Raw genomic sequence first — 60,948 nt, forward strand, 5'->3', positions numbered from 1 at the left:
TAATAACTCCACAAGCAAAAATGGGTGCGACATAACAAAGCACATATGACACGGAAAACAAATGACTGCTCGAACTCAGCTACCAACACTGTTTAACAATTATTTTGTCATTAAATTAATCATTTTAGGTTATTAAACTGACAATTTTCGTTTGTTTTTGTTTATCTGCCGAATCTAACTACAAGTACAGACTTAGTTTAAACGGCTGAAATATTTGTGAATAAAAAATATTACGTGTCCTCACCTTAAGGATTGCATCTCACTGTATTACAGTACTCGTGTCAACTGTGGTGACGCTACAAAACATGAATAATCAATCTGTATTCTCCGGATAAACGCCACAAACTCCTTCACTTAGTGTCTGAGTGTTGAAAAGTGCCGAAGCGGAACTGTCAGTGAGCAGGTGTTTGATAGGCTGGAAATTTACCCAATCAGCGTCGACGCCTCCCGTTAGCGTCGACGCTGATTGGGTAAAGAGTCTGTTTGGGTCCGGCCCTTGTAGTCTGTGGGCTCGATTGTGAGTGCGGGTCGTGCCCGATGGGTGGAGATACAAGGCTGAGCTGCACCAAGCCAGGTCTGGCACTCAGTTACCTCAACAATAATAATAATAATAACGCCAACCTCTTTGAAAATTTACAGTTTGAGATTAATAAAGGATAACAGAGGACATTTTCTTTGATTTATCCTGTGCTTTCCACACCATCCAGCCTGTCATACTGAGAGACTAGCTGGTGCACACAGGAGTGGACCACCACCTCACATCCTGGATGTGGTCGTCTGCTGTGGGGGAGCCCCTCAAGGCACTGTCCTGGCTCCCTTCTTTTTCTCCCTCTGCACTGCTGACTTTCAACCAGTGGTCATCTGCAGACGTTCTCAGATGACTTTACAGTTGTCAGCCTAATCCATGATGATGAAGACAGAGAATAATGAGGACTTATCAGAGACTTTGTAGTCAGGTGAAAGGAAAACTGCCTCCAGATGAATGTGGGTGAAACCTATGAGCCACACACACACACACACGCACACACACTGGTGAACGTCCAGGGAATAGGCATAGAGATAGTGGACTCTCATGAGTACCTGGTTGTTCACCTGAACAAAAAAAAAAAATAAATACATAAAAATAGACTGCAATAAATTCAGTCAATTCTATATATAAATGTGAATATAAACCAAACTGAAGACAAATATGAAAATTCTGTTGCTGTCAAACCCTGGTCATCCCATTCCCCAGTACTGTATGTGTATCACCAGCAGGTGGCAGTATAAGATCATCTACTACTTTGATCCAGCTGAAGGAGCCTGTTTGACTTTGACACCAGTCCTGAGTTTCTGTGCTCTGTCTATGGACAGATTAACAAACTGGTATTTGGGTAAATCTCGTCCTTGGCTGAGATCTTGCATTTCTGGTAAATAATTTGCAGAAACCCTAATTATCCATCATGCCTCCTCAACAGTTCACCATGAATGGTTCATTCATACATTACAGACATTAATACTGCAATACATTGAGTTTACACTGTGGACAGAAGGTCATTAGAACAGGAAACGCGGAGCCAGTCATCAGCTGACTGTGCGTAAGCAAACATTTCCTTCCCTTTTCTCTGCTGGATCAGTCAGAAAAAAAAAAAGAGTGTGTCAGTGCATATGTTGTATGCACTAGTATTACTCATGTTATGGGGACACAAATCTATCTGAACAGTCACACAATGGAAGAAGAAGCTAAGAAGCTAGTCCTCATAATGTAAAAAGTTAAAGCTTAGGATGAAGATACTGTTCAAGTTAAACATTTTATGCATAGGCCCTATAATGGGGAAATGGATGATTTTAGTGTTGAACACTAAAAATGACAAATTTGACTATTTTTCTCCAGAAGAGGAACAGACACAAAAGTAAAGACAGAGAGTTGTAGTTTCATTTGAATTGGATCCACTCCAATTAGGAAACACTCAGGGGTCCAAATCAACTTTGTGTGCATTCAACCTGATTGAATCTTTCCGCATCCCCTGTTTAAACAGGGGCGCCGGTGTTTACTTAAGCAACAAGGGAAGGCAAGTGTGACAGGAAGCAGTTATAAGTGGATGCTGATTCATTTAGCATTTTACTGAACAACAACTTGACCTATTGTGCAGTAAATTAACATGATATATGGCAGGTAAACAAATGAAAACCCAGACTAAGTCATCAATTAAATGTGTAAATATGCACCAGACTATGATTTTTATTTCCTACTTCATTCTTCCTTGAAATATATTACCCATTTAAACTGTATGTGCCTGTTTATTATTTTCACATCAACTGTCTCCCTAGTGTTTGCTGTTGTTGACAGCCTACTGCTATGTCCCTAGACACAACAGTGTACCTAAGCAGTTACCGGCGCCGCATTAGCAGCTTCCCAGAAGCCCAAGACAATAGAGAGGCAAAAGGATGCGCTGAATAAACTCTGAGAACAATCCATTAGCTATAATAGGACGATCAACTTTACTTTGGCAGATGGAGGGCAAGAGGATGTACGTTTTTATTTTTATCCACGGAGCAAAAAAAATGCAAATAAATAAACAAGTGTGAACTAATGAGGAATGTCTTATGTTCATGAAGATGAACAACAACTGTTGATTTGACCTAATAATTGACCTGTTGCAGTTAAAGAACATGTAGAAAACATGTCAGACAAACAACCAATACATAAAACTGCCTAACTTCATTTGTAGGTCAATGCTACATGGCTAATGCTATGCTGAACAGGAATAATTCATAATAACAAATATTAAGACAGATACATTGATGGCACTGTCCAAAGACATGCTCATTAGGTTAATTGGTGATTCTAAATTGGCCGTAGGTGTGCATGTAAGCGTGAATGATTGTCTGTCTCTATGTTAGCCCTGCGATACACTGGAGACCTGTCCAGGGTGTACCCCGCCTCTCGCCCAATGACAGCTGGGATAGGCTCCAGCTGCCCCGCGACCCTTCACAGGACAAGCGGTTACAGAAGATGAATGAATGAATGAATGAATGAATATTGACAGCACAAGCATACTTGCAGATACAATATAATATACAGTATAAGGATAGGTTTAAAGAGTTAGGTAGCATAAGAGTTATGAATTAGTAGCAGCTACTGCATGGTTATAGCATGGATAAGTCACAGGAAGTGTGTGAGAATGTAATAAAGCTACTTGAGTATGTCCTCATCCTAGAGATAGTCATCATATATCTGATCTTGCTCACATTCACACCTACACCTAACTTGCAAGGTTTTGGAGCGGTCCAGGCAAGAGAAGATCATGCAAACTGAAAAATGCTCTTCTAGCATCGAGGGGACTTTGCTAACCAGCCACACAAACACGAAATGAACATGCAAAAACTATTTGGACCCAATCATTTCAACCTCCAGCAGACTGATGAGAATACAGTCTTAGGGGGGATGTTTTACTAGTTGTAGCTCTCACATTTTGGCATTTTGGAGGTCAGACTATTTTCATTGTTATTACGAAGTCAGACAATAATTGCCCTTCTTCCATAATTCTGTGAACAGCTGTGATCTAACTTTATGATGAACCCAACACAAGTCTATGAACAGTAGGAGACAGTAAAAGGGGTCAAAGGAGCACCGTTCTTCATCCAACAGCTCACTGTGGACCATCCATCTTGTTCCATTGGTAAGAAAATGATTGAACATTCTGCCTTTGTATCCACATATCTAATGTAGCAGATTTTACATTAGCAGTAAATTAATACAGCTTTTCTTTCACCCAACAAATGTTGCCACAGACAACCAATTCATAATAACTGTCTCTGACACCATAGGTTAAGGGTCACTGGCCAATAGATGGGGATTATATTTAAATCTTTAACAAATAAATAAAGAGATAATTTAAAACTTTTAGAGAGAAATGCATTAATGGGGACTTGGAAGGACTGATATAATTAGCCTCACTGCAAACAGACTGAACGCAGTGATTTTCAACTAAATTACAAAAAACTAAACATCAGCAATTTGTCACGCCCTTTCAATCAGATCAGTCGCAAAGCTGGCACAGCTCAGCTCCAGTGTTTACATTATAACAGTATCTTCTCACATCTCACTTCCTTCCCTGATCCTCACATGAAGGCGGCCAGCAGTCTGGTCTGAACATTGGCCCCTCATCTACAAATGATGATGATAAACATCTCCAAGTGTCCCCAGTCTCCTGTCACCGCCTTTACTGTACAGACAAACCTTCACCAGGTCATCTGTCATTCACTTTGTTTAGTCTGCCTCTTTTTTTTTTGTCACCACCGCCCACAATGCCTCTGAATTTGGATTCTCACCCTCTTAGCCCGCCTCACCTCTTCGAGTGGTTACATAACACATAAACGATCCAATCTGCTTTTTTTGAATGCTGCACCATTTCCCTGAGATACCAATCTATACCTTCATAATTGCAGCCTTTTCCTTTTATTTATTTATTTTTTTTTAACAGCCGCCTTGTTATACACCAGATGACAGACCCCTTCATCTCGACGCTGCGCCGTGGAAACTGAAACACACTGCAGCATTTAGCTCTGCCACGCCAGTCCCCTTGATAATTGGCCTTATTTTTTCCTCACCAGTTTTTATTTTTCTGGAGAAATCTTGCTGTAAGCTCGTTTAAAGGTTGTTGTGGCTGCATTAGTCTTTTGAAGAATGGAACACGTTCCCTCCCCTATGTACCTAAATGACAGAACATGTTTGTGAGTGGTTTACACTATACAACCAGTGCCCCTATTATGAGCTGAAATGTGCTTCGTGGTATTAATGTTGTGTTTCAACGCTCCTGCAGCAAGCTAAATCTGCTAAATCTCACACTGATTTAAACTGTATTTAAAGGCTCAGCTCACCCAAATTACAACCTTTAGATATACATACAGTATGTATACATCTATGGTCATGTCTATGTTAGTTTATTTCAAATACATGTACACTGACCGGCCACAACATTAAAACCACCTTCCTAATATTGTGTAGGTCTCCCTTGTGCCTCCAAAACAGTTGGGACTCATCAAAGAATGGACATGGGCCACCATGAGGATGTCCTGTGGTGTCTGGCCTTTTGGGTCCTGTGGGTTGAGGGGTGGGGCGTCTGTGGATCATCCCACAGATGGTTGATCAGTTTGGGATCTAGTGAATTTGGAGGCCAGGTCAACACCTTGTGCTGTTTATCATGTTTATTGAGTTGTTCCTAAACAGTTTTTGTGTGTGTGCCTGTGTGGGATGGCTGCTGCCATCAAGGAGTGTCATTTCTGTGGGGTAGGGGTGCCTGGTCTGGTCTAGGTGGGTGCTACATATCTATGTAACATCCACACAAATGCGAGGTCCAAATGTTTCCCCATTGCATTTTCACAAGATGGTCAATGTTATTTACTTCTCCTGTCAGTGGTTTTAATGTTGTGGCTGATTGGTGTATATAATACAGATGTTAATATAAGATAGACAAACCTATACAATAACAAAGGATGTACAATCTATATGAAGTGCTTGAGTAAACAAGGTGTGGGTGATTTCCGTTGTCTCATAATGACTCTGCTGCACGAAGGGAAACAAGTTGTACTTGGTGAAAGCAAATTTCCCCGCAGTGTTTCGCATAGTTGGAGAAAGTACTTGTGGAGGTGGGTGCTGCTGCACGTAATATGTGCCAACAGAGACGAATGCGTATCAGCCAGTCAGAGAGGACCATGAAATCGTCCTCACTGCTTAACATCTCCATTTTGTCACGTCAAGGTGTCTGTGTGCAACAGTTTTTGCAAAATGTGCATGCGACAAATATGGGCCTTCTATGACTCTGTAGTGGCATCAGCCATCCTGTACGGAGTGGTCTGCTGGAACAGTGGCATCACAGAGAGAGAGAGGAAGAAGCTGGATAAGATCATCAGGAAATCCAGCTCTGTCCTGGGCTGCCCCTCAGACTCAGTGAGGGAGGTGGGTGACAGGAGAGTTCTGGCTAAACTGTCCTCCATGCTGGACAATGAGTTCCACCCCCTGCACGGTGACCTGACAGGACTGAGGAGCAGCTTCAGTGACAGACTGCTTCACCCTCGATGTGTGAAGGAAAGATACAGAAGGTCTTTCCTTCCTGCTGCTGTTAGGCTCCACAACGAGCACTCCTAATATGTGCAATATTATTACACCTTATGGTGTAATAATACCAGTCTGTGCAATATCTGATTATTCTATCTCTGCATGCTGTTGCAAACTGCAGTTTCCCCATTGTGGGACAAATAAAGGTTTTCTTATCTTATCTTAACATAGTAGCAGTGGTAGTTCTTTCTTGTATATTTAACCTTCTTGTGGTAAAGCGTAAGTGCTAACCGCTACGCCTGCTCACAGCGTCGTTGGCTCATATGAGAGACCAAATAGATTCTAGTTCCTAGAAACATGTCAGAATGAGACATGTCATATTTAAAAAAATGTTTTACAATCTTCTTTCATCTGTGACAGATGCCAGAAGAGAGGCACTAATCAATTTCCTTCCCTTCGCAACACCCCTTTATCATTTCATCTCGGTGCCAAAATGCATCATCGCAGAGCAACCTCCGCGTCACTGTGTTTCACAAGACTGGGCAACAAAGGACGGCATCGGGGTTTCAAAACAGTGTCCATCAAAGAGATAATTGGGCGATGGGAGACGGCACTGTGGTGAATCTAGGCTGCGCTGCCCTTTGAAGGTGAGCAGACAGTCGTTATGACAGGCCCCGCTAGGAGCCCCAGGAAACAGCCGTGCAGCGCTATTAATAGCGCCGTCTCAAGGAGTCAATACTGTGGTTCGCTGCAGTCCGAGTGTGCTCCCCGAGTGTGGCCCGGTTTTATTGGCTGCTTTGTGACATTTAAAGCGGCATGAGGTCACATTTCGGTGGAAAAGTCTTCGAGTATTGTGCAAGATTCTGGTTGTTTAGAAGTCTGAACCAAAAGAATGAACTGCTGTTGCATAGTTTGTTATTTCACAACATGTAGACTTGACGCTCGGCTCAGAGTTCCCACGTTGCAGACAGGCCGCTGCTGTTCCTTTGTCCTGATAAGAAAACAGCTTGCTCATAATTTTGCCCTAATCTGCTCATATTTGAAGTAGGTCAGAGAGCTTTTGAAATACCAAAAGGTTGGCGCACATTTGTCTCTAAACTGTCGACCAAAACACCAAGAAACAGCCAGATATCTTCTCTTTTCGCGCGCTGAATGCCTTCCTCTAGGATCTTGTATCGCTTTGTGATCTTCTCAAAGTCGTAAAAGGATGTTTCAAAAGTCCTTTATTAGGCATGACCAGTAGCCAAGCCCGTACTATCTTTACATGTCCTCGCCTCTTGACACACTTTTACTCCTCGTCACCCCAGATACCACCTTCGCCAAATGCCGAAAATGGGAGTGGCCCTTGCATCATGTCATTCGGCTCTCAGATATATTATTTTACACAATCCTGAACGTATTATACACTAGTTTATGATATCAGCATTCATGACTTTTATAACCTGTCTGAGACAAAGTGTAATAGCCTCTATTGTACTCCGGCCTGGATCCAGCTTCCTCTTCCTGACAACAATTCATGTGCAACTTCTTTAACCTGATCCAGCAGTGAGTGATCAACGGTAATACATCACACTCCAGCAGTCAGTGGCTGAGAAGTCGCTGTCTGCAGCACTGAAACTCTCAGGCTCCATCTTCTCTCCTTACTATCTGGCAAGTGTAGGCAGCAGACCCCTGCAAATGTGAATACTTTCATATAGTCATTACAGTCAGATTAACTGCCTGACTGTAATATTGCTGTCACACCTTCTATAATTGCAGTTCCCTGCATGTGCCATATCTGATGTTTGGAATAAACAAGAGAATCACTAAGACGAATGGGTCAAATTACTTTAGCTCAGAATAACACTGGAATTAGCAGGAAAATCTAAATGTACCAGGCAACGTTTCTGTGAAGCTTTTTAGTCATCCAGCTACTTGGATGGATTTTTTTTAGATATACCAGATAACATTTAACATTAACCTTTTAGATTTAGAGCCCTCAAGATTTAATTTGATCATTTATCTGCTTATAATCTAAAGCAGTTACGTACTCTGGATATGTAGTCGGCTGGTTTCTCTAGCATTAAACTTGCCCTCTTTAGAGTCATACGTTCAAGTTTACAGCGCTTTTATGAACCCAAGTGTGACAGGGTGTTCAAGGGAGACTGATTCATAAACCACGACTGTTGTATTTGCTGTTCTCACACCACAGGCGCTGCACGATTTGACGTTTATGTCCGGCAATTTATCCACGAACCGGGAAGCCTCATACATTGGGATGACTTTTTAAACTATCTAAAATGTACAACTATTTGTTAAGTTTCTGTGATGAACTTTCTGAAGAAGGACTCCCAATAAAAATGCATTGGTTTGGCTGAGTTTGCATGGTCAGGAATTATTGAGGATGTAGTTGGTATGCTAATGGATAAGGACAGAGTTCCTCCTTGATCCAGTTTTATTTGTCCATTCTGTCTTTATGAGTACATGAATGTGCTTCAACTAATTGTAATGCCCATCTTTTGCTAATGCTAGCAGGTAAATGGTGAGTACAGAGAAGCATTTGACACACGGTGGAGAACAAAACAGAGCAAAAAGAAGTAGATTCTGCACTTGGCTACAAATGAACAATAACGTTGATCCTTGACTTCTTGGTGTTTAAAACACTGAATTGTTTGCCAACAAGTATCAGCTTTAATAAGGTGATGTTACCACCTCCTTTAGCTGGCTCTCAATAAAGTTGCTTTAAACTTTAATTTAGTAACAAAAAAAAGCAATTTAAACAATAAATCTGATGAACCAGTCAAAATAACTGAACAAAAGGGAAGCCACTCAGCCCAGCCCACTGGTGTCTCCCCTCTAACCCTGCACACCTGAACCAAACCCTAACAATAACAAAAAAAAAAAATGACAGAAAAAGAAAGACAACCGCACCCATCAAACATAATAAATCAGAAAATCAAACAGTAAAACAGAAGCTCCTGCAGCAGTAGAAAGGAGAAGGAAATGTGAAAAAGAGACAACCGCCACACGGTTCCTCCCCCTATTTATTGGATCCTTCTGATTACCTCTGATCAGCTGCACCTGAGGGAGAAGACGCCACGATTAACCCACCTTCACCTAGTGTCGACCAGCAGGGAGGGAAGAATTGGAGCAGCTGATTCAAAGATTCAAAGAGTTTATTGTCATGTGCATAGTATAGGAACATGTTTCCTTCTACAAATAAAACTCTTCTGACAATATAAAATCTTAAAAAGTAGAATACCAAACTGGGCCTTTCTGTGTGGAGTTTGCATGTTCTCCCTGTGTCTGCGTGGGTTCCTCCCACCGTCCAAAGACATGCTCATTAAGTTAATTGGTGATTCTAAATTGGCCGTAGTTGTGCATGTGAGTGTGAATGGTTGTCTGTCTCTCTGTGTTAGCCCTGTGATAGACTGGTGACCTGTCCAGGGTGTACCCTGCCTCTCGCCCAGTGACAACTGGGATAGGCTCCAGCCCCCCCAACCCTCCAGAAGACAAGCGGTTACAGAAAATGAATGAATGTTGTGTTCACAAGTTCATAAGCTCACAAGCCTCTCAAGAGGCCGAACACCACTGCAAGTTGGAGAAGTATTAGTACAAGTATTATTAAGATTACAGACTTTTTAATGTGAAGTCATTAAAAAATGGGCCAGGGAGTGTTTATAGGAGATCCATTAGCCAAAATTGCAAGTGTTTGAGTGTCTGACGTCATAAACACCCAGGTACTTGACATTAAAACTGTTGGTAAGGTTCTTAATTCAAACAACGGTGACCTTCATGAGCATTTTTTTAATTATTTTTTTATTAAGTGGTAGATTATGTAATGGAGTACACATCATGACATGGTCTGCTTTGTAGCTCATACTGAACAGGTCACCGGCTGAAAAGGGAACATTCTGCTCTGCTCAGTTTATTACAGTTATATTTTTATGATGTTAGTGAAATGTTCTTATAATGTCCGTGCGTTCATGTATGCTCTCCCATACACTATATTTTAAAAAGTAATTTTTATCTTCTAATATAGTAATCATGCTATCACATGTATGTAGTGCAGCAGGGCAAAGTACTTTCTGAGCATTTTGTGGGAAAAGGTCATTTTGCAGTCATACTCACAGAAACAGAGACAAGCCGGCCCCCAAATACACCAAATTAAGAGCACATTTAAGCTTCAGGCAGAGGCCGTGATGGATGAGTGGCACAGAAAAACATTTGAAGGGGGGAAATAATAACAGTGCAGCTTGCTCTTACAACAGACTCCGACCTCTTCTGTCCTCTCCCTGTGCCCAACAGGCTTCTCTGGACAGATGGGGTCCAAAAATACACAAGTTGAGTCCAGATGATTCAACGGGAGCAACTGGATTGGGGACAGAGTTTTATGTAATTCAAGCGGGTTACAGACACAAATGACGGCAAATTCGGACAAATCTGTTGTCCTGGACAGTTTGGATCCTGAGACACATAATTGTGGATTATTTAATCTGGTGAATGCTTAGGCTGTTGCAGTGGGAACAACGGAGTAAATACAGGCTTCATAAATCTGGTGCATGTTCACTCATAGCATTCTAATTGAGTAAACGATGATGATGTTATCCACATGTTCCTTGAAACCTTTTCTAGGCAGTGAGACTCCCACTGGGGGTTAAATGAAATTCCAACGAACTCCGCCAGGACACAGATTTGATTTCATCTGTTTTCCTTTCAGGGATTACATTATGTAAGATCTAACATAATCTCAATTTGTATTTAAACTAGATGTCATGACTGATTAAATAATAAAAATAAAAAAAAAACACAAAGACGGAACAGAGCTGTGTAACAATCCAACGAGACAAACCATTTTTTTGAAATGCATTTTTATAGTAAAGTTTTGCTGAAGATTTTTGAGGAACGTGAATGCAACACTGCCATTTTTCTTTTTCACAGCAGTGAAACCAGTAATAGGAGTTATGTTAAACACTGCACCACTCTGTGAACCTCAAAACATACAGCAAGTACTGCAGCATGCAAAGAGGAGATAAATCACCACACACACAAACAGTATATACATATACATAGATATACTGTATACAGTATAATTTGTGTTTGTATAGAGAATGTTATTTTCTCTCAGCTGCTCTCCAATTATTATTATCCCTAAAGGAAACACATCTGAACATAAAGGATAGCTACTATGAATAGAATATAATGAATATAATGCATTATGTTAATCATGTCAGTCATGCAAAGCACGTATTCCTTGCGCTGTTTTGTCATTGTCAGTGGGGAGACGTGGTCCAGCTCTTTGCTATTCACTGAGCACATTCAAAGAGAGAAGAGCTGCAGGGCCAGGCTGACAGAAAACTGGACTCTCCAAAGGAAACTGGCCAGAGCAGAGGGCTGAGAGCCTCGCTGGGTTCATATGCATCTGAATGAGGGAGCAACAAACCGGAGTTAAGCTGGGACTCTTGGCACTTAATCCATCAGAGAGAGAGAGACAAGTTCCAGCCATGGGCTATTGATATTCCATTCATGTCCTCAAGTCTTTGTCCTTGTTAGAATTTCATGTGTGAGGACATTCTTAAAATCCACCATCACAAGGAGGCTGCTGAACGGCAAATTTCTCATTTGCAGTCTGCATTTCTAATATATGTGTGCAAATCCTCAGTTAGTTGTGAACTTCATGAAGCTCCCATGAGACATATAGCAGAAAAAAATAAAAAATATTTGAATAATAGATTGGACCATGGGCAATTTTGCCAGTATTTTTTACTGGATGAAAAACTGAAAATTCAAACATATTTAAGATACAAACAAGGGGATTTACATGTTCTTATATACAAATAAAAAACGTAAAATAAGTTGAGCATTATTTTAACATAATAGCATTTCAAAATCCATAGTTAAATGTGGACTATTCATGGAGTTGATCTTTCTCTCAAATGTATGTCGAATTCAAATTTTTCTATTTCTGCACTGTAAAAATTTTTATTATAAGATTTTCTGCTGCCTTAAACAACTGAGTTAACTTAAGTAAACTTGAATAATAGTCCAGTTGTCTGAAGAGTTACAGTTCACTAAATTTGGGAAAATAAGATCAATAAACTTAAGCTACACCGACATATGCAAAATGGATTTGCTTCCTGTTCACATTTTACAGTTAAAAGAACCAGACCTAAAGATTTTGCACCTGGGCTTGCACACTTTACCAGTCAGCAGTCATATAAAAAAATGAAAACCATTCTGCAGTAAAAGACGTTTTGCAAAATGTTTACAGTGAAATAACAGTGGTGTTCGTGGGTTGGTTTGGATCTGTGTGGGCGGAATTTTAAATCCCTTCACTGTTTCAAGTCTTTGTTTGCTGGCTCAGTCGACTCACACCCAGTGGGTGGTGAACAGAAGGCAGGTGGTAATGCACAGCTAAAAAAGAAAAGGTGCTGAAATCATTATTCCAGGTGACAGCCTGCGTAGACAGGGTATAGACTCCTATGTGACATTGTCACACTTTGTTTTCATACACTGTAAATTGAGGTAAACAGGGAATTGCTTCGCTGCAGGCGCCTCGTGTGCTTTCAGTCGATTCAAGGATGCGCACAAAAGAGAGCTGGAGCCGATTCTGAGCCTCACTGCTATATGCTGTGGAGCATTGTTATTCGAGGGGAGACTTGGCACAAGAGGTGTGTACACTGAATCCCCTTCACCAGTTATTTCTGGCTTCCAGCAACTCATCTCCCCTCTGGGCAAGACAGAATTCTTAGATCTAAGAGCCAAGCAAAAGCGAGTCTCAGTGCTTCTTAGGGAATAAAGCAAAGGAAATAACTGCTGTCTTGTTCATTTCCAGTTCTACAAGGACATGATTGTCAGTCTTTCAAGCAGATGGTGTTCCCCAGGTGAGGAGGGATAAGTGTCTGTGAGAAGCACCATCTGTTAAAATAATTGAAAAAAAAATGTAAATGCACCTTCCAACAAAATGCTTCTTTCTGAGATAAAATCCGGTATTTCTTGGATCCATATTATCCTGCGATGGCAGGAAGTTGCGGAAATACAAAGACAAACCACAAAGTAGACAGTAGTAGGCAGTTTAGGTGGTTGTTATTTGGCCCGAAGAAGTATTTACAGCTGCAGTTGGACATAAATTAGTTGGACATTCCAGTGCAGCTCAACCAGGCTATAAAAAGATGTGCAGACCTGGTGGAACAGCATGTACAACGTGCTAGTAGCATGCAGCGTGATGCTACTGTCTCTCATGCAGCAGAAACAGATTTTAAGGAATATTTGGGTTTGAAAATGAGCTCCAGGACAACCTCATTTAATACAATTGGACGGTTCTAGAAAACAGTCTTTCTGTTCTGGCTGTGATAACGACAGGTCATAGATTCCTGGACACCATTTTATTACGTCCTGACTATATAATGATGGATTATCCCTTTGGTTGAGTTAAATCCCTTTGATAACATGGCCATCATTATATATAATAATCAATCCTGTGATCATGCTGCAACAATGCTCTCATGAGTCTGTAGAATGCAAATCACCGTGCCTCCTTGTCTACATAGCAATGGATTCCACATTTAGCATTTATTCTCTCTTTCTTGCCTGTTTCATGCTGGTTGCGTTCTCACGCTCTAGCTTCTCATTTCACTATCAAAACCTGAAACCTTTATTGCTGCAGTGACCTGATTTCCTTGTCAAAGATCAAATTCATTGCACTGTATCTTATCAACATGGGGCTTTTACCTGCTAGCCATAACCTCTGCTTATTACCCATATGGGTGTAGCAGTTGTAGTTTGGATTTGCTATTAACATTTGCATGATGTGACAAGATTTGGTACTGAGGTTAAAGGTTTGACGTGTTGTTTGTAAGCAATAGTTACCCTTGGTGAAACCTTTAAATACCCGATGTGGACACATGAGGCCTTGAAAGATTGTTGCCCCATTAAACCCTGTAATACTTGTAATAATGGGGTTTTCAGTTGCACAAAGAGGATTACATTATTAAAGCTTCATCATGTTAAAACCATGAGACATCTTCTTCTTTATCAAAACCTGGTCTAGACATTGCCCATTACACAATGTACCTTAACAGTTTGGTTGGAGATACATTCTCACAGCTACGTTGTTGTGAGGAGTCCAGGTTTCTGGAGGGCCCACTGGAAGCAGTGTGTAAGCATTTTCATGTCATCGTTCGTGACAGCACATTTTCTCTCTCTTTCGCCCGTCATCAGTTTACTTCCTCCGCGGCAACGTCACAGGTTAAAGGAGCTTTCATAATTTCCTGCATTTTACTCTGAAACACTGTCTTTAATGTTGCTAAACTAGCAAGGGTTGTCGGTCCAGTTATAGCAACAGTTCATCCCCCGAAACAAATACGACAGTTCCGGCTATGCAGTTCCATGGAAGCGCTCAGACGTTGTGCCCAATGCTGCGTTAGCAAGTAATAAGTAAACATAAACGGAAGATGGGGATATGAAACCACAAACTGACGGGCAGCGCTTACTCATTCATTCATTCATTCATTTTCTGTAATCGCTTGTCCTCTGGAGCGTCGTGGGATCCCAGCTGTCATTGGGTGAGAGGCGGGGTACAAACTGGACAAGTCGCCAGTCTATCGCAGGGATAACACAGAGAGACAGACAACCATTCACACTCACATGAACACCTACGGCCAGTTTAGAATCAGCAATTAATTAATGAGCATGTCTTGTCAAAGCCATCCAAAACACTGCTCCTACGGGAGTTACAAAAAACCTGATACAACTTTCTCACAAATTTAGCAGTTCTCTCTGAAATCTTAGACCATTGTTTTCATCAAATGTTCAGAAACTTAAAAGCTTAAATGTACATCATATTTCTTGTTGCATCTGTTAAGTAATAATGCAATCTGATATATGTTCACAGAGAGGCTCGATGAAAGAGCTCTTTGAGGCATTAACAGAAGCCGAATGCCTGTTCAACCTGCAGAGTCTTGCAGACGGTCGGAGGTGAAAATTGAAATCTCATTAAACTTCTCCGCCTCAGATATTTAATGGGCAGTGAATTGCAGACTGAGCCGGTGACCGTGGCCGTGTGTTTGCAGTCCAGTGCAGCTCCGGATTAATGCTGTTGTGTGCTATATTAAGATAATGAGATTTACTTAACTAAGGACGGACATTTGAAACGACCTTGACGCGGAACCGAGAGCGAGACCTGCGGCAGCTCTGCGTTTTATTACAATCGTTTTCGTTGTTCCTGTTTTTTTTTTTTTTTTTAAGAAATGCGGTTTCTGCTCTGCTCAGCTGTAATCCACAGGTGAAAATCACCTTTGAATTAACACAATTAAAGCCGCCTTAATTACCGGTAAATGCAGACCTTTGTTCGCTCGTAATCATCTCAAGGAACATTCTGTTGGTTTGAGGAGAGGAAGAAAAGTAGGCTGCTGTAATCCCTGTAAACCTGTTTTGTTGTGACTCAAAATATTAGCTTCTGAAACAATCATTCAACTTGTTAGGGGTAAGAACAAGTTTCCCTTATGTACTAGATGCTCCTTATGTTTATGTACCTTTATTGACATTCTGTAGGATATAATGCTTGACTATACTTAATTATTTTTGTTTTTCGATTTTAGCAAATAATCAACGTGCATTTGCAGAGATTAGACAAGAATTTGCAAGAGAAATAAATGAAATATTCAGACGGTCCTGCATCTTTTGCAGCAAAACAGTAAAATATAGTTAAATTAATTTGTTAACTTAAGCTAAGTTCATTTGCTAAGCTTCAGTTGTAAATGCTGGACGCTTTGGCTATCAAACACCGCACAGTATTAGCACATCAGCTTTTGTTCATATGTGGGCCCCACACTCCGAGTGTCTGGTTGCATAAGGAGGACTGCATGGTGGCTCCCTCGTGCTCGCCGCAGATCTCACTGGGGAGGAAGTGCGATGGCAATCATCCTTCTCATTACTCCGTCTTGTTTTTACATCAAATGACTCCGGGGCATGCGTGTTTGCTTTGCCAACACTGGGACACAGACAGTATCTGGTTTTTGAGCTCTGCAGATAAGGCTGTTGTGGTGACATCAGAAGTGCAGGTCAGAGAAATGTCAAGCTAAAACAAGTCGGCTTTCCATTAATTGTAGAAAATACAAGGATTTTTGCATAGAATGGAGCTCTATATTTAGTTGAAATGTGAACCCTTGTTGCTGCAGTGGGTCAAAAATTAAAACGCACTGAATTCAGGTCAGCAGGCTTATGCAGCCGACTGAGGAACAGCATCTCACATGAGGCAAGGCGATAGAAAGCAACACCCAGCCCAAACAGCTTCCTGATGCCTCCGTGTCCTACAGCATGATAATGAACATCAATCACCAGTATCTGCGAAGACATCAGAACAGATTGTCAAAGCAGCAGAGGGGAAACAACATTCTTTTAGGCATCCCTTCGTGATTTTATGTTTTCTGCATGGAACATGGTAACGTCACGTTTGGCTCAATGAAATGTGTGAGCTGGGAAAGGTTGCATGGAGATGCTCTCTGACGGTTCAGAACAAGACAGAGGCAGGTCATCTGCAGGCGCATACGTAATCTCTGTTAAGAGGAAGGAGCAAGATGGTATCAGAAGCTTCCTGATTTCCATTTTTAGCCCAAGTGGTATTTAAAGGGGAATTACCGTTTTTTTTACAACCTGGACCTTAGTTTTGGCATAAAATACTTTCGTTTACTCACCCATATAACTTTTGTGTCAATTGGAGTCGTTCGGAAGATATTTAGTGGGAGTGACTGGGGCACCGAAACGCAGCCTCTAAATAACGCATTATCTGCCGCGAAACTCGTTCAGTTCACCAATATTTTGTCATGATACGCTAGTGCTATTCCCTGTTGATTCCGGAGTTACCTGTTATCATCATCCGGGGTCTGTAGATTGACCTACTAACCTCTGACCTGGATGATGTCATCTCTGAGCGCCACGCGCACCCGCGACGGTCGTCTTGTTTACCTGTAATTTGCTACTGCTAGTTTTTTGCAACATGACTGAATATTTTTCCGATTCTGACGTTGTGGACGACAGCTTTGTTTATAATGGACGTCCTTACCGTTTTGAGCCAGAGTATACGGATGAGGACCTTGTTGAAAGGAGGATGCAGAGGCAGAGAGAGGAACAGCTGGCCAAAGAAAAAACAAACCGCTGCATGTCCGCGAATAGATGACAGGTAACTCCGGACTCAACGGGGAATAGCACTAGAGTATCATAACAAAATATTGGCAGATAATGCGTTATTTAGAGGCTGCATTTCGGTGCCCCAGTCACTCCCACTATATGGATATACACGGCGCTCCGCTGGATCTAAATATCTTCCTAACAACTCCAAATGACACCAAAGCTATATGGGTGAGTAAACAATCATATTTTATGCCAGAAGTGAGGTCCAGGTTGTAAAAAACAGTAATTCCCCTTTAACTAACTAATTTGAGTGGGCTTTGACAGAGCATCCTGTCGTACCGCATCAAATATTGCAGTATTGTCTTCAAAATTAGTGGAAACTATTATCTCAATTTTTGCATCTCAAGTTTTGCGTCTCAAGTTCTCAGTCTAGGCTCGGATATCCCTTTTTATCTGCTATCCAGATATCTGTTAGCTGCACCACACAATAGCTGATCGGTTCCTGGACCCTGTAGCCAGAACTTGTAAATTCATTTTTGGAGAGGCATGTGTTACCTGTTTTATGCATGATATATCAACTACATACACTAGCATACACAACAAACTTTTTTTTTTAATAGGCTACATATGATTTCCTGATCATCTTCTTCTATGTGTTTTATAGCAACACATTACTGTCTCGCCCCCTCATGCCATGGTAAAGGACATTGCAGTGTGTGCAAATACATTGCGTGTTTACATGAGCATGCAATATAAACAAAATGAGGCACTTAGAAACTCTAAAAGTCACCTTTAATTATCAGTGAACCTTCGTTTGCATTGCATGCATTAAACATGCTCATGCTCTCATATCTTAAATGTAGGGGGAAAAAATTACAAACTTTTAAATGTGCAAATCTTTGGAGGAAATACACAAGGGGTCGAACACGCAGGGGAAAATAATTTCTTCCGATAACAAGCAGAGTGTATGTAGAGAAATATGCACCGCACCAGCATCTCAGAGGACAGGTTTAACAAAACACCTGCCCCTGAGAGGAAGAGAGGTTCTGTCCATCTGGTTAAACAGCTGTATTGGCACATGACAGCACTCTCTTTGGAAAGCGTCCATGAATACTTTGTGAGCGGCCTTTGTTTATCCCTCTTGGTGTCTCCCTAACCTCCTCCTCTTTCTCCCTCATTCCCACACACGTACACACCAACATCAACATCCCACGAATTTGCAGCTTTGACCTTCAAGGTCTTCCTCATGTCGTGCGATTTGTCAGATGTACAGCGACGCTGTCGTTTCGTATTCTCTCGTACAGGCTGTTGGCCTGCAGGCGAGGGACTGCTGTAGATGACACTTCGGCTGCGTTCAGTTTTTGCTCGACTGCACCGTCATGCTGCAGTATTTTCTTGTGGTTTGACACTGTTTACAGCCAATGCAAAGCAAATATTTGGAGCAGCTCTGGTGCATAAACATTTGCTTTAACTGTGCAGAAGGTAAACACTGAAACACATGTTGCCATCATAGAGTCATCCCTGCTGCACCAAAAATTTACATAATTATAACAGTGACATAGTAAATATATTTATTCACTGTTTAATGTCACTGCAAAATGTCTTTCAACACATTCTTAAAGAATATCCAAGAAAAAAAAAATGTATTTTCAGAAATAAAAATACCACACTGGAGCTTTAGATTGTATCACTTAAACTTTGTCAGTTTAGCCAGTTGAAATAGCATCACAGATGTTTCCATTTCCCCCCCGATGCCAAAGACTTCTGGTTAATCAGACCTCAAGTGGAAGGCCTTGACACAGCAACCTGACGGTCAACTGTTTCAGGTGTGGGGCTGTTGAGGAACGTCTGTGACCTTAGTTTTAGAGGCACGTCCCTCATCATTGGCACTAGTCGGACACCTGTCAGCAATAGTAGCCCTTCCTGTTTCCCCTTTAGAATGACAAATACAGAGTACTGCCACCTACTGGTATAAAGAGTTATTTCCTCTCGTGCAGGTGCAGAACATACACTGCCTGGTCAAAAAAAAAACAGTAGCCACCAAAAAAAAACTAATTTTCTTGGACCACATTTAGCTTTGATGACAGCACACATTCGCGGTGGCACTGTTTCGATAAGCCTCTGCAATGTCACAAGATTTATTTCCATCCCATCCAGATGGGAGAGTCTGACCACTGCACAAAGCCTTCTCCAGCACATCCCAAAGATTCTCAGTGGGGTTAAGGTCTGGTCTCTGTGGTGGCCAATCCATGTGTGAAAATGATGTCTCATGCTCCCTGAACCACTCTTTCACAATTTGAGTCAGATGAATCCTGGCAACTTGGAATATGCCTGTGCCATCAGGGAAGAAAAAAATCCATTGATGGAATAATCTGGTCATTCAGTATATTCAGGTAGTCAGCTGATCTCATTCTTTGGACACATAATGTTGCTGAACCTAGACCTGAGCAACTGCAGCAACCCCAGATCATAGCACTGTCCCCACAGGCTTGTACAGTAGACACTAGGCATGATGGGTGCATCACTTCATCTGCCTCTCTTATTAGCCTGATGCACTGGTTCCCCAATATCCTTCCAGTTTTTGATGATACATTGGACAGTTCTTAACCCAATTTAAGTAGTTTCTACAATCTCCTTAGATGTTTTCTCTGCTTGATGCATGACAATGATTTGACCCTTCTCAAACAGACTATCATCTTTCCCACAACCACAGGATGTGTCTTTAGACATGGTTGTTTAAGAAACAAGAAGCTACTCATTGCATCAGTTGGGGTTAAGTAACTTGTTGCCAGCTGAAAGATAATCGCCCATGCAGTAATTATCCAATAGGAGGCTCGTACCTATTTGCTTAGTTAAATCCAGGTGGCGACTTTTTTTTTGGCCAGGTAGTATATGTGCCAGTGACCATTGGCTGTACTTGGCTGAGTGCTGAGGACCCCAAGATGGCGACTTTTTGGTATATTTTGCAATGACAAACATAAACTCCCTAAAGCCTGCAAAGGCCCTACAGTGCATCGACAGTGCATGCTCCACAATCTCTCCAGTTGTCTATCCAGTTACAGATCTCCCAAAACCTAGGATCAGCGCTGGGATGCCGGTCTGACATGTCCGTGCCTTGAGACTGCAAGATGAAACTCCATCTTCTCAAGAAGACTCTATGAAACATTAAAAAAGCTCCAGAAGAGCACCTACATGGACGATGTGGTAAGTTTATTTTGATGCCTGTTTCTTCAAGGATTTAATTTGTATTATATATGGGCACAAAATACTTTAGATGTATCACAAGCAAAAATAATTATTTTAAATCAAGTTAAAATGTTGGCTTTTGCCACCATTAAACATTCAACACTCTATAGGTTACCGTAGATTTGATCGTCTCACAGTCTCCTCAGAATGAACCTACGATATATTGTTAGAGAGACTGTATGTTATCAGGAGGACAGACCTATGGTGCCTAGAGTCTGGAGAAGAGGACAAAAGACAACCGCGCCCTGCGCCGCATCAGATATGATGCATTTCTTTGCAGCATTCACACAGCACCGAAAACATTTTGCTCAATTAGGAATGATATAATTCTGTCTATGACTAGAGCTCAGGTTGTAAAGGTTTTACTCATTAACTTTCTGTTATCAGTGGCCTGAGCAAGGATAAGCTGGTAAACCATTAACATATCTACGCATTACATATCTACACAGAAGCAATCAGTGCTTTCAAAACATCTGTAACACTTCCATCCATTTTTGGAATGACCTTTAATTCTCTTTTAACTATCCTCATATTTAAACACACTTCTCTCAGGCGTTACTCTCAGTTCCTCTCAGTTTAACAGCTGTGCTGGAGAGCATTCAAATCAAATGTGTAGGTAACCGTGGTAGTTAAGCAATGATTGAAGCAATTTGTAATGATGAATTATGCAAACTTCAACTTCCATCTTTCTCATACCGCTGAAAATGAGTGCGACGTGTCATTTAGCAAGAAACTTATCTCACCAAGTGGCATTTTCAGTGTGAAAACCACTGTGCCCACATGCCTGAGAACAGATACCCAACTTCCTCAAAGGTATGTCTGTGACACTGATGCTGACTGCAGTAATGATGATGCTAGATTAGCAGAAGCAGTGCAGTAGTAATGGAGAAGAGGCTGATCTTAGAGAATAAACATCTAAAAGGTGCTTCGGATGAATAACCTCCTGCGGCATTTCAGGGAAAGCAAATGTTGTTTTGTCTGGCCTTTCATAGAGCCTCATATGTTGCAGGTTGGTTGCAGGTTGAATTTGCATGCATGCACCGTATGTCTTATCCTGTTTGTCATCTCTTGATTTTGGAAAGAACTGCAAGCAAATATGGTGGTGATTCTAGGTTCATGGTGGAGGTGGGGGTGGGGGGGTTGATTTACCTGTCAAACTATCCATCACTATCTATCAAGCACTAAACTCAACAATCTTCAGCTTTGAACATTAATGAAATTCAGCGATGAAGGCAAGATCACATTTGATGCCAAGTTGATAGGTGGCTTGGAGGATTGAGGAAAACCCAGATGGAACCGCAGCACTTTTCAGAAAGAACTGCGAAAACAATAGGAGATAGCTCTGTTAGTATGCCAGCAATATTCTTATCTTCTGCTTGTTTCAGTCAATAACTTTAAGGATGGGAAATATAGAAGAGTGTTGCAGAGGCGACCAGAGCCTGGAATGTCACCCAGCGACCAAATCTACAAAGCGAGGTGCAATGATCGTAATGCTTGATATGTGGACCGCGACTGTCACTCATAAAACACAGTCATGGCTACCCGTAGTTCCTCATCGTTCACTGACTGGTCTGCACAGAAGCCACATAGCTTGAACCCTCACAATCTCACAAATCTTGCGAGAAATCAGCATTCTCACACGGATTGCTCGATCACAAGATGGCTCACTCTCTTGCATGACCTTTGAATGAATGAGGTGATGCCTGCATGAAGTGCCCAAATATTCCACGTCGTTGACAGTTAACCGTTGTTCTTTGATGGAGTGACTGGATGTTATCAGAGGACAGACATATGGTACCGGGAGTCTGGAGAGGACAAAAGACAACAGCGCCCTGCGCTGCATTAGATATGATGCACCCTTTCGCAGCTGGAGGTGCTGCCTCCATGAAGTGCCACAATATTCCAAATGCTTACAAAACTCTGCAGCCATAGAGCATACAGTTCTATACTATTACAGTTCTTCTCAGTTGAGAATAGTGACTATGGAACACTTTTCCCTTTCCAGTAATTGCATATGGGAAAAATACATTCTGAGCAAGTGTGCATCATGTCATGAACAAGAAGTCTAATGCTATTTTTGGTGGAGGATAGCATCCTTTCCTATTTTTCACCTCCACGATCCTAAAATGAGTGTAGAAATCTTTCACACATTTCTCCATTACCAGAGAAAATGTACATTAATTTGAAACAACTGAACAACTCGAACTGACTTCAAATGTTGGTGTGTTTTCTTTCAATTAATTCTGTTTTCTTAATATCATCTGCAGTACTCTCTCTCACTCACTTATCTTCTGTAACCGCGTGTCCTGTGAGGGGTTGCGGGGGGGCTGGAGCGGCGGGGTATACCCTGGACAGGTCTATCGCAGGGCTAAGAATCACCAATTAACCTAATGAGCATGTCATTGGACAGTGGGAGGAAGTTGGAGTACCCGGAGAGAACCGTATGCTCATACCTTCTCCCTGTGAGGCATCAGTACTAACCACCACTCCACTGTGCCGCCTTCATTTACAGTAGATGTATTTAATTTGTGTCCCATACAATCTAGTAAAGTACAACTAAACCATGATTATTACGTCCAGGCAACTCAAAACAGTTGGCATATTCAGAAAAAGATTGTGGTCTTGGTAAAATACTGCAAAAGTCAACACTCGCGAGAAGCCCATGATAAGGTGTGCGGATTATTCAGTCAGTAACCCTGAAAAAGTGTTTTAGTAGCTTCAAAACTACAAAGCATGAGACAAAGGTTATACATTCTGGTCTTCAATGTCAATTCCTTTGATTTGTTCAGCCAACCACCTCCACTTAATCCAGTTTTTCTAAAAATCTGATCAAAATATAGTACTACCATCGCTCCAAAGACCAACTACAATGGTGATCGATGGTAAATATGGGCATTGCACATACATAGATGTTTTCTAAACATATTAGCTAATGTTACATGCTCTTCATTAGTGTGTTACATGTGCATCACCTGTCAAAGGACCTCCAGAATCTCTCTCATCTCCAGCCAGTTTAAAAGTTCATGAGGGCTACTTCTGTCGCTCTTTATCACTTCATCACCCCTCTGTGCCTTCAGAAGGTCTTAATGAAGCTATTTAGGCTCTGCCGCTCTATCAAAGGCGGGATCTTTACTGTACGTTGATGTCCACGTCGAAGGAATTTCCTTCCCTATATATACATGGCGCCAGGCAAGGGCCATTGAAAGGAAAGGGACTCTTTTGAAACAGCAGCTGTTGTTTCTGATGTTTTGTCAAAGTGGGGGTGTGGTGACAGACGTTTCTGAGCCTTATGATAAACCCTTGACGTTGTTTTTGTGTGTCTTTATCTTTGTGTATTTCCGAGGAGAACAATGCTCAGTGTTTTTTAGGTAACCAGTAGAGTTTAACAGGTTTGTACCAAAAGTACTTCCTTAACCTGATTGAAATCTGTCTGATCAGACAATCCAATTTAACTGTTTACATGGACATTAAATAAACAGATTTGATAAGATATACGTGTTTACATGCTCCAACACGTTAATAACTTGGTTGACCAACTTCCCACTGTTGAAAATTGAAACTTTCCATTTAACAGAAGATTTTTTTCCCCCTAACACTGGGGAATTCAATAAATGGAAAAAGATGACCAAGATGGACACACATTTTCCATTTGTCTCGACACATGATGTTTGCCCCACATGGAGCGAACATGCATCTAATAACCAGTGTTTCCATTTTTGTTAGGTGCTTGTATTTTCCTGTTCAGCAGATTTGCAACATTTACACACACTGTCCATGTAAACACAGCAACTGTCCCACATAATCTTGATCATCATCTGCATAGACACTTTTCTTTGCGAAGATTAAGTTGGACCTCTTCACTTTCGAAAATCACATTTTGGATTTTTGTTTTTTGTCTTTATGAGGGATGAACATCTGAATGAACACCACACGCAGTACGTGAACATAGCTTTTTATTTATTCCTTCTTTTCATGCTAATACGCTGCAAGAAACCTTTTGTGTTTATAACATACTTACCGGTCGCAGTAATCTTTAAATCAAGTTCAGCCAAATAACATAAAAGGAGGATTGATAATAAAATAGCAGATTACAGTAATCTCCTGATAGTTGGTGCACGACAAGGGAGGTTAAATCAATATTATCTAGAACAAACCCATACACACCTTTAATGATGGCGGTCATTTGCCAACCTGTTTAATGAAAATACTCTAAAAAGAGTATAATCCCGCTCTGAATTTAACCCATGTAGGCCATGAAAATAACATTATTAAAGCTATGACATAATCCAGCATTTTTTAAAAATTTTTTCACACAAACAGCGGACAGACTTCTCTATCTTGACTAGCTAACAGGTGGTAACGTCAGAGACATGACCTCCTGCGGCTCGGCAGGAAACCCTACTCCCACGTGTAATGCTAGCCACAAGCATACCATCGAGGGAGCAGGCGAGCATGAACAGAAATCCGGCCCTTGCCTGCATTCATCTGACTGAGGTCAGGAGCAAAGAGAGGAGGAAATCGGCAGATAACAGCAGCGGCATGAAGAAGAAGAAGATGGAGAAGGAGAAGGAGAAAGAAGAAGAAGAAGGACACAGGATTTTAGGTTCAGGCTGAGTGATTGGGACACACAGGGGCAAACAGAGGAAAGAATGAAAAGATGAATAACCGACTGTTGTTATCTATTCAGGCGAAACATCTCTCCACTACAACAAGTTGTTCTCTTTGCATGTGTGAGAAAAACTAAGGGACAAAGAGTGAAAGAAAGCGTGTCAAAAAAATGGACAAAGAAGTGGCTGGGACTGGTACAGGTCTGGCACACTCTCACTGAGCAAACCATCTAGCCTGATAGTCTCATTCAATGGACTCATTCTTATCAGTGTGGCCAGTAGAACAGGAGGAGGAGGAGGAGGAGGAGGAGAGGTGGAGAGGTGACCTAGATAAGGTTATTCTAGCAAAGCGGCAGCCTACAAAGGTGGTACAACCCTCTGCTATCAACATGCTAGTTAGCGGATGTGACTGTGAGGCATTCAGGGCTAAAAACAGAACAGGATCAATACTTCATGTTAGGTCACATGGATTTTGCATGGAGTGCAAAGACAGTTCAACAACGACAATCCAGACAGAAAAAAACAGGACGAAAACCAAGAAAAGTGTTTCTCTCTCTCACAGCTCCACATAATCAAATACTTTAACATTTCGAAAGGGCAGCTATAATGTCACCGTAAACTGAGTAATCCTGTCCTGCATCCTGGCTGCAAGGAAGTAATGGTTTTATATTTCCAGCAACAAAAACATGGTTCCAATTGAGCTGTTATATCCCATCTGTCTTGTGGCACAGGCTCAGCTTGTCAACAGCATGCAAATCATTGTATCTTTCCTTGTTGGTTTAGGCAGAGCACAGATGTGTTTATCACCTGCCAATGACGAGAGAGTGGAAAGTGCATGTTCACACTAATTTCTTTCTGAATCTGTCAGGCCAGGGTGACCAGACATAGAGCAGCTATCAGGTGATGGTCTCTCACTGGCTTTCCACTGATCTAGTGGGAGCTAATAGTGTTCAGATATCTAAAAATCCTTTCCACCAAGGGCACGTTTTTCAGGACTGGCATATTCTAAATGTGCAGGTAGAGAGCGTAGTTTTACAGATTTATTGTGACTTTTTACAGTGAACTGAAATGAAAGGAAGCACAAACACTCCCCCAGCTTTGTCATTTCAGTACTCACTTCCCCTTGGCAGAAGGCATAGCACACATTTTTAAAAGTTTCTTTTTTGTGTTGGGAATGTTGTAACTTATAGTTTCCACTTCACCACTGTTTACCTTGGAGAAACGGCAAACACGTGTAAGGATTTTTCCCAGAAATTGATTTGCTGCTGTTAGATTGCTTGGACGAAGCACAATAAGCAGGAGTATGCACAATGTTGGGCCTGACATGCTGCAGATTCTAGTAATTATTTACTTGATATTACCATAGTCCCACGCGTAAAGCAGATAAATCTAGAAATCTAGCGTGCTAGGCATGAACGCAGAAAAAAAAACTAGGAAACTGCCAATTCAACATTCATTTCAAACTTTGGCTAGCTTTAATATTAACATCCAACGCTGAAACATTCCGTACAGACCCTTTTATGGCCTACGACATGACCAAGTCAGGGTGGTTAGCTGGAGGCAAGAACCACGGAGCAGAATAGGAGAATGTTGTCGGGTGCCAGAATCGGAGGAGTACGGTTAATAGCTACAAACTGAAATTTTATCGCATACCAGTTGCCACTACAAGACAAAATGATCTGAGAAACCTGTGGTCAAACACTACAAAACAAAGGAATAGGACTGAGGCGATCGCGAACATTAGAAATAATACGCTACGCTGATACTTAGATAGCAAGCTTCATTTACTTCATGATTTGCTAAACATAACACAGCTAACAACAATTTGCTATATATTAGCCTCTTAGCCATTAGCCTGTATAATAGCCTCCATTGGCATATTCATTAGCCCGTTATAACTATCTCATATATAACACGCGGGCGGCACAGTGGCGAGGTGGTTAGCACTGATGCCTCACAGCGAGAAGGTCCCGGGTTCTAATCCATCGGCCGACTGGGCCTTTCTGTGTGGAGCTTGCATGTTCTCCCTGTGTCTGCGTGGGTTCTCTTCCTCCCACCGTCCAAAGACATGCTCGTTAGGTTCATTGGTGATTCTAAATTGGCCTTAAGTGTGAATGTGAGTGTGAATGGTTATCTGTCTCTCTGTGTTAGCCCTGCGATAGACTGGCGACCTGTCTAGGGTGTACCCTGCCTCTCGCCCGATGAAGGCTCCAGCAGACCCCGCAACCCTTAACAGGAATAAGCGGTTACAGAAGATGAATGAATGAATGAATATATAACACGTGTTTAGTTAAGCTTATGGTTGACAAATACGAGGTGTAAGTTACTTACCCAGCCATGCTAGTGCAGTTCGCAGTCTACACAAACTGCATATTCCTGTGGATCGTTTTGCCTCCAGCTAAGCCCCGCCCACTAAAAAACATCATCCTGTTTGCTAACAGAAAAGGGATCTACATAACTGAAAATGAGTACAGTTGATCCCCTTTAAAATGTTGTTGTACAAAGTGGTCATCAAGGTAAACTTGTCTTTAATCCATGCAGAAATAAAGACAAGTATTTTAATGAGCAGGTGTGACCAAACTTTCAGACTTACAAATGAAAGTCTGCCAAAAACATTTTGACATTTAAAACTGTGTTGGGTCGACAAGTAGGACCACAAACGAGCAATGCCACCGAACTGCATCACTTGCATATCAAAATGACTGAGCATCTCGTGGGTGACTGGTTTAGAGCGGACACACTACAGCAGCGCATTGACCAATATCCAGTCAGACCACAGTAGGAATGATTAGTAAGTATATTACAAACAGATGTTTAGCGCAGTGTGTCAGCGTATGGTCCCTATGTCGAAATGAGCCGCCGTGTAATCGTTGGCGATAGTTTGGTTCAGCAGAAGCATGACCCAGCAGTTAACAGGGATTATCCCATGATCTAATTAAAGTTAGAGCTACAGTACGTACATAATGCAGCATCATACTGATGCAGAGCAGCAGGAGAACAGACTTGTTGAGTTGTGAGACCTTTCTGTTAATATTCAAAACACTATGTGAGATAAAGAAGCTTTTTTTTTACTGCTTCTACAGCTTTGTTTGCAGGATGTAGTCTCACGTGGCTATTTTTGTCAGTAGGAGTCTAATAATGTGTTTACCAACACTTTGGTTATTTTTGGCATTAACATTGGCAAGAGGAGACAAAAGGAGGCCACAATGGGAAGTGTATCATTCTGAAGCTAAATTTGGATCTTCAATTAATGGACAGGATTAACATATTTATGTTTATTTGCTTCTCCTCACAGGAAACTAAACAGAGATGTTCTACTTCATGGATATTTGCATTTTTTTGCATGGTTTGTTGATAGTGAGCATGTTCCGTGGCTGCCAGCAACATCCCCACGGATTAATATGTGAAAACACTGATGTTTGAGTCAAATATCCGGTCTTCTGAGAGAGGCTTCAACCACACACATAAAACCCTCTATATATGGAATGAATTTGTGGTTAATTTATACAGTGTTCTTCAAGAATGAAATAAAATAAACACAATGCAGTTTCTGACTTCCTTGCACCCACTTGCTTCCTGGTGAGATTTCACTAAGGGTCAAAGTCTGTTAATTCTTCATTATACTCTGTAAGTAAACTCTAGCTCTTGCTTTATACAAAGGATTAGGCACTGATATATGATGCATTTGTTTAAATTAGACCAATCCCATACATTACATTGCCAGGTTAAAGGCCAGAGTGCATTGAACCATTTATTTCCTCAAACAATATAGCAGAGCACAATGAATCTCACTTTCGTCACCGCGGACTTCAGATATTCCAGATACTTCGGTGAAACGCACATGTTAAGAAGTGACTATTGACATAAAGCAGCCATGAAGGCTGAGTGCAGGAAATTACAGAGGAAATTTGCTATCGAAATATTTACATGCAGCCATTCTTGCTCACAGTTTGAAAAATGCTCCGTGCCGAGTGGAGAGCTTCCTGAACACTATCTTTGAACTGATGACGTCCAGATTTCACATAAGGTGGCATGAAAGTTCGTGCAAAAGGAGCAGATATGAAATGAATATGCTATTCATCTTACCGTTGTACTTTATCAGTAAAACTATGTTGTCTAAACTAACAGCCTTAAATAGCAGGAAAAAAACACAGATTCACACTGACATCTGACGGCAGTGCAGTCACTGCATTCATGAAAGAAAAACAAGCTGCTCTTCTTTATCCACCCAGCAGTCTATTTTTCGTCCAATTTTGACCCTCTACACCAGAACTCCTTTTCTTGTAGTGTTATTCTCTCTGGTACTCCCGGCATTAACAGAGATGTCCACTTGTGATCTGATCACCCAAGATGTACAGGTGTGAACACAACTCAAAATGCTTTTAAGGATGCACTGAGATCTGAACGCTCAGACAGCTTTTGGAGGTGGTCTGTGTTGTGTGGTCAGCGACCCCAGAAAACATCTGATATTTTAAAGCTCATGGGTCTATCTTGGGACCCATCCTTTTTTCGTTGTACATGCTGCCCTTGGGGTCCAAGTACAACATCTCGTTTCATTGTTTTACAGATGATTTACAAATGGATCTGCCAATGCAGACAAACAGCAACACCTCTATACAGGCTTTGCTGAGTTGTCTGAAGGATGTACAGTCATGGATGGAGGCAAACTACTTCTTCTTCTACTAAATAAAAACAAAACCCGGTTCTCTTAGATAGTTTTGACCATCTAGCATCCTACTGTCACCCTGTCGGAAGAAATCTCAGCGTGATTGTTGACTCCTCCTTTAAATTGGACAAGCAGCTTAGTTCGGTGGTCAAGACATGCTTTTTAAAATTAAGACTTCTAAGTAAAGTCCTACCTACCCCCACGTGATTTTGAGAGGATAATTCACGCTTTTATTACCTCTCATTTAGACTACTGTAAGTCTCTCTACATTGGGCTGGACCAATCATCAATATGCCGCCTGCAGGCTGTACAGAATGCACCAGCTCATCTTTTAACTGGGAAAAAACAACGAGAGCATATTACACCGGTACTGGCATCCCTGCGCTGGCTTCCAATCCATTTTAGGATTCATTTTAAAATTTTAGTTTTTAAGAGTCTTAATGGCCAGGCACCATCTTACCTGCGTACAGCACTTTGGTTCAACTGAAGCCATTTTAAAATGCGCTTTAGAAATAAACTTTGACTTGACTTGATATATTCCATATTTTTAAAGTATGTCTAACATCTTCTGTTAATTTAGTTAGCCTGGTGCACATCAAGGAATAGACCTAGTCTTCTTCTAGTTCTTTCGAAAGTCAACAGTATAGTGGCTATGAACTAATACATAACTAAGTTGTGCTTGTGCCTAAACCAAACCTTAATCTCAGAGTTGCCTTGTGATGAAACTGGTGTATTCTTTAACAGTTGTGTTGGATCGCACAGAACTCTTTTGTGCGTTCTTCGACGGAGCTGAGATAAACAGTGTGTTTAGGACTGTTTATGAATTTTGTTATTCAGGTATTTTGGGTCTTTCGGCATCAAATACTCTTACCAAGATGATCTCCTACCAAGGTGACCAGTCCAGGATTGTTTAGACCCCAGACTAGCAGCTCTTGGTCCATTTAATAATCTTAAGAAGTCAAACCTGTGGTCAATTCTATGAATGAATGCAATGAATTCATCAAGACCCAATTCTCCCTTATAAAATATATCAGTGTCAGCTGAGTGATGTCAATCAGCCTGCTCGAATGTAACGCTGTAGGTTACTACATCCATGCTACATATGGAAATGGACATCACTGTCCTTGACCTGAGGATTTCACCCTGGTTGTAAATCACACAAAAGTGCTACATCAGATGTACTGACTATACTGCAGTGGTGCATTTTAACGCACCTTGGACCTGTTCTCCTCAGAGATAGTGGATCAGTGCATAGTTCCTGTCACCCTTAATATATATTACCTGCTTGCCACGCTTGATTATGCAACATTCTGCAGCACTGGTCAGAAGCCCAGGAGAAGAATGTGTGACACGCTGACTTTGGTGTGTGTCAAATCTCTGTAGCATGCTGACCATAAAGAAGTGGCCTAGATTTAGTTGGCCTCACTTTACATGTTCGATAAAGTCTGTTAAAACAACACGGGGCTCAGAGCACTGTAACTAATTTAAATCAGTTACGACATTGACGTTTCCGGCCTTGAAAGCCACTCACGCTGCAGACTAAATGATCAGGCAGCGTGTTTTAGTCTCATCAGTTTATAAAGACATGTGTTGAAGGAGGCAAAACATGGAAATAAGCACATCTGTGCTACATAATGGCACCCAGCAGGACCTTTCCTCTCGCCCAGCTGTCACAACACCAAGAGAGATGAAAAGACGCAACACAAAGGCAGTGCTAGTGACACAACGACAGGGAAATAGGAAGCTATACTGAATTGGCAACAATGGATAAAAGCATATAAATAATTAATCTGCAAGGATGAAAATGAATGGGTTTATTTAAGGTGTCCAGGGAATGCTATCCAAATAATTTGACCATTTGATTTTAGCCTTGCATCAAGAGCTAGGAATGGCAAGTCTACCAGTGTGAATTTTTGTCATCCCTCTTTTTACTTAAACAGAACTCTGCATGCAGATATAGAGAATTATCAAAAAGTAATAGCAACACAACTATATTCCTCACTATGATGGTTTTTATTTTGCAAAAAATTCCTGCCATAAACAAGCCAGCTGGAAAACAAGGACATCTGGGGACCCTGTCTGACATAGGCCTCAATCGTTATCATGTCTGACTAGTGCTCTACTTAACGTAATCTTAAGCCCTGTAAAAACATCACAAACCACATGTGTTTTGAATGTTATGGGTTGTATAAGTATGTTCACACACTATGGGAGCTTGTATGTAATCACTACAGAGCTTAGGCTTAAAGGGGAACTACTGTTTTTTACAACCTGGACCTTATTTCTGGCATAAAATACAACCGTTTACTCACCCATATAACTTGTTGTTGTTATTTGGGTCCGGAGTCCGGAGCCCGTTGAGTCCAGAGTTACCTGTTATCATCATCCAGGGGCCGTAGATTGACCTACTAACTTCTGACATGGATGACTTCTGACCTGGACGTCAACTCTGGGCACCGCGTGCACCCGTGACGGTCGGCTTGTTTACCTGTAATTTATAGGTATAGATATACGTGACGATCGTATTTTATGCCAGAAATAAGGTCCAGGTTGTAAAAAACAGTAGTTCCCCTTTAAGCTAGAAGCTCCGTCCATCATTTTATTGGATTTACAGTAGGGAAGTTATCACCACATCTCAGCCAACATTAACTGAGATAGAGTTACATTCAAAGTGAAAACATACTAAAGAAGTATATAAGCTAAGCAGCCAAACAAGATTATGTTAGAACTGAGCCTATTTCCTTCTGGAGGATCTACTCAAAATGCAACATTTTTGCTTGGACATGCAGCTTCATTAAGTTTAGTTCACTGCAGTTAACCTAATCAGCTAGCTAGGTCTAGAAATTGTAAGCCTTATTTTTTGTCCAACTCCAGAGCTCCTGTTTACAAAAGCCTCAAGACAGAAAGCTTGCTAACAAAAAGGACCAGGCGTGGGTAAGCAAATTCTAGGAAACCACAACGATGCACATTTTTTAAAACATCTCACTGGCAGAAATTCCTCATGCTTCTCAAGCCTGAAATGATAAAATAAACAGTCGTGCATTGTATCCTGGGATTGTATCTGGTTTCTCTGGTAAATCAGGTTTCATTTATTTAAATATCTGACCTTGAGATGAAGAAACTTTTCACAGTGCCACCTCTACTGATCACATGTGGCCTTAAACAACCCATTCCATTATAGTTTGTTTAATTTTTATTTTTTTTTTATAATTATGTAATTTGTCATTGATTCTGACTGGGCTAGTGAGACAGTCATTTCAGCTGTCGATATCTCTCATCTGTATTGATATTTTCCAGGACACGTGTTATATTGGAATCACTGAGGGCAAACCAGGGATTGTAGTTTGGTCAGGCCAACTTTCCCTGTAAATAATATGATAGACTCTCTCTCACAGAGCCTCAAGATAAGCTAAAAAATTACACCATCACCACTGCACTACTGGACTACTCTGCACATGCTCACTTTATACAATCTGTTTGCACAGTACTATGTAACGAATATTGCACTAGTCTAGTAACTTAGATAGCCACTGCTATTATTTATTTTTGCACTGTAAGTTGCTCACGTCATCTGTTTTTGTATCGCCTAATTTATCATCTGCCATCTCCTCTATTGTAAATTATGTTATGCTAGTTCCTGCTTATAGACTACTCACAATTAACGAACAAATCCATCTGTATAATATGTTCATAGTACCTCACTCAATCGTTATGTATATCTTGATCATTAACCTGTATATATGGTCTCATCTGTACATAGGTTCTAATCTGTAAATATTGTCCATATGCTGTACCATACTTATTTACCATAATATTTATGCCACGTGCACTTACTGCCTATTGCACTTCTGGTTAGATGCTAAACTGCATTTCGTTGCTCTGTACATGTACATGTGTAATGACAATAAAGTTGAATCTAATCTAATCTAATCTAAAAAAAAACAAAACTGAAACAAAACGGCATTAGACCTCTGCCACCTGAGATCTGTCTCGTCTTCCTGTTGAGAGAGTTTATAAGAGAAGTGAGAAGTCAAGTGTTGCTGTGTTGCACACATTTCCACAGAGAGTGAAATGCCAGTGCTGATTAAAATCTTCAGTACACTGAGGTGTTAGCGGCTAGCAGTGGCCTGATGATAGATCAACACCCACCATCTGATTAATGTCAGTGCTTAACTTTAGTAGGGGATTTCTGAAAGTTTTTTTCCCTACTGATGAGTCTCCACTTAAAATACTTTGAAACTATATTATCAGATTATGGTATATCCTGTTCAATAGGAATATTTATTTTCACCAGGATTGCAGTTTTAGCATATCACTGTTAGCTGAGCAACATTTTACAAGTAGTCAACAAATCCAACAGCTGGAGGTCGTGTTTCTAAAAGATGGTGGAAAGTAGCTTACAATACACATTTGCTGAAACCCTGTCTAAGTTGTTTTTGGGGTATTGCTGCTTGTATATTTAAATTTTCTGTTTTGCTCTAAATTTCCAGAAAAGCAACATATTGCATGTCACATTTTAACTTGCATTGGGAAAAATAGCAGTAGTTAAGCTTTTCTTGCAGTGTTAAATGAGAATGTGAACATCTCAACTGAACAACTGAATGTGAAACTATAGCCAAAAACAGTTAGCATATTACTTAGCTATAGCCAGGAAGCTATCGTTCACCCCTTGCCTCATTTTTACACTTTGGTTTACTTTCATTCTGATTTATCATGCTACTTTGTGCAGTGCAGAGGTGCTGGTAGGGGAGGTTTATCATATTTGGACACAGCCATGCCAGCCCCCCCCCCCCTGCTTCCAGCCTTCATGCTAAGCTAAGCTATCAGACAGGCAAGTCAAACACATTTCGCAAAACTGTGCCTTTAACAATAAAAACTTAACCAATAACTGCGTATTGCATACTCATACCTACGGGCACAGTGACTGTTTACACCATTACGTGCAGCAGAGAATTTGATAAAATCAGTTTTCTTTGTTGGTAACTTTCCAGTTACTTGACAGACAACATTCAGTAGAGTTAGAGCCCCCATGTATCTATAGAGGAGGTTAAATATGTATTTCCCCATACCCTGACATTGTCTGTAATCTCTCTTTAGTGCATAACCTACATCTCAACTGCAGACTCACAGTACATTATATTTTAGGCAGGATGTTCAGCAGGCTGTCCGTTAGATGAATCATTTAATTTGTTGAATTATTTAACTGAGAATAGTAGTGCAGTTGTTTCAACCTGTTTACATAAAGCAGCATTCTGTACAACAATACATATTAAAATATATCTTAATATAAGATAAATATGTGGTATAGCAACCCAAAATTTTAAGTATTTACAAATATCGTATATAAAGCAATTATCCAGCAAAATCGCCTTTGACAGAATTTTATTGCTGGTTGGATTTTAAGATGACAATGGAGTCAATAATGGGGATTGACTGCCTGCATGACCAAGATGGCTTTAGATGGAGTTACACAATATAAACTGTAATCAACACACAAAACAGAAGTTAGTCATAAAATATATTTATTTAACTATTAAAATGTCCACTTCCAAAACAGAATGACAACACATACACCTGGACGGCACTAATAGTCACTGGCATAAGGCGATTTCTTTTCTTGTTTTTTTAATATTCATTACAATCGTTGTGAAAATACATCTCAAACATCTTTAGCATTTCAGAAATGCATACAGGCTTAAAGCCATATGGTCTCTTGTTAATTAATCTCCTCTATAGGTCCTGACCCCAGGGTGACACTATAATCTTGTCTCTTGGCAGGTTATTTTCGTTCTTGGTTTACCTGGAAGGGTAATTTCTTTCTTGGCATTGTGCGTTTTAAGCATCAGCACTGGACACACTGAGGTTTCAGCAAAACACATGAAGGGAATTTATTATTTTACACATAACATTTCATTTTGAGAAGGAAGATTTTTCTCTATGGCTGCATTACCAGGGTATCAAGAGGTCTTGGCTACAAAACATAATTTCCAAATCACTTAAGACTTCTCTTGCATAAGCTGGCTGGTCTAAAAAACAGTATCTGTAATAATAATAGTAATGAACATCACTCGGGATTACAAGTACATGAAAAATTATTAAGAGGAGCCTGTAAAAACAGAGCCGCTGTCATGGTGTTGTGCAGCTAGCGCTATCAGCGGCCTGTCCTAATGCCCTTTGTTGCTATACAATGTTGTACACTTCAGATCAATAAGCAGGTCAGTGCCTATAGGCGGCATGTCGGCATGAGATTGCGCGTGCAGTGCCGAGTGTTTATGTGCCAGAGGGGGATTTTCTGATGGAGGCGTCTGCAGCGTTTCATTAAGCTGCTGTGATGCAGAAGCTGGCAGTCGGTCAGAGATTACAGACAGACTGGCAGCGGGAGTGTGTCTGCGTGTCTTTTATTTGCACCATTCCCTCATCACAGATGGTGGTATACTTTCATCCTCCCCCTGTTTACTGCAACTAGCTTGTGCTGTCTGGTTCTTGCTAGCTCGAGAGCACCACTTTGACCATAATTCATCTTCGGGTGACGCTAGGGCACGCAGGTGTAACATCTCTGGAAACAAGACACCAGATGCACAACCCTGGTAAATGTGTCGCAACCTCCACGAAGTGTTTGTCATGACAGTTGCTGGCATATCACATGCGCAAACAGAGATGCAAATCCTGCTCCATCTCTCAGACTGCCCAGCACTGGAAGCAATGGGCCACGGGAATTTAATTTCTTTAAAACTGGACGGAGAGAGAGATATGTGTGCTTTGTGGCTCACTGCAAGAGAGGTAATTCTGGGTGCCTGACTATAGGGAGAGGGGGAAGGGAGGGAGAGGGCAACGGGGCAGAAAGGGCAAAAAAGGGGGAAGGGTTATTACTGGAAGGAAGCACGGACTGAGCGACCCTTGAGCGGCTGGGGAGGGCGGTAGTTGTCCACCATGCAGCACTCGGCTTCACCCTCAGAGGAGAAGAGCAGGCTGCGGAATTTAGCCATCTGTGAAAAGGGAGAAGACGGTGGCGTTAGTCACCCTTGCTGACCTCCTGTGACTGTCACTCACAACACACATCAGTAGTCTCAGAGCTGAGTCACTGCTTGAGGGAATTAAAGCAGCATCAGTAAAACTGCTTAAGGAGGATTATACCATTTTTGAAAATGCATTATAGCAGACCAACTTCCCCCACCCCCATATTCTTTGTAACAAAGTTGGTCTGAAACCGTCAATCAAATTGTTTTGGTATGCAAAACAGTAACAGCGATGTAGGCATACATGCCATCTGAGCGCCATGGAGTCGGATTTGTTAACAATGAAGTGGCTATGATTGATTGTAGGTCTATTCAACAGCTTGCAGAGCTATTTTTCCGCTGTAGTGGTTGAAAACTCATAATGAAATCCCATTGGTGTGTCACTAGACTCATATTCTGATCAGTGTGGCTATAGCCACTTCCTGCCTTCAGCTTCATGTTTAGCTTACAAACATTTTAAATTACTGAGGTAAAATCTAAAAAAGTAATTTTAGTTAGGGTATAACTTGTTAAATAGTCTAGTCTTTCTATAAGTGCAGGTTGGTTGACATTTAAAAGGTATTGGCAGGCTACATTGAGGACCCTGGCTGAAAATCGAGCTCACTGTAGTTAATACTTTGTCTATTTTAACCAAGTCATGGTCTATTGCTAAAGCCAACCAAGTATTTCCGTTGAATACAGCTAAACAGGAAGCAGCAAAAAAATAAAATAAATAAAATAATCTGACACAAAACAAGAATTTAAAGCCAAACGTCAGCGGTGCCGGGCGCACCACCATCGGTCAAACGTCTTATTGCAGACTTTTCTTGGTGTTTGTACCTGCTGCTATTGTACCTTTAAACAATTGTGTACATTTGTAGCCTAGGCGACATAAAGCATGACGCTGACACATCAGCACCAGCATGTCTGTTGCTTTGACAGCATACCTGGTTGGGATTTTTATTTTTGTTACATTGGTTTGAGCTTAACGCCAGTGGTTTCCACTAGTTTCCATTATTTGCTCCAAGCTAAGCTAACCGCCTGCTGACATTAAACCATACCAAACTATTCCTCCAGGTCAGGGGAGGCAAGGCAAGCAGGCCTGTGGCTACGGGACGGCGTCACAAGATTTTGTTTAACGGATTTGTTATTAACTATGGCTAATGAGTCAGTGCTCTGAAATTACACTGCCACTGCCTCATGAGCATAATGTACACAGTTGTGTGTACCTTATCACAATGAGCTGATAATCATTCGGTAAATGCACCAAGTCTAAAGGTTGTGTCCACACACCTCACATGTTTACACTTGAGGAAACCTAGTTACTGCCATGAAATAAACATTTGACTGCACAGTGTTGATTTTCACATGGCTTGAAGACTTGACTAGAGGCTGTTAGTTTGGATTAATGGGCAGTTAGAAGTCAAATGTCCATCTTAGCGGCAGCATTACATGTAATTTTAGGAGTAAATGCATAAATAAATACCCACAGCAGCTATGCCTGTTCACCCACAGAATATTATACGTGTGGTGCATATTTCCTGTTCTCTCCCCACACACTGTCTGAAATACCCAGCCAAGGCAGTTAGACTGTGTGAACTTGTTTGCCCTCATTCTCTTGGTTAGCCAAGTGTCTTTTTTTTTCATTTTGAAAGTGAAAAAGGTGACTGTATTGCATTTCCTCCCATCACAGAGGTTTCTTCTTCTCGTCTCAGCTGCACCAGTTAATCTGAACAATTAAGCCTTTGATTTAGACGGTAGTAAAAGGGAGGATTTGCAGACAGGGCTATTCTAGACTGCGGGCAGGCGGCCAGTCCCTCTGCTGCAGCTGAATGGGCTCTGTTGGCGGGCATACCTGCTCAGAGCTGACGCTGATTGGCTGTTTGCACACAATCCAGGTAACACTCTCCAGCAGAGGGGGAGTGGTCAGGGAGCCATCGTACGTCCAGTAGTTGAGGCAGGCAGGGAGCAAAGACGCGGGGTCGAAGCCACCAAATGTGGTCTGCTTGCCCTGAGAAGAAAAAGAAAAAGCCAAGAACAAGAATTAATTAATCAGATACGATGTCACAAATACATGCAAGAAAAAAAGGGTTGTCAGAGGATTCCTACTTTGGCCTTGATGGCCTCAAACGTGTCAAGAACCTTCTGGAGGCTGGCATTTTTTTCTCCGACCTGAAAGAAAAAAACCCGCAAATGTTAAGCCAAGGCTTTCTCTATTTGTTTTGACGTCAGGCTGACCGTGTGCGTCAACCATTGCTGCTCACCTCCAGGAAAACTCCAACCACAGCCAGACCGTCAGGCTGGCCAGCAGCGTCGGCAAAGCTTGGATATTTAGTGTTCCAATGCACCAGATGGAGCTGGAAATAAATGAAAGGGATGAATAAAAAATGAGGTCGGGCCAATATTCAGAAACGATGCCTGACGATTGCTGATCTGGTAACTGGGTTAGGTGCAAATACTGTACATAAACAAACGTTTTATTTACTGATAATGAAAGAAGAGGAATTGAAGATTTTTTTTAGTTTTTGTGTGATAATTTAGACATTAACCTGATCCAACATTTAATAAATAATGTTATAAAATTTGTATTTAGGGAGAACAATGACATAAATATGCCCATATATGTAGTTATAAAACCCTTTTGAGGTTAAATGACCTATTAGATGAGTTAGAATTCAGACAATGAAGTCAGTAAACTTGGAAACATCAGTCGTTTGCCCAGACATTTTGGCTCAACCCAAGCAGTTACGCTACTTTTCCAGAGCGGTTTTGCCCTTTCAAAACGTCACAAAAATATAGGCCAATGAAAACCTCCACCGTGTCTTCCTTTCGTTTGTTACCGTAAGTCAACCTCAAACTGTCATAAACTACAGTATAATTGAGTGTAATGAGGGGTCATAATGATTCAGAGCATCTCTACCTCAGCAGGATATTTGGTCCCGGCCACGGTATGTTCAGAGCCCTTGTCATCAGAAGCTCCCCAGTGGAAATGAAACTGCTTGAGCCTGTAGATCCCTGAGATGGGTCCATCTCTCAGAGCTGCAGAAGAGAAAAAAATACTTCCATCAGTTCAGTCCTCAATGAGCGTGGGTGGAAATGCAATCAGCCGCAGCATTGTTATAAAATGATCCTACTGCAAAAGAAAAATATCCTCCCGAGAATAGGAATAAGATGTGACACACACACACACACATGCACAGTGACACTTCCTACTTTGTGGAAGCAGGCTCAGTTTGACCACAGCTTACACAACAGGAACTGAGAGCTACATTCAGTCCGAAACAATGTCCAGGTATTGTTAACATTAAACCTCCTTCCAACGTTGCATCACGTCTCTATTTAGAGTATAAGGCAGCTGGAACATTGCCAGATAATCCTGTACGTTGGTCTATTTCTGGTGCAGAGACAATCACACCCTGACCCTTCTAAAACAGGATATTTGTTTGTTCGGCCTCAAAAGATGGGATGAGATCGTACTGACCTTAAACGGGAATATTTTAAGAATAAGCGGGGATATTTTCCACACGTGATTTATCATCATGTCTTCAAGATAGCTCCTTCTTTTTTTAGAGTTGCGGGGAGGGAAATAAGATCTCATCTAGCTCAGACTATCAGCAAAGACAATTCTGTTTTTTCATTTCTTTGTATGTCCACAATAGTAATCCCTATGATTGTGTTTATTATGTAACCACATTCCTTATTGTCCTATAACCCTAACCCAGCTAAGGGAATATAAAAAAATTACCTTTTTTTTTTTCTTGTATCTTTTGTAATTCAAATTGAATCTGGGCTGGCATACAACTGAATTTTTCATTTTACAAGGAAATAAAACAAGTTTTATATGCTTAAAGGTAACTCATTCACACACACACACTTGGCACATTAATAGTTAACCCAGGCTCTCTGTGTATCTGCAGAGTAACCTTCGTTTTCTGCGCTTCTGACCTCCCTGTCAGGAGAAAAGAGTCGGCGTGGGAACGGGTTACCAGAGCTTACATTACCAATTCAATTAGGACCTACTTGCTTTGTGCTCGGGGTTTGAATGGAACTTCTGGAGCCCCCCACCCGGAGTAAAATAGATTCAACAGAATTAAAAACCCTTTGCAATATGCCGTGCATTAATGCCCGAGCCCTACAGGCGTAAAACAAACTGGGACGTATGACTCATATTATGGCGCAATTCTTAATATGGTGGTGTATTGCAGAGATAACACATATAGCAGCCATGCATTGAAAGTGAATGGCGCATTTTGAAGGTTAGCGCATTCTGAAATTCATTCCCAGGACCTTCATTGTCTGTCTGCACACCTGAATCCAAGATTGCGCGTCTATCACACAAAATGTTGCAAATATTAATATTTCCTGCAGATTCATATCAAATTATCAGTTGCCCATGCATTATTTCTGCCACACTAACTTGAGCTGTCGGTGTCATCTGCGAAGGTCACTTGGAAGGAATGTCCGTTATTGAGGATATCCATGCTGGTGGACGGGTCGTACTTCAGGTTGAGCGGCTTCAGCCCCGCGTCGTAGGATGCTTCGGCAGGTACGATGTCGATGGGAGACTGACGGGGTCCATTGGCAACGGGGAAGTTATCGGCCCAGGTGTGGGGTCCTGGAAATGATATAATAATAACATTATGATCTGGAGAATACTGGAGGTTTCATTCATGAAATAAAATACGCGTTTGGGGATGGAGATGTGCTTAAAGCGCGCGTAAAAATGCCCCCCGTATGCGCGGCGCAGTAATAAAAAGGAAAATCTCTGCAGTGACCCGTGCATGCACTCTCCTTCTATTCATTCAGCACCCTGTCTGCTGGTGTGACTGGCTTTAACACTGCCTTCTGTAATGTCGTTACACGGCGTACGTGCAATGAGCGCCTCACCGTTGTTCTCATGGTATCCCCAAGGCAGAGACATTGTTACAGTTTGGATCTATGGGTATGCAGAGCTGTAATCTCCTAAAGCGAGTCGTCCCCAGCGCAGAGCAGCCAGTGTCCTCCACCTGACAGCTGCAGCGCTTATATAGGGTCCCCTGTGCGCGGCGTGCCTGTCAAGCTGGTGCTGGCCACATGATGTGCGCGCAGTGACCGGGAGGAGTTTCGATGCGCCGCAACGCTGCAACACGGTGGATCAATGAGCCTCGCTCTCTCTCTCTGTCTCTCTCACACTCTCTCTCCATCCCTCAGTCTGCGGTAGTAACTACGGGCTGCATAGCGCTCGATCAACGTGCTGATGAACACGTTTTCACATTTCATCTTACGGCTTTTACGTAGGGAAGAAATGACGGCAAAGCAGCCTCACATTCAAAGTGAAAGTGGGCCACAGTCATGACATTAGAGAAATAATCTCTGTGAAAATATGTCATAGTGCTGCGCAAAATACACGCAAAATACACAGGGCTCAGATAATTAAAAATAAAAGTTTGCCTATTGGAAAATGTCAGTAAGCAGAAATGTAAATGACTAAACCACTTATTATAAAGGTCTATAAGAAAACAACAAGTATAAAAAAAACATGTAAACATAACTAGTATCTCTAGAGCAATAATAATAATAATAATAATAATAATAATAATAATAATAATAATAAAATAATAAAATAACTGATAGGGCAAAAGCACCTTGCACCTAGAAACACTTATAGGCATGTTAGGTTATGTAACACTGACATTACTGACAGATAAAAATAAAGGCACAAGCTATTGTGTTACCAACATACACATTTTACATGGAAAAAGAAAGAATTGTGAAGAACGAAATCACATCTTTACTTCAAGAAAATACACTGATCAGCCACAACATTAAAACCACTGACGGGTGCAGTAAATAACTTTGACCATCTTCTGACAATTCAATATTCTTTTGAACCTGGCATTCATGTGGATGTTACTTAGACATGTAGCACCCACCTAGACCAGACCAGGCACCCCCACCCAACAGCAATGACACTCCTTGATGGCAGCAGCCATCCCCAGCAGGATGCAGCCTGACACAGGCACACACACAAAAACGGTTTTGGAACAACAACAACAAAAAAAACCCCCACAAAGAACAGCACAAGGTGTTGACCTGGCCTGCAAATTCACTAGATCCCAAACTGATCAAGTACCTGTGGGATGCACTGGAATAAGCCTGATCCACAGAGGCCCCTCCACTCAACCCATAGGACCCAAAGGCCCTCCACTAACAACATTCAGTTGCCAGACACCACAGGACACCCTCAGAAGGCCCATGTACATTCTCTGATGAGTCACAACTGTTATGGAGACCTACACAATATTAGGAAGATGGTCATAATGTTATGCCTGATCGGTGTACATAATATAATATGAGATATAAAGATAGACTATAAGTTAATGTGATGGTGAGGAAAGGCTGTATTGTTCCATGGATGATTAAGCCCAAATCATCACAATCTCCAGTAACCACTGACTGCATTATACTGGCTATTACAGCTCAGTGTACAAAGGGATTATGGTTTGCTCGGGTTTATTGCAAATCACCCAGGTAGAAACGAACACAGCTGTGGTGGTGTTGTGGCGCCACCTGCTGTTGATCAACGACACTACAAGACTCGTGGGCAAAGGTAGAAGGTCGTTTTCTTCCCAGTGTCAGTCGCTATTTATGCTGCAATTTAATCCCACTTTAGTCCAGTCAAGAGAATATTGCTGTTGTGATACGGTTTTTTTTAAAAAATTAAGCATAATTCCAAAGTATTTAAGTAAAATGTCTAGTATCTATTTAATAATCAAGAAATCATTTGTTAAGATTAAGTTTGTTTAAGATATTTGATTCAAACTTTATTATTATTATTATTATTATTATTTTAACAGACGTGAAATATACCAGTTAGCGATAATGTAAACACATTATATTTAAAGATGTTTTAAAAACATGACACCTGCACGTAGCCGTTCTGGAAACAGGTGGGAGTCGACTGTTGTCGCGCACAAATGACGTCAGAGACAAGCGACGCGTTTGGAATAGCACACGAGGATACCAACTGCGCTTCTCAAATAAGCTCTGTAAGTGTTTTATAGTTGTTTTTAATGAGTGTACGCTGTGTTATTGATCGGCCTTCGCAGCGATAATACAATTCAGAAACATTTATCAACTTCTTTCGACAACAGTGAACGTAACTCGCGGACACAGCTGCGTGTTTACAAGAGAGCGAGCTGACAACAACAATCTGGCCACCGGAGCAGCGTGGACTGCCTTTTAAATGTCTTTTCAGCAGACGGGCTCGGTGCTTGATATTTTTTAACGTCAGCTTTCCGTAGAAGCATGACATGAATTAAACCTAATGCGAAGATTAGTCGAAAACAGTTGACTAAAACAAGACAATATAGCAAGTCATTAAATTAAATTCCTCTCAGCTTGTCCATTTGCTGTCCTCACACTTGACTGTAGGATATTTAGAATATGAAAGTATAATATACTTGTATACTTAATATACGTATAAAGTATAAATGCGTATCAGGCAATAAATCCTACTGCCTTACATTTATTTTGACAGGTACTTCTATCAAGACCGATGTATTTTAATCTGAGTGTCAGACAGTGGGCTCTGTTTACATGAAGAATATTTCCTCAGCCCGATTGAAATAATTCTGATCAGAGATTTCAGTTTAACTGTTTACATGGTCACGTAATAGCTGATCTGATAAAACAGTAATCTGTTAACCTTTCCGTGTGTCTTTCCCTCATGTGGGCACATTTTCTCAAACCTGCCGTTGGTACAGGTTGTTGTGTCGGGCCGGGGCCGAGGTAGAGGGGGTGCTCAGATGGGTCAAGGTTGTCCAGTGGCCACCAGGCAAAGCCAAAGGGTTGCGGAGCGCTGTACAGTGTCCATAGAGGGTCTCTCCTCATCAACAACTGACAAAAAAAATAAAACTTATTTTGACTTACTTAAGGTGGCTCCTGGAAACCCGTCACATGACCTAATATATTATCCACATGTGCAAAAAGTATTCATCCCGCCTTGAGAGAGGAATGTTGAGATCAAGCTTGAGATCATGGTTATTATTAGGAACCGATACATTCCTATAGAACGGATTATGAAGGTTTACACCCACCCTCTTGAGCTGATTGAAAGTTCTTTCTGTTTGGTTCAGTCTGTTCTTATGGAGCTGGTTAGACATTTCTTTCAGAAGTGATTCTGACAACAACCCTTTCAAGAAATCGATTAGATAGTCATTCACCTCTAGAGCACAGCTACTATTATCACTATGACAACCAGTAGTGGCACTTAAGCTTTTATCAGTATTACCACACTGGTAAAAAAGGAACATAATATGCCACTTTCAGCATACCATCAGTAGCTTGTATCATAGATCGGTAGGCAGAATTTGATCTCAGGTTATACTTTCTCACATCTTAAATCAGGATTTAAATTGGGGCTTACTCTCTGTGCTCTGGATAGATGAGTTTTTCTACTCCAGGTTCTGTTTTTCACAGCTCGCACAAAGCAGGTGAGGCTCCACTGAGACTAACAGGAGTGCAAGGCAGGACAGAGTTGTGTTTTTACTGTGAGAGCCTTATTTTCCACTCTTGCAATGACTTCACAATGAGTGGGTTTGTTTTTGGCGCATTGTTGTGCAAGAAGATGTGACGAGGTGTTGCTCTTGGCTTTAATTTATGCCACATTCGGATTCACTTGAGCCGCACTTGCTCATCTGAACCTTGTGACCTTTTCCCCTGACTCACTGTCTTGAGGAGGGAGTATTTGGCAGAAATGGAGGTGTTGCTAATCAGGCGGCCACTGAGTGCAAGGGGAGCGTCTGGCTTTTTTTAGTGTGGTGTGAAATCTGCTTGGAAGACGGACACAGTCTACCAGTAAAGAAGAGAACAAAGGCAACATGGTACAGAAATGAAAGCTTTCCCCTGAACATATCAGTCCTGATTGGTGTTTTCCCCTCAGGCAACATGGGAAAGAATAAACAAAAGGGGAAAAAACAGAAGAACGTCTTTCAAGTGGCAAACAAACATCTGAAGAGCAAGAACAAAGCCAAAGCCGTCACAACAACACTCAAACACGTAAGATCTCTTTCCCCTGCAGTTTTGCCCATGCGTTATGTATTCTCCCCCGTATGCGGCGTTTGTTGCACCTGCTCAAGCATAATTCCACGTTCACAGATCAATGGAGGGAAAAAGGAGAAGGTGGAGAGCCTCAATCAAATCTTCACGGAAGTCCAGAGGGATGTTAAGAGCATCTCCAAGTCTGTTGCTCCCGAACCGAAGAAACAAACACAGGTAGAGGAGCGGGTTGTGCACGTTTAAAACTGTTCATTCAGTCAAGATTTTAACTTTATTCTACTTTTCTTTGGCATATTAGGTTGTCAGAGAGCCACCGAAGGAATCTGTAAATGTCGACAACGCTGCTCAACTCTTCTCTCAGCTATAACGGACCAAGAAAGAAGGACTGTCATAAAAACTGATGACTGGCTTGATTTACTTGATGTCAAAATGAGGATTGCAGATGAGTTAGGAAGAAGGTGCAGTGATGGCATGATGGTAAAACCTAATGTGGAACCTGTATGTTTGATACAAAGAAATCTAGTCAGTTCACATTCAGTTGTAAATTGGGCTACATTTAAATGATCAGAATAGATAGATCTGTCCGCCGTGGAGCTTAAAATCTCCCCAACTTTATTGACAACACTGAAGTCAAGCTGACCCAGATGGAGCCACGTTTTCAACATTGCTGCACATGTCTACTCTGGCTCCGCTCATCTTGTTTTGGGTTTTTCAATCCATGTCACGTCACCTGACTTTTACCTTATGTGGGGCAAACATACTCAGAAAGAATGGATTTCTTCCAACCAGACAGAAATGATCAAATTAAGTATTTAAGTGGCTATTAGATGCCAACATTTTCCTAAACTGGAAGCCAGACCAACTTTCCAGCCCACAAAGCTTTTTTGGAAAGTTGATCTGGAGAGTCTCCGTTAGGAAATGATTATCCCAGGCCAATCAAATCATTTGGTTGGGCTTTATGTGGTGATGGACAGAAGAGTAACAGCAATGCAGTCATACACGTCATTTGAGCACTGTGGAGTTGAATTAGTTTACAACAAATTGGCCGTGATTTACTTGTAGCACTATCCCATTGCGTGTTTGGGTATTTTTGTCTCTGCATCAGTTGAAACACACCATAATGAAATCAAAATGATTTGCCAGACTCATATTCTGATAAGGTTTGAGTCTGGCTACACCAGACTAATATTTCCCTACTGAATGGATTATTAATGGTTTACACCTCTCCGCTCAGTTTGATTGAATATTCCTTCTGATCACAGCAGTCTATTGTGATTAGTTGAATTCTAGTGTCCATGTAAACAAAGCTACAGTTATATAAATGGATAAATTATATTTCGTATTTTTCATTGATATTCTAATGTGTAGAAATATTGGAAGAATCTTCATTTTATTCTTGATTAACGGAAGACTTGGTCTGTTTATAAAATGTCGACTAATGGCGACTATTCTTCACACCCAGATCTGTCATCTATGCAAAGAAAGGCAACAAAACCCCACATTTAGACAGATGGAACCAGTGCATGTTTAATGTGGCTGGAACAATTAATCAAATAACTAATTTATTTATTGACTAATTGTTTCGGATCCGCTCTCTTTATGAAATGTAATTTTAGCGCTTTGTTCTTCATTTCGATTAATAAATGTTTTGTAAAGAATATTTACAAGCTTCTACACTTCATCGTAACCTCTTTGAATTTGGTTTGTGTGGCAGTTCAGGGTTATCTTTTTTTCCCCATATCTTTTGAAGAGTATGAATTGGTGCAAATGAAATCACAAAGGAGATCTGCTGTTTGTAGAGATGAAAAGTTTTGGCCTCAAAGAGTCTCTGCTCCTATGGTTCTCATTTAAAATGTGAAAATGAAGCAACTGTCATCACCCAAAACATAGGCAGTCATTATAAATACAAACATCCTCCAACAAATTAAAATAGTTAAGATGAACACAAATTGTTTTGAAGTATATTATATTCCCAGCACTTGTTATTCCGTCCACAGCTTTATGTACAAACTCTATTTTAAGGCTTCACATTGTCATTTCTATCAGGAGGGCACCAGAAGATGAAGTATAGATTTTCTGGCTCCACCTGCCAGCGCCGAGTAGTTATCAGTATGCTGCTGCCCCCGCGTCCCGCTGTGGCAGCTTGACATCAGAGGTCACGGATGTGCCAGAGCCCAGCTGATTACTTGTCTCCGTGGCGACCTCTGGCTGAGTTAGCTGGTCAATAAATCTGCAGCAAGGTGAAAGCATGCGTGAAGCTGGTAAACAAACCTCCGCTTGACCGTGTCGACGTAAATAAGCTAACGGGTAAGATTTTCAAGGTGAGCACGGCGTGACCGAAGTATTTGCCTGAGGGATGGTTTTAATTCACTGTAGACCGTTTGTTTTGACCAGTGCAGGTGGAAAAGCTTAAACTTGCAATCATAGATTTGGCCACTAGGGGGCAGCGGACAGAAGCCATAAGTGACTGAGCTATTTCTTTAAGTTGATGACACAAAGTTTTTACCAAACAGTTGCTTATTTACACATTTATGTTTGTAAACACTAAATCCAATGTTTGCTCTATTTTCAATTTTGTTTTTTATTTTTTTAAACCTCCGTTTTGGTCTCCACCACCATCTCCTCATAAAAAAGGTAGCACACAATTCAGTGTTTTTTTTTCTTTTTCTACCATGACCAGTTAAAGGGGAACTACTGTTTTTTACAACCTGGACCTTATTTCTGGCATAAAATACGATCGTTTACTCACCCATATAACTTTTATGTCATTTGTAGGCGTTCAGGAGATATTTAGATCTGCGTATATCCATATAGTGGGAGTGACTGGGGCACCAAAATGCTGCGAAACTCGTTCATTTCACCAGCTTTCATTTACTGCTAGTTTTTTGCTACATGGCTGAATATTTTTCCTTTTCTGAGGTTGTGGACTAACCATAACAGTAGCAAATTACAGGTAAACAAGCCGACCGTCGCAGGTGCGAGCGGCGCTCAGAGATGACATCATCCAGGTCAGAGGTCAGTAGGTCAATCTACAGACCCCGGATGATGATAACAGGTAACTCCAGACTCAACGGGGAATAGCACTAGCGTACGATAACAAAATATTGGTGAATAGAGTTTCGCGGCATATAATGCGTTACTTTGAGGCTGCATTTCGGTGCCCCAGTCACTCCCACTATATGGATATACGCTGATCTAATTATCTCCCAAATGACTACAAATGGCACAGTTATATGGGTGAGTAAACGATCGTATTTTATGCCAGAAATAAGGTCCAGGTTGTAAAAAAAACAGTAGGTCCCCTTTAAACATTACATCTAGTAATTTGATTTGATTTGATTCTTGGTTCATATTAAAAATTTACCTAGTGCAGCTTTTGAGGTTTAGATGTGTAACTGTATAGGTCAGGAACACTCGTGTTATGACAGCCAGCAGAATCTCAGTAGGCTCAACCAACATCCACGGACCCGTTTGCTCTGAAACCGTTTCATTTGATGCCTTTTGGGCAGAAAGTTTCATTCTAATACAGAGGAAAGGGTCTTCAGTGGGAAGCGATTGGCGCGGGGGAGCGTAGCAGATGCAATGTTAAGGTGTCAGCCCGCCAGCAGGTGCTTCCCACTGTGATCCAGATGGCTGCACCAGAGCACAGGCAGCGGGTTTGCGCCGCCACACACCCCGGGGACACGGACATCATGCCAGCACACGCGCGCGCTGGATTTTTAATGCAATCTACATGAGCTGGCAGGGGGGGTAGCTGGATTTTTGTGTGAGAGGATGAGTGGGTTTGTGGTGCCAAAGAGTGCTGTCATTTTTGTTTTTTTGTTTTTAAAAAAAAAAGAGTTCTGTGCTTGGTTTTGAATGTAAGATCAATTATACAAGACAGACAATGCTCATGATGCTATATATTTTGACTAAAAATAAGAAAGGATTCATTTCTATAAGTTACATTTATTTGCATCTAAGAAAAGAAGAAAAAAACTCTTAAGAGGTTTGACTGAAGCCTGTTTGTTAGTTGTTTAATTGAATGCAATCAAAAGGGACGTTTTAGACAACCACCAGAGTTGGAAATGTCCACAAGATGGTGCTCTGGATGGGCTTATCAATATGCATGGTGACAAGGAGGGGGGATTGGGATCTGTAGGTGTGTGTGTTGGGGACACAGAGAGCAAGAAAGAGAAAGAGAGAAGTCAGTGTTCGGCTCGCTGAATGCCAATAAGAAGCCGAAGGCCTATTTGCAGTATGTCATTCCCACCACACAGCTGGGGTTTTCACTCTGACACGACCAGCAGCAAAAGGTTACAGCAACTGCACTTCTCCCTGTGACAGAAATAAGAATCTCTCTCAGACACAGTGTGTGTGTGTGTTTTCAGGCTCGTGTTTGCCTATGCAGATTCGCTTTTCGCAGCCATTTCGGATCGCAGCGGTCGTCACCACCCAGACAATTGTTCCAGCGCCGCGATGGTGATGCTCTCTTCTGATTCCACTTTGCGCAGATAAGAACGAATGCAGTAGGTGTCAAGGACAGGCGGAACATCGTTTATCTTTAATGAAACGAAATATTTGCAGAAATAATTTGGCCCTATTTGCTCCGCCGAAAGAGAACACGTCGAGCCGTTCAGTGTCAAGGGTTTGGACAGCAGAAAGCAGGTACAGTTATGAAATGTGAAATTAAATCATTAGTCATGGCAAACATTTAAAATATCTTCATCTGGGTATTAGACAGCTGTAATGACATAAAATCTGAATTCTGCCTGACATGGGAATTAATTATTAATTTCTTTATTAAAGCAGAATTTGTTGATAATAAGCAGCTTCCTCTTCTACAGTGGATCCCTTTTCCTTTGAATCTCAAAAAGGCCTTTTGCCAGCGAGTAAGACAGCAATTCCGATTAAAGTTTACTCTTCAGACCAGGGTTCAGCGGAGCAACGGGTGTCTTCAGCATAACCGAAAAAAAATTCTCCTCACGCTCGTACTCCTGCAGACTTATCTCTTGTGAATCTGTATATTTTGCTTCCCTCCTCTGTGTTGTGTGTCTAGGTTTTTTTTTGGCTGCTACTGTGCCCTTAGTGTGATTTGCCGTTTGATGGAAAGTCTGTTTCTCCAAAAGGTAAGATTAAACCCCAGAAACACCAGCACCGCCATCGCTGACAGCCACGATAAGGCCGGCACAGAGCTAGCATTGTAATTTTATTCACGTTAGATCTTTTATCGGGGAAAGGAGCACAGATTAGACTCACTGATATGAGGTGTGGCTCAAGTCGTGGATGGTTGTCTTCCTCGTGATCGATCTCTAAACTGGTATATATCTGACAAACATGTAGTTTGAGATACTGAATTTATGCATAAATTTCTAGTTTCAGGGCCGTACGTGACCTTGTAGAAGCAGTTTTTATTTAATTCCATTGAAGCATTCGCTTGTGTTGTTCGTAACACCTGGGGTACATTTGAAAAGTCTTGATTAAGAGGACCCCTCATCGAGTAATTAAAGCGTTTGATTGTCGCTGTGATTGAAATGGTCCGTAGGTAAGGTAATTTACTGTTTTTTTATTACTGCCTCTTTTATTCGTAGAAACACAGCAAAAAAAATAAAAAATTTGGCATTCCGCAACTCCTTCCTCCAGAAATATATAAAGAAGAAAGTCTTTGCAGCAAGGTCAGTGAAGAAAGGGAATATTTTAAGACTTTGCAGATCCAATCTCAGCGCCTGACAGATCTTTGCCCAAGAAGTAAAACACAGATTGAGATTTACCGCTTGAAGTTTGATGGCACTAAACAGGAGCTGTTGGTTGAAAAGAAGGTTCTCAGGATCAGTCTGCTGTGCGCTGGAATACAGTCATCACAGTGGTGATAAAACAAGGATTTTGCTCAGACGTCAAAAAGAAAAGCTGACATGTCAAACAAGTTTTGTCCGAGTCCAAACCCAAACATTTAGACCCTGCAGTGTTTTAAAAATGATTCCCACCTGAAAATATCCCCCAAATCAGTAACGGCTACATGACTGTGTGGCCAAAACGAACAACCTTGGGCTCTGTGGATAAGAAACACTTGGGAGAAAATCCTTATCAGGTACCTAAAGTGAGATCTGAAAAACCCCAGCAAAAAGAAAAAACTGGTGTGTTTTCTCCTGCATACTGAAAACTGAATAATTTCAGCTTCACAGCAATGTTAACACAGACGGTGTGGAACATGTTCTAAAATACACCAGTCAGGCATAACATTATGACCACTGACAGGTGAAATGAATAACAATGATTATCTCTTCATCACACCGCCTGTTAGTGGGCGGGATATAATCGACAGGATGTGAACATTTTGTCCTCAAAGTTGATGTGTTAGAAGCAGGAAAAACGGACAAGAGTAAAGATTTGAGCGAGTTTATAAAGGGACACTTTTTGATGGCTAGACGACTGGGTCAGAGTATCTCCAAAACTGCAGCTTTGTGGGGTGTTCTCGGTCTGTGGTGGTCAGTATCTATCAGAAGTGGTCCAAGGAAGGAACAGTGGTGAACCGAGGATGGTTCACTGCATCACAGTTTGTTGCGTATGGGGCTGCATAGCTGCTGACCAGTCAAGGGGCCCATGCTGAGCCTTGTCCAACACCGAAAGCGTCAATAGTGGGCATGTGAGCATCAAAATTCGACCACAGAGCAATGGAAGAAGGTGACCTGGTCTGATGAATCACATTTTCTTCTACATCACACGGATGTCTCGGTGTGTGTGTGTCGCTTACCTGGTGAACACATGGCACCCACCATGATGCACTATGAGAAGAAGGCAAGCCGGCAGAGGCAGGTGTGATGTTTTGGGCAATGTTCTGCTGGGAAACCTTGGGTCCTACCATCCATGTGAATGTTACTTTGACACATACCACCTACCTAAGCATTGCTGCAGACCATGTACACCCTTTCATGGAAACAATATTCTCTGATGACTGAAGCCTCTTTAGGGAGGATAATGCACCCTGCCGCAAAGCAAAAATGGTCCAGGAATGGTTTGAGGAACAACAGGTGTGAGGTGTTGACTTGACTTCTAAATTTCCCAGATCTCAATCCAATTGGGCATCTGTGGAATGTGCTCGGCAAACAAGTCCGATCTACGGAGGCCCCACCTCGCCACAACTTATAGGACTTAAAGGATCTGCTGCTAACCTCTTGGTGCCAGGTACTACAGCACACCTTCAGAGGTCTATAGTGGAGGAACAACACAATATTAGAAAGGTGGTCATAAAGTTATTCCTGATCGGTGTATCTCCAGCTCTACACAACTGGATGCACCACAAATGCTTTATATTCTAGCCAATAAAACCAAGTGGTAACCTCTGGGGCTGAAAAATTAAGCAAATGTTAATAACTACAGTAATAATTCCCCATAAACCTCTATTGCTAACTTTACAATAGAAATAAAAACAAAAAAAAATTAATATGCTTTATTAACCAAATTTCCCATTAATAGCAGCTGCACAGCACTGAATTTTTGTTGCACTCAGCCGTTTCAATTACATTAAGGGTTAAAGTTATGCATAACTAAGGACGCGGTTGCTAGCTGTCTGCAAAGGCATCCACCGTCCTTCTCAGCTCCACCTCATTGACCATTTTTGGATTAACCAGGAGCTAGGCGGAGTCAGGCGCTGTCAAGATAGCCACAGCCTGTGGCACCATACTGAGCTTTTAAACTGCTCATATGAGTGGCATCACAAGAGGGATCATCCATCTTTATTTTTGAAAATTCTGAAAAATGGCTAAATTTACACTAGGCTGGAGGTGAAGGAACAAAATATTTGTTCAACAAGAAACACAAGTAGCAAATTGTTCATGACTGCATTACGTCCCTGGAATACAGAGGCCGACTAATTGTAAGATTCCTTGGTTATATACATTAACATTTCTCTTTTCCAATGTTAATAATGTCATCTGTAATCTCTAACTGGAGAATTAGCTCCCCTAGATGTTATCTCAGCATCCTCAAATTGGTTGAGACACTCATTAATTAGCATTCCTTGTTTAAGACTTTTTTGAAATTCTATTACAATTCGTGCTATGGGGAAACTTGACTTGCGTGCTGTGGATCAGTTGAACTCAACGACAAGCTGTGCTGTAGTTGTTCAGTAGAAGACAGTCTTTGGTTTGCAGGTAAGATGATGTTTAGGCTTCCATTTTAAAATCTTGCCGTGGTACTTAGAAATCTATACCTTTTCAAGTAATTCAATTGCTGTGCAAATCACTGAAGATTAATGGGAAATTACTCCCATTATGATCTTAAAAAGCATTTTCTGAATATTCAAAAATCCCAAACTTGGAGGTAGATCTGGCTAAGTAGAGCAATGCAAGGGTTTTTAGGTACAAGACTTGATTCTCAGCCAAGTCAACTTCATGCCACAAACTGTATCTCGATCAAACCCAAATGCCAAAACAAACAAACCCTGGCCTCTGCAGCTCTATTTTCCATCTGCAACAAACCACCAGAGCGTCAAGCGACTGCAAGCTGTTTGGCTCATAGGGAATGAAATAGGCTTTACACTTGAGAGAACACAGCACACAGAGTTGCTTTTTTAATAAGATCCTGGGCACGTCGCTCGAGTCGGCCGGTGAGGTCCCACCTGCAGGTACTGTAGGCCGGTCTGAGGCTCCGGGACGGGAGAGGGAGGAGGGAGGAGTCGGGCTCAGAGGAGATCTGGGGAAGAGGAGCGCGTTGCTTTGCACGTCAGTGAAGTGGAGAGGGGAGAGAGCTTTCTGCTACACCTGTCAGACGCATGAACAAAGTACATCTGTTCATCCCCTCCTCCTGCTCCTCCTCCTCCTCCCCCACCGTCAGATGTCACCGTCTAAAAAACACGTCTTTCTAAAAACACGGCACCCTTATTTCTGCCTGCTTCTGTCACGCTGTCTCTTTGTTTATCCATACGCGTATGAGCGCACACTCATATAGACACAAAGAAAGTGATGCAAAATGTGCTCAGAGCAGAAATACCACAATGCAAACACAGTCTGTATATTACAACGGCAGAATTGCACCCTGCCTTCCTCTCAGCGGCTGGTTCAGAACACATTCACAGAAATAGGGATATTATAGACGGCATAATACGTTCTGTACACAAATCTATTTAAAGATACAAATAAACAAAGTATCATTTTAACATGTGTATATATTCAGATTGCACCAATTTGTACAAAGAAAATCACATTTTGTTGTGTAATTGCACCATTTTCCTAGTGTTTCTCCTCATAAAAGATGTGATATACACATTTAACAATGATGTTCAGTATTCCGAATGAACCTCTAAAACGTGTTTCACTGGATATATCAGATGCTTTTGTATTTGCAGTATGGATTTTAATAACTAAAAATGTTGAAGACATCAGCACGCGGGAGAGAAAAAAATAAAAATAAAAAATCGCTCTGGGCATTTGCATGGGCTGTTTTGCGAATTTTGCATCTTGTTATGCGAGGTGCCAGCATATAGCGGGATCTGAGAGGTTTACGTCTCAAGCAGCTTTCACTCACATCAATTGGGCCGAGATTTCTTAGAGATTCTAGGACGAAACAGAAAGACGCTGCATTTGAAATTCATGAGAAAATAAATCTCTTGGAAAGCAGACGTTTTTAGTTTTAGGAATGTATTCAGCGACTCTTAAAAAACCAAATGGATGTGGACTTCCGCGGACACACTATTTTAATTTATATTCATATGAGACATTCTTGCAATGTTTTAATTTATATTCATATGAGACATTCTTGTATTTGTCTCGAGATGGACATAGTTCAGCTGCAGCATTGTGACCCCGCATACTTGTCCCTGCACAGATCTGAGCTGATCTTAGGCCATGTTCTGGGTGATCCGATCACAAGTGAGTCACTCTATGTGTAAATACACCCAAGACCCATTGAGGACCAACCAAGTTTCTGGGCTGCATACGGCTATATTCTTTTATCCTTATTCGCGTGAGGCTAACTTGACAATACCGTGAAACGTTATTTCGTTTGATACACCAAGGGCTGCTGCCTCATCTCTTTAATTTCAAACTTGGCATCTCTGCAAAGCGGTTTGGTCCAGGTTTCGTTTAATTTAGTTTTCTGCTTGGCGCTACCGCTGAACAAAACTTCAGTGGTCAATGTGCTGAATTCCCAGAGGAGTTGCAAAAACCTACAGGCGGGGAAACAAAGTTGTGTTGTTCCTTCTCCTCTGAACAAATGCCATAGAAGTTCCCCTGAGCGCAGTCAGCCCCAGCTGTTGGATGTTTTCTCTGGCAGTCAGCGGGTTGCTATAGCACTATAGGCAATGTACAAATGTAAATAAGCATGGGGATGTAGAAAGAAAAAAAAAAAATCCTCTCCTCTCACCACCAATTTATTATGACAAAATGAAAACCGCAACTATTCTTCCACGTCTGAATTTGTGTTTGCATTAAGTCGGCAACAAAAGGAATCTTGTTTGTATTGTTCTGCTCCGTCTCTAATTGGAAATCACTTACAACTGGCCAGCAGTGCTTAGATGAGAATTGAAAAACAGACCTCTTTGAATTTACATTTTAAGTAGAAAACTTACAAGCAAACCGGCAGTTAAAGGATGATTGAGCCATTTTTTTTTTTTTTTTTAACCAAGGACAAGGGCAAGTAAAATGTTGCTCACACATTTCCTTAACAAGACAGGAATGTTTTCAGTGCTCGCAGAGGAGGCCAATAAGGAGGCTGGGTCGGTTATTCGGGAAAGAAAAGGACACGCGTGGAGTGGTTGTTGATGAGGAGGTCGTCTCAGCGGTAGTAAAGGGGACTCTGTGGACTGCTGGGTAGGTGGAGGAGCTGAGGTTATTCAGGGGCAATGAGGGAGTTGCCACGGGGAAACAAAAAAAAGATTAAAAAGAGAAAAGACCTGCACTGTAACTTGGCGGTAGATGGTGCAGCTCAAGGCTTGAAAAGTAATATTGTGCATTATTTTTGGTTTCGAGGGATTTTTGCAGCATTTACCAAATTATTCAGGGCTGTTTCTACAACTGTAAGCATGGTTCATTCTCCCGGAAAAGGTCTATGATGTAGTGGGATGCACCAAAATAGGCATTTATACCTGTGCACTGGTGTAATTCTAAAACACTCGGCAACTAGTCAGCTGTTGCAGAGTTTCTCTGTAAACTTCAAACATGCAGATTGGAACTGAGAAGCTCATGTTGGAGTTAGTCCTAATTAACGCTGACCTGCACTTGCTTTTACTGAAATCACTGCAACACAGAGAAAAGAGAAGATGTCCTAGTATGATTTGTAGGAGGCAGGTCCCTTATATGTTCTGCTTGTCCGGCCGCTGAGACACGTGTAGGAGGAAATGCATTCTGGACCAATAACAGTTGTTGAAGTCTATTTCGCTGCAGAGTGTAGTTACAATTTCTGCAGAGACCCGCCTCAGGCTACGGCATAGATGTGATGCATGACCAGAAATCTGGTCTAAGACATTCACAGAGTAGATGCTGTTGATCCATGTCTGCTGGTTGTTAGCGTTCGACTGCAATAATCCCAAAATATGTTGCAGCAATCAAACAATCAGGCAAGTTGGTGAAAGTATTTCAGTGAAATTCATTCATTCATTCTTCTTCTGTAACCGCTTGTCCTGTGAAGTGTCGCGGGGTCTGCTGGAGCCTATCCCAGCTGTCATAGGGCAAGAGGCGGGGTACGCCCAGGACAGGTCGCCAGTGTATTGCAGGGTTAACACAGAGAGACAGACAACCATGCACACCTACGGTCAATTTAGAATCACCAATGAACCTAACGAGCATGTCTTTGGACGGTGGGAGGAAGCCAGAGTATTTTAGTGAAATTTGGGGGAGAAATTAGGACAAAGAAAAAGACCATTACAATTCCTGGTCAGATTCATCTTGGATCCGGTGTACTTGTAGGTATTTTGTCTTTTTGAGCAGTGTTGTGTATGAACGTGTTCAGTGAACACTGTTCATATGTTTGTGACCTGTGAAGTGAATGCATCATGACGTGGGTTTTGCTCAGTCTGGAGGGAAATAACGACGTTCACCCCGTTCAGAGAAAAAAAGTTTTCGACAGCTGTCAGCCGACGTGCGATTTACGGCATACAGCATGGCTGGTGCAGCTGAAACAGAAGCCGCCTCCGGCACCGCAGAAGCAGCTGATCCACACAAACAGTTGAAGGAGTTGTTTGAAAAAAGTATCGCAGATTCTGGCGGAAAAAACATCAAGTTTTCTGCAAATTGTGCCCACCGGGTTTGAAAAGACAAGTCCGGACTTCCACCACATCACTGTCGAATTTGGAGTCTATGTAATTCAAAATTAAAAAATGTGAACTATGAACGTGAACTAGTTCATTTTAATCTGCGCGAAATGAACTTTGAACTAGTTCTAGTTTAGTGTGTACTTGCACAACACTGTATTTGAGTATCGTTTTATTTTTATTTTTTCTCAGGCATTTAGCCTCTATTTTGAAGGTGAACAGAGGTGACAGAAAACGGGGAGACGAAGGGAGAATAATGAGCAGCAAAGGCCTATAACCAGCGATGTTTTGGTCACAGTGTGCCTTTCTAGACCACAATGGCGTCCCACAAGGAAGGATGATTGGATCACTGTGGTTGTGCTCATATTCAATTTTACCTTCGGCAGCTTATAAGGCAAAACTACAACCACACTGATTGCGTGTACGAAAGTGTTTAGTGTTTGTTGTTCTGAAAAATGTTCCCTCTGAGCATTTTTACATGTGTTTAAAATTCCCAGCAGGATTTTTCCAAGGTGAACTTTCCGCTGTGTTTCTTATTTTGAACAAGAACCTCTTCAAAGTTAGTTGGTGTGTGTTCAGTATCCAGAGCTGAGGAAAGGGTTTGTGTCACAAACTGGGATGAAATGCTATACCCCAATGCATATTCTGAACCTACTTATTCGAAGAATGCCCCTTAAACCAAGCTGATGTCAATGTCTCCTACATGCCTTTATCAGAAAACTCCAGATATCCAAATTATATTATGACTAACAGTGGATGTGAATCTTGTGAATTCTTGTTTACGATTTGCCTGAAGCTTGTCTTTGACAAAGATTTGGTTTAGAATACCCAAAAGCACAGCTCACTAAAAACCATTCTGAGTAAAAAAGTACAAGCCTTTTTAGAGAGCGATGGTATTGACTGCTCCAATGGAGAGAGCAGACAACAAGCAGAGAAAAACAGCAGGCTAAACACAACACCCAAAAGGCTAGGAGCACAAGAACAACACAGCGAGATGTTCCCAGACAACTGGGAGTATATATAGTGAAGGAACTAATTAGGGGAAGTATAGGCAGGTGAGCGGGGCGGGTCAGGTGGTATAATGACGGGAAAACAGGGAGATGAGAAGGATAGAGCGACAACAAGAATGAATGACTAGATGACAAACAGAAACTGAAAAGGACAATACTAATCATATTTGTATGTTGGATGCATTTTTTAATAATGTCTCAGTGGACAGAAAATCTGTGCAATTTCAAAATAGTGGACCAATGGCCAACGTAAAAATCCAGTTTGTAATACACAGCAAGTGTCCCTCAAATGCATCTTTAATTTTCCACAGTGAATGTGAAGAGACTTTTATATTCAGCAAGTTTGGTTAGCTGAACTCTAATTGTGTTGCACAAGTCGATTCTTAACCCGACAAACACCACTATGTACTATTTCATTCTTGACATAACCATCTATTGTGTTTTCTCTTAATACAGCTATTGGCAATACCCATCTGTTGCGTGAAAGCTTTTATTTTTGCCGCAGGGTACGTCTTTGCTGTGGAAAAACATCCTCATGGCGGGTTTCTTTCAGTGTTATAAGAAGCAGCAGCAGCATTGTTTGTACGAGCAGGAGCAGTTATAGCCAGCTACAAAAAAATAAAAATAAAATCATCGATAAAAAAAAAAGGGAAGGGAAAATTGCACAATATTGCACACAGAATTTGGCTGACAGGCATTACCTACAAAAGGATCGCTTGGCTGCCCTGAAACCAAGACATCGCCACATAATAAATGCTACAAAGAGGAGTCTTCTGTCTTAAAGCTCATAAGTGGAGTGATTTTTGTTCATATGTCACTTTGCTGTTTCGCAGAAGTGCCAGAACAGAACAGAACAAGTCAGACGCGCGTACGCTGAGTGGCGAATCTGTGCTGGATGGATGCCTCGATGAGTGAGATTTAAAATCCCATCCCTCTGCCTGCTGTTTAGGCTTCTTCAGAGCCTGCAGATAAGAGGGGGGAAGTTTTCTAGCCGCATTGCAAGCAGAGAGAAGATGATGACAGCGGGGCTCACCTCACCCCAGGGAGGTGAGTAGCCCAGAGGTGCTGCGAAGAAATGGATTTCAGGAATGCGGCTGTGTGTGCCGAGAGGACCAAAATGGAGGCGAGCGAAGGCGCACAGCGGTAAACATCACAAGCAAAATAGGGGGCACAGGTGAGAGAAAGACAAGTTTCAGATCAATACCAACAGAAAGAAAGAGAAGAAGGGAGGTACACTTAAGCTGAATGTACAAAATGTAAAAGCAATATTTGGATTCATTTTCTAACTCTCTTTTGGTCTCCTCCACTAACACCCGAGGGAAATATCTGTCAATCCAGCTGTGACACTAGCTATTCACTTTGACAGCCGTTTTGGAGCTCAGCAGGCAGTGGGTTATTTGAGGTTATTTTGTAAAAAAAAACAAAAAAAAAACAGCTGTCTGCAGTGACACTGTAAGAGCAGAAAGTAGTCTGCAGTCGTTTGCCCATTGTTAATGTAAGATAATTTTCAGTCTTACCAAGCACATAAGTGGAAACGTTTCACAAAAAGTCAGAGGAGTTCTTTCTATACCTGGAAGTCAGAGGAATGTTTGTGACTCCAGCTTAAGGACAGTACATATCAGAGAGTCCACATTTGGCTGTTGACCCTCAGGAAGTAAAGCTGATGGTGTTGGCCGTAGGGGAACCAGAGAGTTAGCAGAGGATCTGAAACCTTTTTGGTTCAGAGAATTCAATGAGCTCAGGATGCCTCCTAAGGAGAAGCCCAATTTTAGAAAAATGATACACCTGTACCAGCCGGAGCTTGACAGACACATGAAAAAAGAGAGCCAAACCTGAACCCTAGCTAAACATTACACGGTATATAACACAACTAATATGAAATATAATTTAAGGGATATGATTCCTTTGAAAATGACTTTCTTTTTCAACTGTAAAAGTGTTGCATCTACTGTGCGTTGGTTGGTACGTCAGTTTCCCAAAATATTCATGTGCCTCAACTCAGTACGGTGCAAG

General features: G+C 41.4%; 3 protein-coding genes across 3 annotated transcripts in view; 1 reads left to right on the plus strand and 2 right to left on the minus strand.

Moving 5' to 3' along the window:
- The window catches only part of rdh12l (retinol dehydrogenase 12, like), a 5,824-nt gene extending 5,459 nt beyond the window's left edge, over positions 1-365 (minus strand). The window contains exon 1 of the mRNA XM_084566470.1: positions 245-365. Coding sequence (XP_084422596.1) covers positions 245-258 — 14 coding nt within the window. The 5' untranslated portion in view covers positions 259-365. The remainder of the gene's footprint in view (positions 1-244) is intronic.
- A 34,841-nt stretch (positions 366-35,206) lies between these two features.
- LOC311503865 (carbonic anhydrase 1-like) lies at positions 35,207-41,641 on the minus strand. The gene is made up of 7 exons (XM_084566763.1): positions 41,551-41,641; positions 41,081-41,278; positions 39,584-39,702; positions 38,928-39,020; positions 38,773-38,835; positions 38,519-38,674; positions 35,207-36,654 (listed from the first exon to the last, which is right to left on the minus strand). The coding sequence occupies exons 1-7, from the start codon at positions 41,582-41,584 to the stop codon at positions 36,535-36,537; spliced, it is 783 nt and encodes a 260-aa protein (XP_084422889.1). The 5' UTR covers positions 41,585-41,641; the 3' UTR covers positions 35,207-36,534.
- Positions 41,642-43,619: 1,978 nt separating this feature from the next.
- rbis (ribosomal biogenesis factor) lies at positions 43,620-48,197 on the plus strand (the record flags this gene model as incomplete). Its single annotated transcript, XM_084565638.1, is given in 5 exon segments — positions 43,620-43,629; positions 43,632-43,691; positions 45,587-45,702; positions 45,802-45,918; positions 46,001-48,197. Coding segments are annotated over 5 exon segments (372 nt in total). The 3' UTR covers positions 46,070-48,197.
- Positions 48,198-60,948: the final 12,751 nt, after the last annotated feature.

The sequence above is a fragment of the Chelon labrosus genome, assembly GCF_963514085.1.
Source record: "Chelon labrosus genome assembly, chromosome: 18".
Taxonomy (NCBI): Eukaryota; Metazoa; Chordata; class Actinopteri; order Mugiliformes; family Mugilidae; genus Chelon; species Chelon labrosus.

Coding starts and splice junctions, on each gene's coding strand:
- LOC311503865 (XM_084566763.1), bottom strand. CDS start 41,584: ATGTCTCTGCCTTGGGGATACCATGAGAACAACG. Junction 38,675..38,772: donor TTGAGGCCATCAAGGCCAAA/GTAGGAATCCTC, acceptor TTTTCTTCTCAG/GGCAAGCAGACCACATTTGG. Junction 36,655..38,518: donor TCAGCGTCAGCTCTGAGCAG/GTATGCCCGCCA, acceptor CCCTTTTCACAG/ATGGCTAAATTCCGCAGCCT.